We start from the raw sequence: 72,089 nt of genomic DNA, 5'->3' as shown, positions 1-72,089 counted from the left end.
AGGCCCAGTCCAGATAATGTCCAAGTCGGACTCAGCAACACACACCTTCATTCATGTACACAGAAAAAAATTAGGGAACACAACAGATTGCATATACTTTATAAACAAAATTACATTTTCAAAATAAGCATTTATGTACAGTCCAGATTATGTCCAGGTCACTCAAATTAGGGAACACAACAACAGATATCATATAATCTATAAACATAATTATACTTTCAAAATAAGCCTTTGAGGACTTCTCATCTTTTTTTTAATGTTTTTTGGCATCATTATCGTTTTCAACCATGTAACTTTCTAAAGTTAGAAAATACTGAATAAATGTTTTAGAGAAAGTAATACTAAGTGTATATCTGTTTTTGGCCTTAAAAATAAACATTTTACCGAGTACTATAATTAAATTGACTAAATCATGATTGTCAATGAACTCTCCTAAAATAACAGAAACCACATTAAGCTTCATAAACAAACCAATCCTTAAACAAATTTTTTCAACTTCCACCCAAAACAAAGACACAATATGACAATACCAAAACAAATGCAGGGTGGATTCAGGCTCCTGACAACAAAATCGGCAATCATCTGACTCTGTCATATTCCATAATTTTAACATTTTCCCTGTGGGTAAGAAGTTATAAATAATTTTAATTTGAAAATAAAGATTTTGCACATCGATAGTGGTTTTATAGATTAGTTTGAATATGGCATCCCATGGTAACGGGCAGTCAAAAAAGTCCTCCCATTTTCCATTTGTGTTGTATGAGGCAGCCTTCAAAGATTTCTTTATTAAATAAAAATTATATATTTTTCTATTTACTTTAGTTCCTTTTTGCCAACTAGAATTTCTTATTAGAGGTTTACAAACTAATAATTTAGTAGTTCCATAATTAATTATTTGTTTCCATCTTTTCCCAATTACTCCAGTTAGTTGATAAAATGAAAAGCTTGAGCAAGCATCACCATACATAGCTCTAAATTCATCATACTTCATAATTTTACCATTCTCATTGATAATATCATTGACAAAAATGATTCCTCTTTCAAACATATTTTTCCAAAGGAAAGGCTTTCCATCTATTACAATATTAGAGTTCATCCATATTAACTGCTGCAAAATATTGTCTCTTTTTTCTGGCACATAAAATTGAAAACACCACTATGAGTGGATTGTTTCCTTTATGAACCCCGCCATGTTTCCCAGCAGACTCTCTGGGAGGAGATCACTTGTAAAAAAGGATACAATTTATTTTGATACAGTACATGTTTTTTGTCCAACAGGACATTTGTGTATTACTCAATGTTTAAATACATCTTTGGAACAATTGATGCTTTTAAAGACAGACACATAGCTTCAAGGTTGAGAAGTTTCAGGCCCCCATATTCATACTCTTTGTACAAAACCTTTCTTTTAATCTTTTCTGGTTTGCCGTTCCAGACAAAATCGAAGACCCTCCGCTCATAAATCTTAAAAAAGTTTTGTGATGGAGCTGGTAATGACAAAAACAAATAAATAAATTGAGGAATAATTAACGAGTTGGCAATAGACATTTTACCATACAAGGTTAGGGATTTCCCTTTCCATAATTGCATAATTTTGTCCAGCTTTCTTAGTCGATTATCATAATTTACTGAGCCTAAATCTTCCAGATTTTCTGGGACAACAACACCAAGTATGTTAACTGGTCCATCTGTCCACAAAACAGGCACTTTGCATTCCATTCGAAAGGACGTTCCCTTTAGATTTCCGATCCTTAACATTTTACATTTATCATAATCAAGCTTAAGGCCAGATTGCTGTGAAAATATGTCCAAAAGATTAAGAAGGTTCCGCAAACAATGAGGAAAAATCTTATCTTTGTGAATCAGCCTTTTCTGACATGAACTTCATCAAGAACAAACACAGAACACGCCTCACTCATGCACATCTGCAAGACTCACTCAGAGTTGCAGTGTCAAGTTACACACCAGAGTACAACACACTAGTTAACAGCATGCAATGCCAGGCTTCCCACTAACTGACAAAGAAACAGATAACAGATTTGGTGTCCAGTTCAAAGTGTGACATGATTTAAAAATTTGAGAGTTTACTTTTGTATTTTACATGAGTTATTATTTGTACAAACATGGTGCAAAGTAATTCATGATTTGTTAAAAAAAATGTTAGTGGCTAGCTAGTTAAAATGGGATATTGTGATTTCACAAGACTGTCTTAGAAGTGATCATTTGAAAATGTTCAATTTGAAAAATGTGCACTTAGAGAAAATATAAAAACAAAGTGTTGCATATCGATATTTATCTGTTTCTATATATATTTATTGTGAGAAATCATTAAGATGATCAGTGTTTCCACAAAGATAAATATCATTAATTATTAATAATAACAGAGTTAAAGGTAAATTGAGCAAATTGGCTACTTCTGGCAATTTATTTAAGTGTGTATCTAACTGGTAGCCCTTCGCATTAATCGGGTACCCAAGAAGTAGCCCTTGGTTTCAAAAAGGTTGGTGACCCCTGACGTATAGGAACGTCATGCTTCATTAGGAACCTACAAGGTCGAATGGGGAATTAATGTAACTAATCCATTTAAATGCAAAAGGATATGGGACAGCAGTAGCTTATGCTAATAGGTGCTGGTCTGATTCCTAGTTGGGGTGCCTTGGAGCAAGGCACTGAACCCTGCACACAGACATGTACTTATTTGGTCTAATTTTTTACACCATTTTTACTGGGTAAAGCTGAGTAGTTATTTTCAGTAACATGAATCGAAACCCTTCAAGCCACACCCCTTTGTACTCAAGATATTTTTTTCCCGCCCACACTGCAAAATGTATTTAAAGCAGCAGACGTGAGTTCTCTTAAATTCACGCAGTGCTTCATATTTATGAAGTAGCTTTTTACAAGTGGCGTAACAAATAACCGATATGAATTAATTTGAATTTAAACAATGTTAGTGCATCTGTCCCTAAATTGACCCTGATGTAAAATCACCCGGCCTAATGGCCTGATTACACAGGTATAAAACGGTTTAACATCTGTTATTGCTGGAAGCGTCTACATTACCGTCGCTGAAAGTCCTATCTGCTCAGCATAGCACTCTGTTCCCCTCTCTGTCCAAGTGCCCCTGGCTGCAGCCCGCAGATCGAGGAGGGGCTAAACGTTTAACCCATGGGTTCACCCCCGCTGCAGTCAGGGGTTACTCGATCGAGGAGGGGCTTAAATTTTCCCTAAATGTGGGCTGGTCTAAACGTTTTATTGTACATTATAAACTAATGTATGGATAGACAAACAAGTCGATCATTAAAATATGCATGCAAGTAACAGCCAATCAGCATTCAACCGTCAAACTCAGTGCAGTGTAGTGCAGTCCGGGGTGAACTGCAGCATGGAGGAGAAAGTGATTGTTGACATTTGCGACATGGGTTAAACGTTTAGCCCCTCCTCGATCTGCGGGCTGCAGCCAGGGGTTACTCTCTCTGTCTCCCTGTGTGTACAGTGTAGGCTCCTCTTTCACTTGCCGCGAAATTCTCACGAGACTTGTCACAGTAACGAAAACTAACGAGAGAAAGATAAAATGTTGCGAAACGGGCACAATTAAATCCAAAGTTTGTAGGAGATTTTGACTGTGTAAGAATAATGGTAAACTTGACAAAAGATATGGATATTCAAGGCTTCTTTCAAGCAAAAATTGGCCATAACTCCAGCCAAGGTAATGACAATTTCAACAGCCCGTTTCGTTATTTCAGATTTATTGTGGTCATGATAAATACATTGGAGCCTTTGTACAAGCTACAGCGATAACAGCATTTCACCAACAAATGCATGCCAGCCAGAGTTGTATAATAAGATAAGGCTGATTTATGCGGCGGCATAGCTCGGGTTCCAGGTTCGATTCCCACTTTCGCCATCCTGGTCACTGCCATTGTGTCGTTGGGCAAGACACTTTGCCCACCTGCTCCCAGAGCCACCCACACTGGTTTAAATGTAACTTAGATATTGGGTTTCACAATGCAAAGCGCTTCGAGTCACTAGAGAAAAGCGCTATATAAATATAATTCACTTCACTTCACATTTTGTGCAACTAGTGAAATGTAAATAATAATTATGTGTTCATTGTGAAAGTTCTACAAGTGTAATGTGTTATAGTAATAAACATGATGACATGTCTCTGTATGTCTTGTCAAAAGCAACACACATACTTAACTGGTCTTTATTTGAAGATAAGCAGTGCCACTTTTTATAGAACTGACTAGGTCCATTTTTAACCATCCATCTATCTTCCCCGTATTTGAGGCTGTGTCGCGGGTGAAGCAGCCTAAGCAGAGAAGCCCAGACTTCCCTCTCTCCAGCCACTTTGTTCAGCTTCTCCCAGGAGATCTTGAGGCGTTTCCAGGTCAGCCGGAAGACATAGTTCCCCCAACGTGTCCTGGGTCTTCCCCGTGGACTCCAACCGATCGGACGTACCCTAAACAACTGCCCAGGGAGGCGTCCGGGGGACATCATGACCAGATGCCCGAACCACTTCATCTGGTTCCTCTCGGTGTGGCGGACCACACAATGTTGCAGAGTCTAGTCAACCACGACAACCCCACAGCATCCAGATCCACCTTGCCACCGAGGAGCTTTTTAACTACCTCAGCAACCTTAGCCCCAGAAATAGGAGAGCCCACCACAGATTCTCCAGGCACTGCTTCCTCATAGAAAGACGTGTAGGTGGGATCGAGGAGGTCTTCGAAGTATTTTCCCTACGCTGATCCACAACATCCTGAGTCGAGGTCAGCAGCACACCATCCCCACCCTACACGGTTTTGACAGTGCACTGCTTATCCCTCCTGAGGTGGTGGATGGTGGTCCAGAATCGCTTCGAATCAGTCTGGAAGTTGTTTCCCACGGCTTCCCCAAACTCCTCCCATGTTCAAGTTTGAGCCTCCGCAACCGCCGAACTCGCATACTGCTTGACCTGTCGGTACCTGTCTGCTCCCTCCGGAGTCCCATGAGCCTAAAGGACCCGATGGGTCTCTTTCTTCAGCTTGATGGCATCCCTCACCACTAGTGTCCACCAGCGGGTTCTGGAATTACCGCCACGACAGGCACCAACTTGCAGCCACAGCTCCGATTGGCCGCCTCGACAATAGAGGTATGGATGGTCCATTCGGACTCAATGTCCAGCTCCTCCCTTGTGACATGTTCAAAGTGCTTTCGTGAGAAAGTGCCTCCGCAGGTTATATTTCTTTGAGACTGCGTTTACTTTATTGCAAAGTAGACACATTGGCTTTCACACTGCACTGTCAATAAATTAATTATTCTGCCCTCACTACTCGTTTCCAGCGTGTGCAGCTAGTTAAGAAAACGAAGCTCCAGTTTTTGTTGCATAGATAATCCTTTTTTTAAAAATTATTTTCCTTCCTTCATTTTATTTCTTTACACTTTTTCCTTCATTTAGGTTTCTAAGACTGAAAATATAAACATAAAATACATAATTTTACATTGTGTATTTTACATAAATAAAATAGAAGGTTCAGTGTTGTATATTTACACAATAAACTACAAATGTTTACACATACAGAAATTATACAACATTCAAACGCCAAACATTGTATGTGACTTATCACTATTAGTGTTGTCGCCCTCCACTGGTCAAATTTAGCACTACGTGTATTAAAGAGGTTTGATTGTTACTCAAACAAAAAACAACACGGCCACGAATACAAAAGACATCACGACGTCAGCAATTTCAATACAAAACAAACTAAATATCTTCATCCACAAATTATATCTACCTATAAATGGTTGACAGTGATAATATGTGATGTATCATACTGATATTGCATACATGTTCAAATTGAATTTCAACCAACCCACCAAATTTCGTGGGACGCTGGGACTTCTACCATTGCTGCTGCTTGTCTGGATCAATATGTCCGTCGCTTAAAAGGCCCGCCAGAAAACAGCTGTGTGTTTTGTAGTCCTTATGTGTTTTTTATGTGAGTATGAGGTTTTTATTTTGTGGTGACACCATCAGGCGTCACTGATTCCTGTGTTTGAAAAACTTTGTGTGAGCTCTATGCAAAGATTGCGTGAGAAATTGCAACCTTTTCCACATACAATTTTCTAGAAACGTTTGCGGTGAAGGACACATTTCACCTCTTCTGGCGCAATGTTTTTCTGTGCAGCAACCTTTGTTATAAAGGATCATTTTGTGAAGACGTTGCATGATTAGCTACGTTGATGCTTCTTCCTACTCCTTTTCAGTATGTGGCGAGTAATACTTTGTGTATTGTGCCTTGTAGTATTTTAAACAAGTTAGACATAAACCACTTGCTGAAGTTCATGTACATATGAGTATATCTGAAAGAACAAGAGGATCATGGCCACAAATACTTGACATTAAAGTTCCAAAGACACAGGACAATAAATAGCATGTTACATCACAGGTACAGGCTGTTCCCAGGTTCTTAAAGATTATCCCTGATATCATCCCCGCATCAACACAATAGCAGCTTTGTTTCACCAGTGCACTATATAAAGGACATGACTGAGGGGGGGGGGGGGCACAGAACAGGGAGTGCAAAAAGAAAGAGAACCTTTCTCTTTGTTTTGCACATCTTTCTTCACGCCGACTCTCCAACCTTCTGGAAACAGAAATTTCCAAACAACACAGCGGTGAGTTTGATATATGTGTACATATACTGTAGATATTTACTAGGGTTGTCCTGATACAGCTTTTTCACTTCCGATACGCTCACGACATTGCAGCTGTGACAATTGTCTGATATTAAAAATTGATCAGATACGATACGAGTATCTATAGCAGTGGTCACAAACTTTTTCGAGCTCATGATCCCTGGTCTCAGCCATGAACCAAGGCAAGATGTACCCCTACACCGTCTATATATATATATATATATATATATATATATATCAGTGGCGTGCGGTAAGGTTAATGTCTGGTGAGGCACTGCATCATCAGTCAGATTTACAAACATATGAACCCTAAATAGTATCTTGCGGTGAGGTTAATGTCTGGTGAGGCACTGCATCATCAGTCAGATTTACAAACATGTGAACCCTAAATAGTATCTTATTCACCATGTGATTGGCAGCAGTTAACGGGTTATGTTTAAAAGCTCATACCAGCATTCTTTACACAACTGTAGCACACGAAAAAGCACATTTAATAAAAAAAAGCATTATTATGGTCTTACCTTTCTTGCTGGACAGCCTTTGCGTGTGTACCACGCCGTTTGAAAAGAACGGGTCTTCTGTCCCGAAGTCAAAAGCAAACCTTTTAGCTCCGGCGTTGGTATACCTTTAATTATTACCTCTTGCTTCCATTGAAAGTCCAGTTTAGAAAACTGTTTTATTTTACATATGTAATCCTCCATGTTTTTAATAAAAGTCCAGGCTAGAGGAAATAAACAATCGCTTGCAAACTTTTTTTTATTTTATTTTTTCTCTTCTGCGGCCGAGGAATGATCTCTGGGATCACTACCGCCCTCTACCACCAGGAGGCCGGATTACTGCGAGCCTCAACCAGTACGTCTTTTGCAGCAGATTTATGAATGCTCAGCACAAGAAATACGTTACACACATACAGTTTTTGACAAAATACACTGTACATTATATACCTCAGCTAACTAAACTATGCCATAGTTTAGTTAGCTGATTTAATTCATATAGAACTGTTATGACAATTTGGAAAGTTTTTGGGGTTTTTTAATGATGCAAATGTATTGAAGAAAATGTTTTACATAAACATCACATAAACAGTACATAAATATTCATCAATTGATCAATTAATTTTTTTAATTCACCTTTAGCAGCAATTACATCGTCAAGTCTTTTTGAATATGATGCCACAAGCTTGGCACACCTATCTTTGAGCAGTTTCGTCCATTTCTCTTTGCAGCACTTCTCAAGCTCCATCAGGTTGGATGAGAATTAAGCGTTGGTTTTCATCCAGGATGTCTCTGTACATTGCTGCATTCATATTGGTGTAGTCAGGGAGGTGACCAAGAACCTGATGGTCACTCTGTCAGAGCTACAGCATTCATCTGCAGAAATAGGAGAACATTCCAAAAGGACAACCATAAGTGCAGCAAACCACCAATCAGCCCTGTATGGTAGAGTGACCAGACGGAAGCCATTTCTGAGTAAATAGTTTGCCAAAATGCACCTGAAAGACTCTCAGAACATGGGAAACAAAATTCTCCGGTCTGATGAGACAAAGATTGAACTCTGTGGCGTGAATGCCAGGCGTCATGTTTGGAGGAAACCAGGCAGCGCTCATCACCAGGCCAATACCATCCCTATAGTGAAGCATTGCGGTGGCAGCATCACGCGAGGGGAATGTTTTTCAGCGACAAGAACTGGGACACTAGTCAGGATAGAGGGAAAGATAAATGCAGCAATGTACAGAGACATCGTAGGTGAAAACCAATGCTTCACATACAACCTGATGGATCTTGAGAGGTGCTGTAAAAAGGAATGGGCCAAGAGGAATTGGCCAAACTGCCCAAAGGTAGGTGTGCCAAGCTTGTGGCATCGTATTCAAAAATACTTGAGGCTGTAATTCAGGGGTTTCAAACTCAATTTACCTAGGGGCCACTGGATGCAGAAACTAGGTGAGGCTGGGCCGCAATAAAAGATTTCTTTAAAAAATCTAACATGCACTTTTTTATGAATTCACCTTCTTTGAATGGCTTTCCCGCCCTTGCAACATACTTGCCAACCCTCCCGATTTTTCCGGGGGACTCCCGAATTTCAGGGGGGGGTGTTTGGTGGTAGCGGGGGTGTATATTGTAGGCCGGAAGAGTCAGGTTGCAAGGTGTTCTGGGTATTTGTTCTGTTGTGTTTATGTTGTGTTACGGTGCGGATGTTCTCCCGAAATGTGTTTGTCATTCTTGTTTGGTGTGGGTTCACAGTGTGGCGCATATTAGTAACAGTGTTAAAGTTGTTTATACGGCTACCCTCCGTGTGACCTGTGTGGCTGATGATCAACTATGTCTTGCAGTCACTCATGTGAGTGTGTAGAATAGCCAAGTACATCACGTGACATTGCTGGCACGCTGTTAGTACAGGCTGTAGAGGGCGCTAAAAGCAGTGCCATCACGACATGTCCTTAATGTTGTGGTTAGGGTGAAATGAGGCTCTGAAATTCAGAAGTCTCCCAGGAGGGTCGGCAAGTATGATACTGTCAAGCGCCATTCATATAAAACTCGCGGGCCGCACTAACGTCAAATTTTCATATTAAGGTGCGGGCCGCAAAATAACGTCTCACGGGCCGCAATTGGCCCGCGGGCCGCGTGTCTGAGACCCCTGCTGTAATTGCTGCCAAAGGTGCATCAACAAAGTATTTAGCAAAGGCTGTGCATACTGATGTACATGTTTTTTGTTTAGTTTTTGTACTTTTAATACATTTGCAAAATAAAAATTTAAAAATCACATTGTCATTATGGGTTATTGTCTGTAAAATTTTGAGGACAAAAATGAATTTATTCCATTTGGAATAAGGCTGTAAGATAACAAAATGGAGAAAAACTGAAGCACTGTGAATACTTTCTGGATGCACTTTATATTGTAGAGATTTACCCAAAGAGCTTTGCACAAGCTTTGCATATTGTCGTCCAACGCTGTTGTCAGTAAGTTTCCTCTTTTTCTTTATCCTCTTGTTGTGGAGCAGACTGGCTCGTACATGCACATGCATCATCTGCTGATGCCATTTCTAATATAAAGTAGCGTATAATTCAAACTAGAGTTGTCCCGATACTAATAATTTGGTACCAGTACCAAAATAAAAATATAAATTAAAAGGCATTAAACACATTGTGTTTTTCTTGTTGCACTCAGAGAACAATTTACAATTTTCCATATTACATATAGTCTGCCATAATCAAGGATTAGATTAGAATATAATAAAAATCTTAATTGACGTGGTAATTGAAATGTTTCATGATTTATGGTTGCCACACCTGGTCTGTGCTTTAAGAAAAATACAATTATTATTAAGTATTAAAAACAAAAACTATGGCTAAATGTACACAGATAAGCCTTGTAGCAGGTAAAACACACTTTGTTAAAGATAGCAATTTGTTACCAAATTCAGTCATTTTATTTGCAGTAGTTAACTTTAGTTGGGTGGTCCTAACTCTAATATTTGGCATCAAGCCAAGCAGCTGTGTGCGCGTCTACGCATCTAAATGTTATGTATCTACATGTTATAAATCTACATGTGCACAACAGGGGGGGGACTGGTTAACATATGAGAGTAGTGTGTGTGTTTGTGAGAATGTCAACGTGTTGGATGAGTGACGTCAGTGAGTGAGTGGGCGAGCAAAGAGAGAGAGAGAGAGAGTTAGTGCTGCAATGCGCACTAAAGTGACGAATAAGTCTGGTTGTGTCCTGCCAAACTAATAATAAAGCAACCAGATTGTCACAAATCAGCGGCCTCGTCATTCTGACCTGAAAGCAGAGTTTAGCAGACCCATTGGCGGGTAAAGTGAACGATGTTACCCCCGACGAAAACATCGACCCTGAAGGAAATGTCATTATTACATTATACATTATTATCTGTCACTATTTAAACTCCTTGTACAGATCTGAATGATTATTATTTAAATGTTTACCTAAGTTTGTAGCAAAGGTGGTAATACAAATCGCCACATTTGGCGAGGTATGTTTTAAAGCATTGCTTCCTTGTTTAAAGCGCCACCTTTATCGTTAGTTTTGAAGCCCAAATACCTCCATATTGCGCTCCACGCACACTCTTTATTAACCATTAGAATTGTCCTTTTTTGCCATTCTTCCTCTCCAAGATGTTATTGCTTGTAATTGCTTGCTTGTTATTGCTTGTATGCACCTTGTGTTGCATTTTGACACACTCAACATCATGCGCCTCGGCTCTGTAGTCATCGCTGCAGACTTTTCAAAGGCAGTTTAGTACCGATTTCAGTCAGTTAGTATCGCGGGGCTTTATTAGTACCGGTAAACCAAACAACCCTAGTTCGAATTTATATCCGTCAGTAGACTTGATATGGTAGTGCTAAAACTATAACATGACTAGTGACTACCGGGCAGAAGACGCAGTCAAAGTGGAGGCACGTGGATAAAATCACCCACAAAACGGCACATCCTGAACAGCCGGTCAGAAAGGCTGTCTGTAAAACATAATCAATGCAAAATTTTTAACAACGAATCACTATTACAAGGTAGTGTTTTAATTGTAGAAAAAAAAACATAATATGACCCTTTTAAAACAAGTACAAAAAAGAAAACAAAAGAGATCTGCATTTTACTTCTGATAAATTGTCCATCCTTCAGATGGAAGTGTAGTGGTTCATGTAGCTGACTTTCAAAGCATCTGGTAATGGCTTGTATTAATTAGGTGGTTTGTAAATGGATCCTTCTGTCATCATTTACAGTACTTAGTGGTCAGGTTTTCCTTGAAGGTTAATTTTTTTAGCAACACTTAAGCTACCCTGCTATTTTTTTTCTGGAAAAATCGCCAGTGCCTTACTTTTGTTGCACTTTTTTGCGCTCCTAGAAATGAACGCAGCAACAGTGGCATCAGTGGAGGGTCCCAAAGCCAGCCCCAAAGACTTTAAGAAAGAGACCAGGCAGTTTAAAAGCAAGGCTCCCAAAGCTGGACAGAAGGGGTAAGTTGTGTACATTACACTTTCCATTGTCAACATCCATCCATCCATTTTCTACTGCTTGTCCACGACAAATAAAAATGCTATCATCTTAGATTTGAGGATATCCCTGGGATGGAGGGAAGTGGAGGTAAACAACTAAAGCACAAACAATACTGTAAAGTAAACATTAGCTCCACTGGTTGAAATGGTTTTGTTTGCTTCTTTCCTGTTACTACAGATGCAGCAGTGATCTGCCCCTGGGAGGCTTTTGGCGACATGGATCTACGTGACCTGGCCCAGTTTGGCATTGTCTAGACAAGGACTTTTCTAAGAGAAAATGATATGGTCACAACAATACATTAATTGCACAGTCAAGTTAGCTTCAAAAAGATCTTCTCTCAAGCTGCGGCGCCTTCAATGGAGTTGTCCGGCCTTTCTTCACACTTCGAAATCCTCTAGTCCAGACTACAAAAACAGTACACATAACGGTAATGGCTTGTAGTCCTCTTCAGCTGATGGGGAAGAGCTGGTTGTTAAATGGACACAATTGTTCTGAGATGGCGAGAGCAAAAATAACTTTTCCTGTTGTTGACCACAAGTGAAAGTTTAAGCACTTCCTTGGTCTCTGCTATATAGTTTGAGGTTAATGTGAGGTTAATGTACTGCTGCTTGGGTTTCCCAACATGGATGATGGAAGTGCAGTTGAAAGCTAACTTATAAGAAAGTAATATCATTGTGAATTTCTCTTGGAGATGAATAAAGAGTCTATTTGAATGTCTTTGTTTTTTTGGGGGGGAGGCATATTTTCAGTTTTATATTGAAAAAAAAGTGGTTTAGGTTAGTTAATTTCCAGCATGCATTTTAGTCCAGCACAGAATCATGTTAACAGTTCAAACAATTCAACATGTACCATACAAGGCGAACTGCCCAAACGGTGGCAGGTAATTGGAATATGATATATTTCGCCTAGAAATCCCTCCAAAAACATTAAAAACCTCTAACAACATCTTATAGACATGCTGTAAGTATGCATTTAATATAGTAACAGTCACTTTCATGATAACATGTTATCTTTACCATATTTTGGACATTTTAAGCATTACCCTAACTTATTTTCTGGGTGCAGATATTACAGAGTGCATAGCAACTATTGTTATTTCCGTCAACAAACAACTACTTCAAATCATGGCAGAATTAGTGAGAGCCAATGACGACGACGACTTATGGACAAATGATCAAAAACTTGTTTTCTTTAACCTGAATATACCGAGGATGAGCTGCAAGTTTTAGGAGCTGAGTGATAATGATTTCCCCATTGTGGTATAAATAAATGTCTTATTATATCCTATCCTGTCTTAGTGCTAAGTGCTAAACAAGAAATGCTGCGTATGTCACAGTCACCAAGCTACTTGAGGTGATGACGTAAGGGTAAGGGTGTTTTCCACTACTATGTGGAAGTAGTGGTGATGGAAACTTCTTCCATCTCTTTTAGGGACTGTGAAGTCTGAGTTTATCTCACAGGGTCCTCGGCTAAGTAATTTGGTTCTTAGTCCATTCATCCATCCATCTTCTTCCGCTTATCCGAGGTCGGGTCGCGGGGGCAGCAGCCTAAGCAGGGAAGCCCAGACTTTCCTCTCCCCAGCCACATCGTCCAGCTCCTCCCAGGGGATCCAGAGGCGTTCCCAGGCCAGCCGGGAGACAGTCTTCCCAACGTGTCCTGGGTCTTCCCCGTGGCCTCCTACCGGTTGGATGTGCCCAAAACACCTCCCTAGGGAGGTGTTCGGGTGGCATCCTGACCAGATGCCCGAACCACCTCACCTGGCTCCTCTCGATGTAGAGGAGCAGCGGCTTTACTTTGAGCTCCCCCCAGATGGCAGAGCTTCTCACCCTATCTCTAAGGGAGAGACCCGCCACCCGGCGGAGGAAACTCATTTCAGCCGCTTGTACCCGTGATCTTGTCCTTTCGGTCATAACCCAAAGCTCATGACCATAGGTGAGGATGGGAACGTAGATCGACCGGTAAATTGAGAGCTTTGCCTTCCGGCTCAGCTCCTTCTTCACCACAACGAATCGATACAGCGTCCGCATTACTGAAGACGCCGCACCGATCCGCCTGTCGATCTCACGATCCACTCTTCCCTCACTCGTGAACAAGACTCCTAGGTACTTGAACTCCTCCACTTGGGGCAAGATCTCCTCCCCTACCCCGAAATGGCATTCCACCCTTTTCCGGGTGAGAAACATGGACTCGGACTTGGAGGTGCTGATTCTCATCCCAGTTGCTTCACACTCGGCTACGAACCGATCCAGTGAGAGCTGAAGATCCTGGCCAGATGAAGCTATCAGGACCACATCATCTGCAAAAAGCAGAGACCTAATCCTGCAGCCACCAAACCGGATCCCCTCAACGCCTTGACTGCGCCTAGAAATTTCTGTCCATAAAAGTTATGAACAGAATCGGTGACAAAGGGCAGCCTTGGCGGAGTCCAACCCTCACTGGAAACGGGTCCGACTTACTACCGGCAATGCGGACCAAGCTCTGACACTGATCGTACAGGGAGCGGACCGCCACAATCAGACATTCCGATACCCCATACTCTCTGTGCACTCTCCACAGGACTTCCCGAGGGACACGGTTGAATGCCTTCTCCAAGTCCACAAAGCACATGTAGACTGGTTGGGCAAACTCCCATGCACCCTCAAGGACCCTGCCGAGAGTATAGAGCTGGTCCACAGTTCCACGACCAGGACGAAAACCACACTGTTCCTCCTGAATCCGAGGTTCGACTATCCGGCGTAACCTCCTCTCCAGTACACCTGAATAAACCTTACCGGGAAGGCTGAGGAGTGTGATCCCACGATAGTTGGAACACACCCTCCGGTTCCCCTTCTTAAAGAGAGGAACCACCACCCTGGTCTGCCAATCCAGAGGTACCGCCCCCGATGTCCATGCGATGCTGCAGAGACTTGTCAACCAAGACAGCCCAACAGCATCCAGAGCCTTAAGGAACTCCGGGCGGATCTCATCCACCCCCGGGGCCCTGCCACCGAGGAGCTTTTTAACTACCTCAGCAACCTCAGCCCCAGAAATAGGAGAGCCCACCACAGATTCCCCAGGCACTGCTTCCTCATAGGAAGACGTGTTGGTGGGATTGAGGAGGTCTTCGAAGTATTCCCTCCACCGATCCACAACATCCGCAGTCGAGGTCAGCAGAACACCATCCGCACCATACACGGTGTTGACAGTGCTCTGCTTTCCCTTCCAGAGGCGGCGGATGGTGGTCCAGAATCGCTTCGAAGCCATCCGGGAGTCGTTTTCCATGGCTTCGCCGAACTCCTCCCATGTCCGAGTTTTTGGCTCTGCGACCGCTGAAGCCGCACACCGCTAGGCCTGTCGGTACCTGTCCGCTGCCTCCGGAGTCCTATGAGCCAAAAGAACCCGATAGGACTCCTTCAGCTTGACGGCATCCCTCACCGCCGGTGTCCACCAACGGGTTCTAGGATTACCGCCACGACAGGCACCAACTACCTTGCGGCCACAGCTCCGATCAATAGAGGTGCGGAACATGGTCCACTCGGACTCGATGTCCAGCACCTCCCTCGTGACATGTTCAAAGTTCTTCCGGAGGTGGTTGGTTCTTAGTGTATTAGTCAAATGGTGTGGCCAGTCAGCAGGATCAATGGGGGCAGCTTTGACAGATTCACAGGCATCTGTTGAAGCTGAGGATGTGTCTTCAGGTTGTTGGATTGTAACATTGAGTCTTCTGCTGCTGTTTTATTATCCTGTAAGAAAATTAAACACACACTCAGAACATCTTTGAAATATTAATTTAGATGTATTAATAATGATGATTTTACTTCAATTACAATTTTGTCTCTGTGTGAAGTGTTCACTGCCCTGTTAAAATAATGAGTATTTAAGATATACTGTAAAAATATATCAACGTGTATAAGACAATTACATATATATGAGTATAATATAATGATAGGGTGCAACCCATATTATATGTACCGTATAACCTATTATTCCTTTATAGTGTACTGTGTCAATATTTTATTTCAATTAAAATGATCCAGTATTGTGCCAGTTCAAATACTCGAGTGGGGACTGTGGGGGCTTCATTAATAGAAATACACTTTGTTGTACCCTGGATTTTTGTTCATTTACCATGAACAGCCTGAACCACCAAATAATTGACTTGACTTGATTATCTAAACTTGGAGCCTTGTTTTATTGATCCTTCTGAACAAATCATTTTTTGCAAACATCAATTTCCATATAGGAGTTTCAATTTGTATCATATTTGACACAGGTGGTCACAAACAATTTTTATTATGTTATTTTTTATAACAAACCGAAACAAAAAGCAATGCAAACAAATTGTTAGTTCCAAATATAAAAAAACACATTTCCCACTAATTGTCAATATTTGATGTAAATGCAGCTATCATGCAGTATTGAGAAATCCACCAACTTCATTATATATTTTTTCAAGTGATTTATTTTTTCTCTCTGGTAAAAAATCTGAAAGCACTTTTTTTTTTAAATTGCAACACCCACTGAGTGATCATCACAAAATAATACAGCAACTGGAATAATTATATTTTAACTTTAAATATACCATATTGTATAATATAAACATTATATTAGTTTATTTGAAAAATCCAAAAAACTCTATGTTGCTCAATGGTATACAATGTTAATTGACTAATTCAAAGTTACATTACCTTATATACCTGATGTTTAAAATTTTCAACACAGTTTTACTATGACATATTTTAAGAAATATATTAGGTAATTTATATATTAGGTAATTTATATATTACATCAACTCTTCATACTGAAATGAAAAAAATACACTATCCCTTTAAAAATGAGGTGTCCTGTTTTTTTTCCTTATGGAAATCTTGCAGCATCACTGGACAGCCCTTTAGTAGGTTATTTACTGCCCTCATGTGGATTATTTGTTTAATGCATATATCTGATCTAATATGTCAAGGTTTTTAGTAAGAAAAAAATAGTTGATGATGTAGAGGGCTCCAAAAAAACCTATGTATCATACGTTTGGCGTTATAAAAGGGCCCATATCAGCTCGATGAATGAAATTTCACTAACAAGTCTCTTTATGTATTTTTTGCTCCTGAAAATGAATTTACCAGTAATTTCCATAATATCAATTAGTTTTTGAATAATTGTAAAATTATTTTAAACCCTAACCCTAACTGTTGGAACGCCCTCTTTGCATCACTAGACTCGATATGTCGCCTCTCTGGGTGTGACGTCATCCACAGAACTGGAGCCCGTTTCCTTGCATAGACAGTATGGATAAATCAAGCATGTAAAACTATCTTTTAGATCGTGTCCGTGGATGTTCTCATCTATTCAGGTCATTGTATTCTCAGGCCATTCAATCGATTACAACTAGGCTGTTTCGTTTGTCTTAGAAGACATTTTACCTCTCAACCAAGTATGCTTCAAGTATTGGTTCGCCCCAGTCAATTTTAGTAGAGAGGCCCATACATTCCCATGTTCCCATCATTTGGAAATGTATGCAGGATGATCTGACCAATCTAAGTCTATGAGCATGATCTGATGAAGCCTACTCGGATGAGCGGCGAAACGTCTTCTAAGCAGTTGCGAACGATTGAACGCCCTGAGATGACCCCAGTTGTATTGCTGTAACCTGCAACAATGCATCTGGCAGACATATTTGCTAAATCTCTCAAATTCTGCATGAATATAAAATGTTTCAGGATGAAAATGCTACTAAAACAGATAGTACGCAATATGACATTTTTTCCAGTCTTGTCGGGGACGCCACCAGGCGGATGCAGGCCCGCCCACATTTTGGAGCTAAAAGTGGGCGTTCCAAAATGTGCTGCAACTTTTTGGAAAACATACCTAAAATCACTCCTGTGTCTAGTTGGGGTGAATTTATCTTGTAGAAATAACTTTTAAGGTTCAGCACTGTGAAATATGTGTCAATATTGTCAGCATTACAATACAACAGAATAAAATCCTTTATTGTCAGTCAACATTGTCACCAGTATACATTGTGAAAATCTGTTTCAGCAGCTCCCAATGACCACATGCAACGCCTGAGAGTACAAACAGTGGAAGTATAACAACAATAAATAAAAACTACAGATGCCGATAAATGCCTAAAAATGTAATATCGAAAATTATCGGTATCGGTTTCAAAAAGTAAAATTTATGACTTTTTAAAACGCCGCTGTGTACACGGACGTAGGGAGAAGTACAGAGCGCCAATAAACCTTAAAGGCACTGCCTTTGCGTGCCAGCCCAGTCACATAATATCTGCGGCTTTTCACACAATGAATGCAAGGCATACTTGGTCAACAGCCATACAGGTCACACTGAGGGTGACCGTATAAACAACTTTAACACTGTTACAAATATGCGCCACACCGTGAACCCACACCAAACAACAATGACGAACACATTTCCGGAGAACATCCGCACCGTAACACAACATAAACACAACAGAACAAATACCCAGAACCCCTTGCAGCCCTAACTCTTCCGGGATGCTACAATATACACCCCCCGCTTTCCCCCCTCCCACCTAAACTGCCCCCCCCCCCCAACCCTGCCCACCTCAACCTCCTCATGCTCTCTCAGGGAGAGCATGTCCCAAATTCCAAGCTGCTGTTTTGAGGCATGTTAAAAAAAATAATGCACTTTGTGACTTCAATAATAAATATGGCAGTGCCATGTTGGCATTTTTTTCCATAACTTGAGTTGATTTATTTTGGAAAACCTTGTTACATTGTTTAATGCATCCAGCGGGGCATCACAACAAAATTAGGCATAATAATGTGTTATTTCCACGACTGTATATATCGTATCGGTTGATATCGGAATCGGTAATTAAGAGTTGGACAATATCGGAATATCGGATATCGGCAAAAAAGCCATTATCGGACATCTCCACTATTTACATTGTAGATTGTCACTACAGGCATCAAAACTATGAATGAAAACCATTTCAGGTGACTACCTCTTGAAGCTCATGGAGAGAATGCCAAGAGTGTGCAAAGCAGTAATCAGAGCAAAGGGTGGCTATTTTGAAGAAACTAGAATATAAAACATGTTTTCAGTTATTTCACCTTTTTTGTTAATTAAGAGTTGGACAATATTGGAATATCGGATATCGGCAAAAAAGACATTATCGGACATTTCTAATAAAAACTATATAAAACACCAAGTTTAACTGTAAAAGGAACACATATTCTTAGATATGTGCTTTATAGTGCAAATAGGATTACAATACCCGCAGGTTGAGTGAGTCAGAGTCAGTCTTTGGGTGGGATGAGTGGGATGATGGATTTGACGGTTGACTGTTGGACAGTTTTGCGGTTCTGGCTTTGAGAGAGGCGTAGTTGAGATAGTGGTACTTCTTTCCAGAAGAAAGGGGGGAGAACAGGACACATCCAGTGTGTATAATGTCAGCACTGAGGTTTCTGGCCTTCTTATGAAGTCGGTCGATGTATCCTCAAGGGGTGGTGGAGAATTGTGGTCCTCAAAACCCGCTGCAGGTCCTTTCTGTTCTCAGCGTTGCAGCTGGTGAACCACACCGTGCAGCAATAGTTCAGGATGGGCTCGATGGATGCTCTGTAAAAATTAACCAGCCTGTTTTAAATTCCTAAGTAGGTGAAGGCGCTGATGGGGCTTCCACACCTTGTAGGAGGTGTGGATGGACAGGTGTGGTCAACTGATATATACTGTATACTCCAAGGAATCTGAAGGTCTCCTCCACTCTTCTAATTTAGAGGGTGTGGAGCACAGTTTTTGTATTTTCTCTAAATCCACAATCTGTTCCTTGGTTTTTACTGTATTTTCTGAGAGCACCGGTCAGTCAAGTCGTGTTTAATCCTTATAAGGTGACTCATCATTATTTTTAATCAGTCTGACAACGGAGGTGTCATCGACAAACTTGATATTATTTTTAGGATGGATGGAAGAACAGTTGTGGGAGAAAAGGAGGGGGCTGAGAACACACCCTTTTAGTGTTCCAGTGTTCAGGATGAGTGTGGAGTAAGTGCACTCTCTCATGCTGACATGCTGAGGTATTTTACTGATCATACCAGCATTCTCTGTAGACCCCTTTGCTCGATAGGCAAACGGATGTTGGTTGAGGTCAGCTGGCATGACGGACTTGATGAAAGGGAGGATGAGTCCCTCAAAACATGGTGATGATGGGAGTGAGAGCTACTGGGCGATAGTCATTCATTTATTGCCATATGGGCCCGGACCCTTTCTTGCATTGACTCTGCACAGGTTGGCCTGATGTGTCTGCATTATTCGCTTTGACCCCTTTTCCCTGCAGAGGACTTTGATGCTGGAGTAGGTTAAGTTCAGAGTTGGAGCCAAACTGGTATTGGTTCTACACCGCTTTCATTTTCCATTGCCCTCCGGAGCTGTGTCATTACGTCACAGTGGTTTTGCCTCCAATTGGTAAATAGGAAATTAGCGTGCGAACATCGACATGTTGTTTATCAACAATGACAAGATAGAAATATACTGAAGTTGTTGCTGCTGGTTATGCAGTCGAAATTCACAATATGATGTCACCTTTTTCATTTAGTTTCTGTGGATGTCAGTACAACATTTATTTTCAAACAAATATATTATTTTTATTTATATTCTTATGTCTGACAATGATTGTGAAGCAGTCTGCGTTAGAGAAGCATTGATTTACTTAAAACCAATAATCTGTGTGTGAGGAGGCGTGGCCTGCGGACCCGCAGAGAGGCGGGGTGCACCGGGGCCGGCTCCGAGATCGACGACAGCTGTGTAGATGGCCCACCTGGGCGCGTTTTGCTAATCCCCTGTCACTGTGTAAAAGGGCAGCAGCCGAGAAGGAGGGGCTGGAGAAGTTGGATTTGAGGGGAGAGAGTCGTTGGTGGATGACGAGCACGCGTGAGGAAGAGCGTGACGGAGACGGAGACAAGAAAGGCTGAAAAGTGACTCGAAGAAAGAGACCGTCACAAGAGGCGAGAACTGCTGAAAAGCAACCAGAGCAAGCGGAGGTTTATTGAAAAATAAACAAAATCTGAAAATTGCCATGCCTGTCATGTCTCACATTGGTGGTCCGAGGAACCCGGAGGGAAGAGTCCTTCCACACTGTGTTTCGATTTTTTTTGTTCTACTGCTAGTAGTGTGCTCGTGTTAATAGATGTATTTGGGCTCATTTTACTTTTCAAATAATAATTTAAGGTACCCCACACACAAGTTAAAAACACACTGTATTCCTGTGTTAACCACAATGTTGTGTAGGTGAAAAACAGTGTTATGATTAATACAGGAACATTGTGTGTGTAAAAACACTCATTAAAAAGTTTTTTTTCAAAGTATTGCTATAGTTTATCTACACCAAAACATACTTGCAGTCATGTGGATCCTTGTATGGCATGTCTGGGATGTATTTTTTTCTTGTATGTTAATGATGTCCTGATCTTGCTGGCTGCAAAACAAGTTTATCAATCAATCAATCAATCAATGTTTATTTATATAGCCCTAAATCACAAGTGTCTCAAAGGGCTGTACAAGCCACAACGACATCCTCGGTACAGAGCCCACATACGGGCAAGGAAAAACTCACCCCAGTGGGACGTCGGTGAATGACTATGAGAAACCTTGGAGAGGACCGCATATGTGGGTAACCCCCCCCCCCCCCCCCCCCCCTCTAGGGGAGACCGAAAGCAACGGATGTCGAGTGGGTCTGACATAACATTGTGAAAGTCCAGTCCACAGTGGATCCAACACATCAGCGGGAGTCCAGTCCACAGCGGGGCCAACAGGAAACCATCCCGAGCGGAGACGGGTCAGCAGCGCAGAGATGTCCCCAACCGATGCACGGGCTAGTGGTCCACCCGGGGTCCCGACTCTGGACAGCCAGCACTTCATCCATGGCCACCGGACCTATGCAACTCCCCCTCGCAAGGGACAGGGGAGAAGAGGAGAGAAGAAAAGAAACGGCAGATCAACTGGTCTAAAAAAAGGGGGGTCTATTTAAAGGCTAGATTATACAAATTAGTTTTAAGATGGGACTTAAATGCTTCTACTGAGGTAACATCTCTAACTGTTACCGGGAGGGCATTCCAGAGTACTGGAGCCCGAATAGAAAACGCTCTATAGCCCGCAGACTTTTTTTTGGCTCTGGGAATCACTAATAAGCCGGAGTTCTTTGAACGCAGATTTCTTGTCGGGACATATGGTACAATACAATCGGCGAGATAGGCTGGAACTAAACAGTGTAGTATTTTATACGTAAGTAGTAAAACCTTAAAGTCGCATCTTAAGTGCACAGGAAGCCAGTGCAGGTGAGCCAGTATAGGCGTAATATGATCAAACTTTCTTGTTTTTGTCAAAAGCCTTGCAGCCGCATTTTGTACCAACTGTAATCTTTTAATGCTAGACATAGGGAGACCCGAAAATAATACGTTACAGTAATCGAGACGAGACGTAACGAACGCATGAATAATGATCTCAGCGTCGCTAGTGGACAAGATGGAACGAATTTTAGCGATATTACGGAGATGAAAGAAGGCCGTTTTAGTAACACTCTTAATGTGTGACTCAAACGAGAGAGTTGGGTCGAAGATAATACCCAGATTCTTTACCGAGTCGCCTTGTGTAATTGTTTGGTTGTCAAATGTTAAGGTGGTATTATTAAATAGATGTTGGTGTCTAGCAGGACCGATAATCAGCATTTCCGTTTTCTTAGCGTTGAGTTGCAAAAAGTTAGCGGACATCCATTGTTTAATTTCATTAAGACACGCCTCCAGCTGACTACAATCCGGCGTGTTGGTCAGCTTTAGGGGCATGTAGAGTTGAGTGTCATCAGCATAACAGTGAAAGCTAACACCGTACTTGCGTATGATGTCACCCAGCGGCAGCATGTAAATACTAAAAAGTGCAGGGCCAAGAACCGAACCCTGGGGAACTCCGCACGTTACCTTGACATAGTCCGAGGTCACATTGTTATGGGAGACGCACTGCATCCTGTCAGTAAGATAAGAGTTAAACCAAGACAAGGCTAAGTCTGACATACCAATACGTGTTTTGATACGCTCTAATAAAATATTATGATCGACGGTGTCGAAAGCGGCGCTAAGATCAAGAAGCAGCAACATAGATGACGCATCAGAATCCATCGTTAGCAATAGATCATTAGTCATTTTTGCAAGGGCTGTCTCTGTAGAGTCATTTGCCCTGAAACCGGATTGAAAAGGTTCACAGAGATTGTTAGTCACTAAGTGTTCATTTAGCTGCTGTGCAACAATTTTTTCGAGAATTTTGGAAATAAACGGAAGGTGGGAGACCGGTCGGTAGTTTACCATGAGGTCAGGATCGAGGTTAGGTCTTTTGAGCAGAGGATGAATAACCGCTTTTTTGAATGCTAGGGGAACAGTGCCGGAGGAAAGTGATAAGTTTATAATATTTAACACTGATGGACCTAATAATACAAACAGTTCCTTGATAAGTTTCCCAGGAAGTGGGTCAAGTAACTATGTTGTTTGTTTTATCCCACTTACACGCTGTAATAATTCCTCTAATGTTATTTCATCAAAAATAGAGAGACTATTTTGGAGGGCAGTGTCCGTCGTATATACAGTCGTATTTGTGTTAATAGAACCCAGTTGTAGCTGGGATGCGTTGTCTTTAATCTCCTTTCTAATGAGTTCAATTTTCTTATTAAAGAAATTCATAAAATCATCTGCCGAGTGGGTGGAGCTACTGGGAGGAGTCCCTTGTTGGGTTAGCGATGCTACTGTACTAAACAGAAATTTAGGATCGTTTTTGTTGAGGCGGATGAGATTTGAGTAGTATTTAGCTTTAGCTAAGGTAAGCATGCGTTTATAAGTTATTAAACTATCACTCCATGCTTGATGGAAAACCTCAAGTTTAGTCGCGCGCCATTTGCGTTCCAGTTTTCTACATGATAATTTATGAGCTCTAATTTCTTCTGTAAACCATGGGGTGCGCCTTTTAGGGGCCCTTTTTTGCTTTAGTGGTGCTATACTATCAATAATTTCGCGCAAGGCATCGTCAAAGTTGTTAGTGAGGTTATCAATAGAGCCGACATAATTTGGGAATGGTGCCATTACCGAAGGCAGTAGGTCAGCAAGAGTCATCGTTGTGGCAGCATTAATGTTGCGGCCGCTATAGCAGTTATTATTATTATTAGCTTGTTGACAATGAGTCAAAACTTCAAATTTTATAAGGTAATGATCGGACATTACTTTAGTATATGGAAGTATCATAACTTTGGAGGTGGTGACACCCCTGACAAGCACTAGAGCTATTGTATTACCGTTGCGATGCGTGGGTTCATGTATTATTTGTGTAATACCACAGCTATCAATTATGGTTTGGAGCGCCACGCACTGAGGGTCCGATGGGGTATTCATATGGATATTAAAGTCCCCCATTATGATTATATTGTCGGCGTGCGTCACTAGATCAGCAACGAACTCTGAGAATTCACTGATAAAGTCCGAATAGGGCCCAGGGGGGCGGTAGATAACAGCCAGGTTGAGAGGTAGCGGTGTGACAGACCTCATAGTAAGCACCTCAAACGATTTATATTTATTATTTAGGTTAGGGGTAAGGTTGAAATTTTCATTGTATATTAGTGCGACACCCCCTCCCCTTTTAAGAGGACGGGCAACATGCACATTCGTATAGTTAGGAGGAGATGCCTCATTGAGCGCAAAAAATTCGTCTGGTTTGAGCCAGGCTTCGCTAAGACCAATGACGTTAAGATTGTTGTCTCTAATGACCTCATTAACTAATAACGCCTTGGGAGACAATGATCTTATGTTTAAAAAGCCCATATTATAGGTATTGGGCTGTTTTGACGAGTTTTTGTTAAGATTATCCGTAGTGGCAATATTAACAATGTTGCGTTTATTATGCGTAGTGCACTTTAAATAGTTTCGACCATATCTAGGAATTGATATGACGGGAATTTTCCGATTGTTTGCTTGGTGCTGCAATAGACTGGACATATCATAATTTGCCACCTCAGTAGAATGCATGTCCACCTCTGACACAGACACAACAGAAAAAACATTATGTGAATTGTGTATTATTCTAAGAGAATTGCTATGCGTACATGGATTATCCAGCCTGGCGCTGGCTAGTTCTAGCTTAACTGACTCCTCACCCGGACTAACAGACATTGTAATTGCCTGTGACCGGGCTTGCTCTAGTGTAATCAGTCAATTGAGACTTAAATAGTAGTCTATGTTTCTAGACAGGATGATGGCGCCTTCCTGGTTAGGGTGAAGGCCGTCTCTCATCAGCAAGCCTGGTTTGCCCCAGAAAGAGGGCCAGTTATCAATAAACGTTAGTCCCTGTTGCCTACAGTAGCTAGTCAGCCACTTGTTAAGCGAGACTAATCTGCTATATCTCTCATCATTGCCTCTCGCAGGCAGGGGGCCTTTGGATTCTAATAAAGTAACCCAACCTAAACACAGCACACATGTTTTAGTGTTGACAAATTTTATTAAAAAAGCAAACATACACTAATCCCATAAATGTGGGCAGGAACGGGGTCCATTCTGCTGTTACATTCAAAGCGAGCAGAGAACTGATTCAGTGTTACTGGGACGTTGCTGTTTGATGGTATTGTTGCTGTGGTATTGTTGTTGTAATCAGACTCCTAATCCACTTTCACATGTTTTTTGATTGATTGAGACGTTAATTAGTAGATTGCACAGTACAGTACATATTCCGTACAATTGACCACTAAATGGTAACACCCGAATAAGTTTTTCAACTTGTTTAAGTCGGGGTCCACGTTAATCAATTCATGGTACAAATATATACTATCAGCATAATACAGTCATCACACAAGTTAATCATCAGAGTATATACATTGAATTATTTACATTATGTACAATATTTACAATCCGGGGGGTGGGATGAGGAGGGTTTAGTTGATATTAGCACTTCAGTCATCAACAATTGCATCATCAGGAAATGGGCATTGTAACAGTGTAGGTCTGACTTGGTAGGATATGTACAGCGAGCAAAAAAACATAGTGAGTTCAGAAAGCAAAAGAACAAATATGTACATTTGGTTATTTACAATCCGGGGAGGTGGAATGTGGAGGGGGGAGGGTGTAAGTCAAGGGTTGAAGTTGACTGGAGGTGTTCTTTTAGTGCGGTTTTGAAGGAGGATAGAGATGCACTTTCTTTTACACCTGTTGGGAGTGCATTCCATATTGATGTGGCATAGAAGGAGAATGAGTTAAGACCTTTGTTAGATCGGAATCTGGGTTTAACGTGGTTAGTGGAGAAGTGGGTAGGAGTGAGGTGTGATCTGGGGTGGAGGTCTAAAAGTAACCTGCCTAGCTTGTTCTGGGATGTTTGGAGTCTAGATTTGAGGGTTTTGGAGGTGCTAGGGTACCAGGAGTTGCAAGTGTAATCGAAAAAGGGTTGAACGAAAGTTCCCGCTAGAATTTTCAAGGTGCTTTTGTTGACAAGAGAGGAGATTCTGTAGAGAAATCTCGTTCGTTGGTTGACCTTTTTGATTACCTTGGTTGCCATTTTATCACAGGAAAGATTAGCCTCTAGAATGGAACCTAAGAGTTTTTAGCAGCGCAGCTTCGGCATGCGGCAGGAATTAATTTTCGGCAGGTGCCCCCCTGAAAAAATGTAATGCCCCCCTTGAAATGTTTTCTGCAGCCGGATCTGGCGCCGCCATCATCGTGGCTCTGTAAAGAGTCAGGAGAGAGCTGGAAGCAAAAAGAGAGGGAACTGAATGTCATTAGAAGGGCCCTTTAATTTTTATCTAATTTAAAGTAAATTACGTTTATGGTATTTAAATAACATTTGTTGCCATGTTTTAATATAGGCTACCCCTCTTATTAAACACTGGCCCTCCTGATAAATTATGTCAAGAACTGCCTCAACTGTCAAACCCACTTAGCTGCAAAGTGAGAAGCAAATCAAAGAGCTATTTTTGTACATTGGAATAAAAGATTCCTGCTATCGGATTAAGTACTCATTAAAAACATGTTCACTTTGTTCTTATAACACACAGAAAGTTTGTGCTAGAGAGCTCGATGACGAGAGAAGTCATTTCAAGGTTTAACAAGTTAAACATTGAAAACATTGGGTATTGTGCTATCCCTTAAGGAAGCAACATTCCAACTGCACACTTTCTTTGAACACAGCACCGTTTTTCATGACCCAATTTCGTTACGCAATTACGGAGCTCCTAAAAGGACATGGGGGAATTGTTTTTTTTTAGATATGTATCTCGTGCGCATGAGAAACTATCTCGTGCACTCGAGATAGTTTCTCGAGCACAAGAGAAACTTTTGCGTGCGCACGAGATACATATCTAAAACATTTTTCCCCCATGTCCTTTTAGGGTCTCCGTACGCAATATTTTAGTTAGGAAAAGCGATAGAAAAATCCAGCTGAGTCACAAAATATTCTACTCACATCTAATTTTTGTTTTCTGTATTAAAAGTGTTTAATGTGACCACCACCTGCAGCACAGGCAACATCAATGCGATAAAAGAAGAACACATTTGTTTTTAATAACCCTGCACTTACCTTCCCGGTAAGGTCTATTCAGGTGTACTGGAGAGGAGGCTACGCCGGATAGTCAAACCTCGGATTCAGGAGGAACAGTGTGGTTTTCGTCCTGGTCGTGGAACTGTGGACCAGCTCTATACTCTCGGCAGGGTCCATGAGGGTGTATGGGAGTTTGCCCAACCAGTCTACATGTGCTTTGTGGACTTGGAGAAGGCATTCGACCGTGTACCCTTGGAAGTCCTGTGGGGAGTGCTCAGAGAGTATGGGGTAACGGACTGTCTGATTGTGGTGATCCGCTCCCTCTATGATCAGTGTCAGAACTTGGTCCGCATTGCCGGTAGTAAGTCGGACCCGTTTCCAGTGAGGGTTGGACTCCGCCAAGATCGCCCTTTGTCATCAATTCTGTTCATAATGGACAGAATTTCTAGGCGCAGTCAGGGCGTTGAGGGTATCTGGTTTGGTGGCTGCAGGATTAGGTCTATGCTTTTTGCAGATGATGTGGTACTGATGGCTTCATCTGACCAGTATCTTCAGCTCTCACTGGATCGGTTCGCAGCCGAGTGTGAAGCGACTGGGATGGGAGTCAGGACCTCCATGTCCGAGTCCATGGTTCTCGCCTGGAAAAGAGTGGAGTGCCATCTCCGGGTTGGGGAGGGGATCTTGCCCCAAGTGGAGGAGTTCAAGTACGTCGGAGTCTTGTTCACGAGTGAGGGAAGAGTGGATCGTGAGGTCGACAGGCGGATCGGTGCTGCGTCTTCAGTAATGCGGACACTGTGGTGAAGAAGGAGCTGAGCCGGAAGGCAAAGCTCTCAATTTACCGGTCGATCTACGTTCCCATCCTCACCTATGGTCATGAGCTTTGGGTTATGACCGAAAGGACAAGATCACGGGTACAAGCGGCCGAAATGAGCTTTCTCCGCCGGGTGGCGGGGCTCTCCCTTAGAGATAGGGTGAGAAGCTCTGTCATCCGGGAGAAGCTCAAACTAAAGCCGCTGCTCCTCCACATTGAGAGGAGCCAGATGAGGTGGTTTGGGCATCTGGTCATGATGCCACCCGAATGCCTCCCTAGGGAGGTGTTTTGGGCACGTACGACCGGTAGGAGGCCACGGGGAAGACCCAGGACACGTTGGGAAGACTATGTCTCCCGGCTAGCCTGGGAACGCCTCGGGATCCCCCGGGAGGAGCTGGATGAAATGGCTGGGGAGAGGGAAGTCTGGGTTTCCCTGCTTAGGCTGCTGCCCCCGCGACCCGACCTCGGATAAGCAGAAGAAGATGGATGGATGGATGGATGGATGGATGGATGGAACCCTGCACTTTTATTTCTAACACTTAGGTGCATATCAGGTTTACTTAAATAATTTTCTAAAAGGAGACATTACTTCTACCAAAGTTATTTTGTCGTCATAGACTTGTATTTTTAAGTATTGAATATTGATTTTAAGTAATGATTTTACACATGAATTGTAATCTAATCTAATCTAATCTAAAATAAATTGCTCATGTTCCTTCTCTGATGCTCAATGCTTTTATCACATAGCTGTTCAATGTGAGGGGTATTATTTATACAGTCCTGCTTAGACTTTTTTGTGAAATGAAGGGACGTGAATAGTGTGGGTGGCACTGGGAGCAAGGTGGGTTAAGTGTTTTGCCCAAGGACACCGGAGCGATACTTATGAAGGCGAAAGCTGGATTCATACCAGGAACCCTCAAGTTTCTGAACGACCGCTCTACCATTTGAGCCACGTCGCCTTTATACTTAAATGCAATATGTCCAAAACTCTTTATATATACTATTATATATTACATTTGCACTATTCTTTTTTCCCACAGGCTAAATTGCCATTGAACTGCCATTGAATGTAAATATTTAAACTATATGATGTATCACTTGTGATTGCCTACTTTAATAGATTGTCTTTTAATTCATTTTTATGTACACCGCCTACCCCCATATTTTTCTCCTATTGCATTTAGAATTAATATTATTGTGAGCTTCTTTGTCTCAGTGTAGGGAAACCTGCAAGGTGTGAATTTATTTGCCCATTTCACTCTGCACTTTAAAAAAAATCATTTAGTTTTTAAACGTCAGAGTAAAGTAAAATACATCAATAACATAGAATCGATTCATCACGAGTAAGAATATTTCTTCAAAGGTTTTTTTGCTCTCTTCTTTGATGGATTCAAACATTGTTCAAGTTCCTGCAAGTGGACCATTACTGACTTTACTGGTAGAAGAAAACCTGGTCACTCTTGATTGTTGCTGTCTTGGAAGCATCCCAGTGGTTGTGAGCTCTTATGACCCTCCACCATTACTGTGATTGTCACCCGGTCATACAAAACGTCTGTTTTTAGACTGGCGATATGTTTTGGTCCAGGTAATCCTGTCAAGTCACTTAGGACGTGCTGATGTCACGCTCTGTTGAGGACATCTTGTTACAGCCATGTTGTTAATCCTTCTAAATGCACTTTTACATAACTGTACATCATTTTGCAGAGATAATTTGCTATAATTAGAAGCAAACAGAGCAACTCCCTGGTTAGCTTGTAACATACAAAAAAAGCAAGTACCAAATACAGATACAAGATTCTATTAGACATTACACATTTACATTTGTTATTGTGTTTACTATGCTGTAAGTCATTATGTGTGTACATTAACCCATTAAAACACTGTTTTACGATTTTAACAACATATTTACTTGTTTGACTTAAGGAAACATGACAAAATCAAAGGAAGATCAATATTCTCTCAGTGTTGCTTAGCAATATGTTCCAAAAGTCAACAGAAAAACAAATTGTTCAAAACTTCCTATAACAAATAATATGAATCCAATTCATTCAAACACCTTTTATAGAGCATAACAGTTTTATACATGCAGAATTAAAAAAAAAAAAGAATACATTTGATTTAATTTAACATCACTTTTACTTTTAATGAACATTCTAAAAGCCACGCAGATGCCAACTTCATACTTCAGTTGTTGTTTTTTTAATTCAACAGCATTCCTCAAAGTGTTGACACCCTAAATGGGGCCAATCGAAATTAAACACCAAATGGTATGCAATTCTTTGTTTGGACAATCCATTCCACAGACTGATACACAACCAAATATTCCAGCTGTACGAGGTACAATAGCCAAAACCTGGGCAAACTTTTGGAAAAATATTTGTCGAAAACTAAATCCTAAAAAAGCAGGACAAGCGAAAACCCAGTTATCACTGTACCCTAATTTCTGGGCGACAGAGAGCACCAAAATACCGTATACAGTAAGTCACACCCACCTAGTTTTTGAACACATTTTAATCGTGTACATATGCCGCTTGTGTTTATTCAAACATGTAACAAAAGACAGTACCTACTGTATAACATGGCATATAGTAACCTGTAGGAGCACAGTCTTCGTCCTCCTCCTCGTCTTTAAGTCATCTTCTTCAGCGTGTTGCGGTCCGGCTTTTTGGGGCCCGTTATGGTGGTGAATTTCACTTCCATGCGGCTGGGATTTTTTTTTTCCCGATGGCCGGGTTGATCTTCTCTTAGCTTTAGGGCTGTGTCGTGAGTATTGCGTCATGTCTGCTGCATGATCAGGGTGAGTCCATTACGTGCGAAATGGCTGACTGAATGATTGGGTCAGTGTTTGATTTAATGTCAACTCTTTCATTGGTCCACCGTGACCCGTTCTGCATTTTCATTGATCTGATGTGACGAGGCTAAATTTACTGACGGCATACAAAGCTCATCAACACGGAAAAATCCCTAAATTGTCTAAAGCGCAGAGTTCAAAATGTGGGAAAAAAAGCAATGGTTTATATAAATCAGAAATTAATGTAACTTTTTTAATCATCCAAGTTTTGCCGGTAAAACAATTTGTGTCACAACACAGCAAGAAAAGACACATCATTTCATGTAAAACACGTACACACCAATACCTGAGGGCAAGTATTGGATGTAAATATACATTTTGGCAGTCAAAGGTAATATTAGTACTGTTACCGTTAACCCTGAGATTATCTCTGATGAATTGAGCTGGCTTGTAAACACTAAAAAAAAACTTTAGCTTATAAATTATGCCAACAGGTTAGAGCAGTGGGAGGAGCTTAACACATGACTATAAAGACCATGTCCATAATGACAGGGACAGAATAGAAACACTGCAAGAAGAAAGAAGTCACATTCTTTGTCTTGCAGCTGCTTTTTACACACTTCTCTGCAAAGAGAACATTCTTTGGAATCCAACAAAAGAAGTAAGTACACGCTTTTGCCACAATAACTTGTAATACTGTAGATTTTTGTCACAATAACTTGTAATACTGTAGATTTTTGTCACAATAACTTGTAATACACTACATGTGTTGTTACAATAACTTTTTCTCCACCCTTTTTTTGGCCAAGTACCTCTGTAGAATATTGTTTAGCAAAGGACCCTCTAACCAGAGAAAGGTACTTTTTGGTAGAAACACAAATTACTTTACATAATATATTATATGTACCGTATCTATTACAGTCTGAATCTATATTTATCTCTTGTGTTCTTATTTGAAACACTTGAAAATAAAAATACATAGTGCCTTCAAGTATTACCAGAGTTACTAGTACCTCATGTTCTAAAAAAAAATAATAATAATAATTCATCTCTATCTATAGACTAATGCAGTAATATACATTTTTGATCACATGTCCAATACATAATGTACACAATAATAGACAAATTGTATAGAGCAATGTAGCAATACACTCTACGGTGTAAAAAGTAGTGTAGTAAAAAATACACACGATGAGAATGGCATACAAAAATGTTCGGTGGAAACTGCAATATTGTTGTGAATATTTGAATTTTGATATTGACATTTTGTGAAAGTTGTCCTGATTTTAGAAATACTAACAAGTAACACGTACTGTCTAAAAGAAAGCAAAGGTTAAAAAACAAACTTACTATATAATTTATTGTGTTATTGATGTCACAAGATCTAAAGCTCTTAAATCATTAATATAAACTTTTAATAAGTAGGAAGGCTAAACTGACACATTTTTTAACATTTTCATGAAATAATTAATGAGAAGGGAAAAAATGTAAACAACTGTGACTAATAAAAGCGTTTTTGGTATATATAAATCTATTTGAATCCTTGCTCTAATCTTTTTTGGTCCCAGAACATGAGCCGAGTGTGACCTCAGCTAATGCAGATGATCTCTGACACAAAGATGATTAAATATGAAGAACATGTCAGACATAGACAGTATAATAGCAAGTAATACATAAGACAGGGTGGTATTTGTTTTTGGGGTACTTCAATTAATTATTGTCTTTATTTCTTGTTTGCAGTCCAGAGCCTTGAAGATGAACACTGAAGCAGGAGAAAGAGGAAACACAGCTGCTCCTCCAAAGTTTAAGCAGAAAGAAACGAGGCAGTTCAAGAGCAAAGCTCCTAAAGCTGGACAGAAGGGGTAACAGAAAAAAACACTCATTCAAAAACTTCATCATTTTCCACATTTACAAGTCACATATGTCTCTCATACTGTACTTTCTTCCAAAGATTTGACAATGATGTTCCAGGGATGGAGGGTCTTGGAGGTAAGTTCTACTTGAAATATTCATGTTGGAGATCACTAATGTTTACTTTGGATGCTCTTCATTTGCGTGTGCAGACTCTGCAGTAGTTTGTCCCTGGGAGGCGTTTGGTGACATGGAGCTCAGCGACTTGGCTCAGTTTGGCATCGTCTGAACTCCCAGCGTGGTTTTATAATCACTGGTACCTCAGTTTTCGTTAGTGATCCGTTCCAAAACAACCAAAGACATTTGTGTTCCAGAAACCCAAACATGTAACCCTACAGAACAGTCTAAAAAGAAGAGTACATTTTACTTGCAGAAAACAATGTTGAATAGATATAAGCCATGAATGAAATCTGGAAAATGAACATCTAACATCACGTTTACAATATTAAACACTCATGTTGGCAAAGACCAAGATGAGCATAGAAGGAGGAAGTACCTTCATATTTTACTACAACTTCTATCATGAATTCACTCGTGTTTCTCACCTTTGTTATCAAAGTGCTGTCACTCTCAACTTTTTTCTGGTCCCAGGGGGATTATTTTGCATTCATACTAATTAAAGTACAGAGACGAAGTCCCCCAACATTTGAATTCTTTTTTTGGACATTCCATTCTGAGTTTGTTTGGTGCTATGTTTATAACCTCGATACAAAGAAGTAAAACTTGGGCATACGTATTCGTCACAAGAGTGGGTGAACGAAAACTGAGGTATCACTGCACATTATGTATGTATATGTACTGTACAGTAGAAATGTAGATCACAGAAGCTTTTCTCACACAAAATGTATGTATGTAATTTATTTGCGCTATTAAAATATCTACTTCTCAACGTCTACCAATCTTCATCAACTTATCCTTCCAATAATATTTCTAAACTTCAACAGTTCAGTTTTATTTATTTGCTTTCCAAAGTAATGGGGTTTTTTTTTTGCATTTACTCAATGTTTTCTTCCAGTGATTATATTATCAGCAACCATTCATACGAATGAATTGTTAGTAAACATTATTTGGAAAAGAAAGGAGTCTACCATAGAAGTGCTGCACTAGCATATACAGCTATCAAAATAAAAAGGTTGCTTGCTTGTCTTTTCAAATGTTGTTTGTAGCTGAAAAGTTGTTAAAAAAAACAATGTCGCATATAAAAGCATGTTTATTTGGTTGTTCATTATTGTCAGTTACAACATCAACAAAGATGCTTTAACTAAGTGATTTCTAATCATTTCCAAAATATGAATAGAGAAAAATAAAGAATAGGCCTACCAATATTAATTTACAAATATGAGCTCAAAATTCTTAAAATAATTTAACAAATGTATTGCACACAACATTTACTTTGCGGTCAAGAAGGTCAGGTGTGTATGACTTTAGTAGTTTGAGTGTACTGCTCTCCTACAGCCTTTTTTCATCCTCCAACATATCAAATCAGACAGCACAGTAACCCAAAGTCTGTTGGGATAAGCTGCAGAAAATGAAATGAATATTAGGTGGATCATATTATTAGGTCCAGTACTTGGCAGTGGGTCGGTTGGTAAAAAGCTGGTTTGGGGCAGGAGGGTTTTGTTGTAGATGCAAATGTATGGAAATTGGGAACAGTTGTTAGATGGGTGCTGGTGTTCTTCATGAGCATTGTCAAGATGCACATGAGCAGATAGTATTGCATGTCCCTGTTAATGATGTAATAATGCATATGTGTGGTATAATAAATCAGACCCTGGCGGAATTATGTGATGGTGTGATCACACCGATTCTCGCAACCACCCCGTTCATTTGGCACTCAACATCAAGGGTTGGAATTGGGGGTTAAATCACCAAAAATGATTCCCGGGCGCGGCCACCGCTGCTGCTCACTGCTCCCCTGATCAAGGGCGATGGGTCAATTGCAAAGAATAACTTCGCCACACCTCGTGTGTGTGTGACAATCATTGGTACTTTAACTTTTTTTTTTTTTTATTAAAGATGTAATGACAGCCATTTCCCCAGTGCCATTACCTGACATGCAACTTCATATAATCAACGACTCTGTGCATGTTTTCTTCAGGCAGTCATCTTCATAAATCTCATTGGAATGGCACCAAACAAAAGTTCCAGCATCACCACCTTGCCCAATACAGATTTACGATTTATCACTGAGTATGATTTTCATCCAGTCATCCATAGACTACAATTGCTTTTCCTTAGCCCATTGGAACCTTATTGTTTTATATTTAATTGTTAATGATGGCTTTCATTTCATTTCCTTTAGACCAGGGGTGTCAAACGTATGGCTCGCGGGCCAGATTAGGCCCGTGAACAGGTTTTATCCGACCCGCGGGATGAGTTTGCTAAGTATAAAAATTAACCTGAAATTTTTGAATAAAAGAAACGGCTGTTCTAAATATGTCCACTGGATGCCGCAATAACAATTATTTGTATATTTGTAGATGTACAAAAAATAAACCACATGATGTTAGTACATCAGTCGAGGAAAATAATCAAACTACATAAATAACGTACTGCAATTTGATTTTGATATAATTTTTTCATCTTGATAGTTTAAAAATTAACACCAATGAGTTGACTGATGAACATTATCACATAATTTATTCAGAAAATATAAATAACGACAAATAAAGGTACAATATTATTAACCACAACATGTAAGTGTAAAAACAACCAACAACATTATGATTTGTACAATTTCAGAATGTGCTTGTTGTATTTTTAAACAAAGAAAACAATCTGAAGTTGTTTTCATTTTTAGGTTATCATACCGTGATTTTACCAGTCCCGCCCACTTGGGAGTAGATTTTTCTCCATGTGGCCCCCGATCTAAAATGAGTTTGACACCCCTGTTTTAGAGCGTTTCTTACACAGACAGTGACTCCATTTTCCGCCCATATGTTCTTCATTTTCTGTTTTCAAGACATTTTGCTTTAAGTTTTCAGTCTTGACTCGTTGATTTTTTTTCTTTGGTCTACCAGTATGCTTGCCTTTTACAGGCTTCCCATGATGTTTGTACTTGGTCCAGATTTTAGCCACAGCTGACTTTGAACAATGAACATATTTTGCAGCATTCAGTGATGATTTACCTTCTTCTTCCTTTTCTTTCCTCCTTTTCAATTGACATCGTTTGTGTTGGAACCATGATTCATGTCAATACACTGAGTGCAACAGCTCTTTAAGGTCTGAGCAGTCCTTCTTAACTGCAGACTATTGAACAGATTTAGATGTTAGCTTTTGAAATGAAAATATACAGGGAGATTCCATAATTGTGTGCATGATTCGCTATTTTTTCACTCTGCTTGATCTAAAAATGAAACTGTTACTCTCACGATTTATATTCTTGATTTCTTTGAGTGTTTCTTAAAGCCAGAAAGTTGCCATTTGAAACGACTTTAGTTTTGTGTCATGTCTGTTATCTGCTTTTTTTCTACAAAATTAAACCGAAAGAATATCCTCCAAGTCTGATAATTCTATTTTTTTTCTGTATATGCTAGATTTGTCACTAGTCCTTTAAAGTCACAAAAAGGATTGGGAAAGTCTCCAGATCAACTCGGAAAGGAACTTGAAAAATGCTCCATTATATTTCAAGATCGCCGATTCTCTCATTTTGCTGTCAATGGAAAAGGCAGGCCAGCTAAAGTCAGCCCACGGCTCCATAGGAATTTTTTGTTTGTCCTTTTCACGAATCAGTGTCTTACTTCCTTGTTGTGAGCTTCCATGTGTTGAAGCAAAAGCTTCAGAGTCAGCACCTGAACTGCTGCTGGAGGAAGAGAGATCATGTAAGAGAAGAAACTCACTCAACAGCAGATTAGTGCTCAACATTCTCACCAAATTAAGCCAATTCTAGCACACTTTTGTTGCAGTTTAAGGTCGACATATTTAAAGGGAACTGCACTTTTTTTTTTTTTTATGTTCCGTGAGGAGGCGTGGCCGGCGGACCTGCAGCGAGGCAGGGCGCCGGGGCCGGCTCCGAGATGGGCGTCAGGTGCGTAGATGGCCCACCTGGGCGCAGTTATGCAATCACCTGTCACTGTGTAAAAGGGCAGCAGCAGAGAAGGACCAGGCAGAAGGAGCTGGAGAGCCGCGGGTGCATGCAGAGCAAACGCGACAGAGAGCGAGACACAGACGACGACGCGGGAGGCTAAAAAGCAACCGGAAGAGCGAGCAATTGGAAGAGGCGGAAAGAGCTAAAAATCACCCTGACCTGCACTGAGGTTTATTGAAAAATAAACAAAGTGACAAAACTGCCGCAGTCATGTCTCTCCTTGGTGGTCCATGGAACCCGGAGAGAAAAGGTCCTCCACAGTTCCTTATTTAAGGCAAGAACACTAATCTTTTTGTGCAGTCTAAATTGTACAAAACAGTTAGTACGAGACAGCTAACAATATAGCTAATGAGATTAATCTTTTCGGCCAATAGAGCCCTCTAAAAAAACATCCCAAAACCCCCAACAATACTAATGCTGGGGAACTAATTTTAGTAATACGACATCTTGATCCCGGAGATAAAGTAGCTGTTGCAGCTTTTGATCCACTGAGCTAGTGAGCAGCTGAGTTGGTAAAAGTTTTTGCTAGATTATAAATCATTCCTCACCCCTCTGTAGTGTAAACTTGTGTCCATAAAGTGAGAAGTTGGTCAATTTTAGATTACATTTAGACCCAAAGACATCGCTAGTAAGACGCAACAAGATATATATTTGCTCCAAGCATTTTTTACCTAAGAAGTGAGGACTATAATGGATTCAACATCTAAAAGGGGAACCCAACTCTTGTGTATCATCCAAAACCTATGTAAATCATCCAAACAGAAGATTATGTGTTTATTACATTTTAACACAAGTGTAGATAGAACATGTTAAAACAGAAAATAAACAGATATTAACAGTAAATTAACAAGTACATTAATAATCTATTTTCTACTGCTTGTCCCTCATAATTTTGACAAAGTAATAGAATGAGAAATGACACAACATGTTACTGCATACATTAGCAGCCAAATTAGGAGCCTTTGTTTGCTTACTTACTAATAAAAGACAAGTTGTCTAGGTGTTTACTATTTTATTTAAGGACAAAATTCTTTTTTGATTTAAATAAGAAACGTATGTTTAATGTATCGTAAGATGTTTTGGTAAAATAAAGCCAATAATGCCATTTTCCTATAATGCCATTTTTTGTGGTCCCCTTCATTTAGAAAAGTATCGAAAAGTATCAAAATATATGTTGGTATTGGGACATCCCTACTGTACAGTTCATTTTACTGTGCTTTCTATTTCCTGAGGACGCAAATTATTCCCTGATTTGGTGGAATGCACCACATTTGGATATACTTTAGAGTAGTTAGCGCACATCTGGTATAGAATGTGTCATTTCTGCAGGGTTGTCCTTTTAGGGTAGCCTGTGTGCATGGTTTCTTAAGCATATATTGTTTTTTATTTGTGGAAAAAAAAAAAAAAAAAAATTTAGTTTTAGTCGTTTCCTTAGAGCAAAACGAGCATACATATTTGTGGCTGAAAAAAACATATTTTGTACCTTTTGTGTGTTATGTTGGTAAGATGCTTTTCTAAATTTGTGTTCTTTCATGAATCACTATTTATTTAACAAATTATTGTAGTGAAAATCATCATACTTTATGCAACTTTTTTCCTCAATTTTATCACAACAAACAGACAAAACCACTGCAACTTCTATTACATTTGTTTTTTTAAATAAGCCATATCAAAAAAGCTGTATGAATCCGGCAGCACTGTTAGGCCCTGTCTACATTAAGCCGGATAACTCCTTAAACGAGATATTATTTAGCCTAAGCATCGTTTCAGCCACACTAAACCATCGTTTAAGGTTACCCTCCTTGGATAATTTTTTTACACGTGTAAGTGCGCCGTGTATTTCTTGAATCTCCGGCTCATAGCTTTGTATGGACTCATTGATCGTTTACAAACTGAGTTCGGAGAGGAAGTGATGCCAGAAAGACCGCCCACACAGGAAGTGAGATCAGAAGGAACGCGCCACAGCCACATAAAGCGATTTGGTAACTCGGAGGTCACCACTGGAAATATGAAGGCGAGTCATCCAGACATGCTTGTGTTTTTCCTTCTTCTACATGTACATGCTTGTGGAAATTACACATGAATACCTTAAGACATGGGTGTCCAAAGTGCGGCCCGGGGGCCATTTGCGGCCCGCAGGTCATTTTTTAATGGCCCCACGGCACATTTTAAAAATACGATTGAAAAAAATTTAAAACATTAAAAGTGGTATATAAAGAGCAAACAGGTGAAATGTAACAAGAAAATGTAGCAATGTTTACTCTAATCACACAAAGCTGCCATGTAGGCTGTTTCTTTCTTTAAAAAATAATAATGAATCAAAATCAATGTCATTATGAATTATTGACCTATTCAAGGCTCCAATTACGTCACATTAAATATTTTAAGATATTTTTTGGGGAAAATGTTGCATATTTTGTGTTTGCCATGTAAAAAAAACGAGCTGTTTTTTTTAAAGAAGGGCCTAAAACGAACAAACAAAAAACATAAACAACAATAAAACGTATAATTGACAGATAGATCTGAAGTTAATCTCGAGATTATTGTGTTAAAAGTACACAGTAAAAAAAAAAAAAGTATAATTTATTTTTTGACACTTTAATGAGTAGGATCCTTTTGGATCCCCTACAATTTTAGTGTGATTAGTTTTTAAGTGTCATTTCTCAAAAAATGATAATGAATTAAAATCAATGGTGTTATGAGTTATTTACTTTTTTAAGGCTCCAATTATTATATAATCTCAAATATTCTCAAAAATTTTATTGGGTGAAAATATTGCATATTTTGTGTTTTTTTCATTTAAAAAAAAGGGTTTTCTTTGACAAAAAGAGCATACAATTTAAATCTTTAAAAAATGTTATATTAAAAAGATAGACCTAATGTTGATCTAGAGATTTAAAAACTTGAATAATAACACAAATAATAATACTGAATAATGACACATTTTTTATATTTTTTGGACCAAAACCTTTTGGGGTCCCCGAGATCAAGCCTGAGTGGAAGCCTAAATGTATATTTTTTATACATATATTGTATTGGTTTTTAAAATTAAAAATATCAAAATGGCCACTGCTAGCTTTGATTTTTCAATGTGCGGCCCTCAGTGGAAAAAGTTTGGACAACCCTGCCTTAAGAGAAAGCGATTGCAGCTATTTCGGATACAACACTTCTCAGAGGGCAAGAGAATTTTCGAATGTCCAGGTCAGCTGTGATTCATGTACGGGCGCTTTTGGAAATCACAAATCAATACCTTAAGAGAAGGCAACGGCCGATTGAACCTATTTTGGATACAACACTTCTCAGACAGCAAAAGAACTTTCGAACAGTCAGCTGTGATTTTACTTACCGGAAAACTTGGTCCCTTCCTCCCGTGGATGTGATCGTGATAGGCAGTATGTGACTACAAATATTGCTTTATGGATGTGACTGTGAAATGGCCAGGCAGTCTGCATGATGCCCGCATCTTTGCTAACTCCGCCATTAGCGCACAGCTGAAAGATGGAACCAATCCCCTCGTGTCCCAAACAGTTTATCGCGTTGTCTACTTTCTCATGTCGATTAAAGATTTGATTCATGTATGATGGCTCAGGTGTGATTCATTACAATAGGGCCCCACAGCACACTGGATTCTAGTTCATTGAAACACCACAACACTGGCTATTGTTCAAAGGAGATACATTTTAATTTAAAAACTTGCACACAAAACACAGCAAACAAATGTAAAATGCACAGCAAACGATTTACAACATACTGTAGCTCTTTTAAACAACAACTTCACAGTGAAGTAAAGTCATCTAGGTTGCGTTGCGCCGGCGGACAGAGGGGGGCGGGGGTCTTAAACGGGGGCATTGTTGTGTGTGGACACGGATAAAGTTAGGTGTGATTTACCCTGGATAACCTTAGATTGGTGTCATTCTTTAAAAACTTGAGTTTAATACGCAAATCAGGCATTTTTTGTTAGATGTGTTAAAATACTGCACTTTTTAGGGGTTAAAGAACATTGAAAACATTGACAACGAATGTATTAAATCACAAGCTGATGGAGTTAGTTATAGTTAAAGTACTTATAGAAAAAACGTTTTACATTTTCAACTTGATTTGATATGATATATACATCTGGATTTGATCATTTGAAAAAACATGTCACGTCCAAACACAGGAAGACATTACATCTTTGTCAAGTTTGCTTCCCAGGACATCTTGTCAGTGAGTTAATAGGATTGTCCTCTTAAGAGTTGCAGGCGCTCAGACAGCAGACATGTTGCTTCACTGAGTGTTGGTGTCTCTGCGACCAGGATACATTTCAGCATTTTCCAGACCGATTTGTGATGATGGGGCAGGAGCAAAGCCACAGTGAGGAGATGGACTTGGCCCAGATTCAGGAGCTGTGCATCGTTTTTATGAAGGAATGTCCAAGCGGTGCTCTGCATTTGCACGAGTTCAAGAGAATCTTTGGCGTCCCCAGCTCCTCTGCAGAGGAGTCTCTCTTCATTGAAACTATATTCCGCTCTTTTGACACAAACCAGGTAAAGTAAAAACCTTACAAAGGATTGTGTTGTATCATGTTTGAAGTCATTGTCTCCCTTGGACATCAGGACAACGCGCTGGACTTCCTGGAGTACGTTGCAGCGCTTCACCTGATCTTGAGAGGGAACCTTGAAGATCGGCTCAAGTGGTCTTTTAAAATGTACGACAAGGATGGGAATGGAAAATTAGACCGGCAAGAGGTGAAACGGATCATAAAGGTATGTGTAGAACTCAGCTCTGGGGAAGAACTGTGTAAAAATGTAAACTGGTTTGCTTTCATAATGTTAATCCTCTTAAGAGTGATTACTGTTAACGACCATTAAGACGCAGCTTACACAATGAAATGAAAAACAAGTTCTTTGCTATATCTGGACCTTCTTAACACTAAGCCTTGGAGGCTCAGTTCCAATTAGCCCACTACCATGATATATATATATATATATATATATATATATATATATATATATATATATATATATATATATATATATATATATATATATATATATATATATATATATATATATATATATATATATATATATATATATATATATATATATATATATATATATATATATATATATATATATATATATGTATTGTATGTGTGTATATATATACATACATATATAAATATATACATACATATATACATTTACATATACATGTACAGTATATGTATATATATGTATATGTATACCTATATATACATATACATATGTATGTATATACTGTAAGTATATGTATACCTATATATACATATATACATAGACACATATATGTATATATACATATATGTATCTATGTATATATGTATGTATTATATTAAAACCTCTTAAGGCCCAAGCTGTTTGTTTACATGCTTTTTTTTATTTCTCTTTGCTATTTGGGCTTGATGGACCCTAATTACAATCAAAACTAAGAACCATATTTTGATATGATGTACTTAGTCCATAAGTAACAAACTTGTACTTCATGTTTAGTGACATGCTAATTCTTATTTTTACACTTTTTTTTCAAAATTCCATTGGAATTGTACTCTTCTGACACCACCAGATGGCAGTATAAGTGTCCACATAAGCGGCCATAAGACCCCAATTCAGTAGTTTACACAATTTTGGAAATAAGAGCTAAAAGGTGCTGTCCACGCATGGGGCCACCTAAGCCTTTAGAGGTAAGGCTGTCAAACAATTAACATATTTAATCGCGATTAATCGCATTTTGTTCATAGTTAACTCAATATTAATCGCAGATAGGTATAATTTTTCATCACTAATAAGTGTACCCTGGACAGATTATTTTAAAGGGAGGTGGCTTCATATTGCTGCATGACAATGTTTTAACCTTCTCTATTAACTAATAACATTTAATATTGAGCCTGCTAATCATTCTGTAATTGAGGACTCGACAAGAACATGTTATAAAACATTTTACACAATATTTCAGCCAGCCAGAAACATCCTCTCCCGCGCCCTCATATTCCTAAACTGATGTGCTAGCATTTCTTTAGGTGCAAATATCACAGAATAGCATTAGAATAGAATAGAATAGAATATTCTCTGGCTGAAATACTGTATAAATTGTTTTATAATTTCTTTAGGTGCAAATATCACAGAATAGCATTAGAATAGAATAGAATAGAATATTCTCTGGCTGAAATATTGTGTAAATTGTTTTATAATTTCTTTAGGTGCAAATATCACAGAATAGCATTACAAAACATCTCTGTCAAAGCATGATCGTAAAGTAAGAAATTGTCTTTTGTTAATGTCAGGTTTTACCCCAAATTGCCAAAATACCTGTGGCGGTGGGGCGTGGTCGACATAACGTCAATGCATGATTTGCTATGATGCATTTATTCTTTAAAAATGCCCAAAAATTTAATATACATTTAAAACAAATCTGTTATTATTAAGTATAGTATTAAGATATATATTTTCTTACATAATATCGTTTGAATTACTTGGTTGAGAATTTTTTTTAGTAATTTCTCTAATCTTTTAAGTTACTTTATTTTGTATTAAAAATTGACCAAAAAAATCTAGCATTTATATTTGGTGTTATTAGCGACTGTACTGTGTTCAGAGACTCTGTTTAGATTCTGTCGCGCCACATCCATGACAAAAAGCGAGTTGCAGAGAGGCTGACGTCACACTTGCTTTGCGCTGCTGGGAGCCTTTCTCTCATTAAAAGCCGCCAGTGTCATCTTTAAATTGTGAAGACCAATGTCCGCGGGTATATCTCAAATATATTACAGTGCGTCCACAGCGCGGACACACTGCCTCCACTCCAGACAACCCTGTGCATATATGGCTGTTGTTAATGTGTATGTTAGTGTCTTATGGTGGTCATTTTTCCCATGGTCTGTGAACACAACGTGTCGGTGGAGAACGAACAAAGTGTTGTGTGTCTAGGAGTGAAACACGGAGGCAGACGTGTGTGTGCACGGAGGTAATACTTGTTGGAATTGGATACGTTGTTAGCAGAAAATTGGCCATAAAAACTGAAAAGAATATCAGACTTTGTTTGTTTTCATTTCTGTTGAGCTTTTATGTCAGCTTACTTCCTAAATCAGTCACAGTAACAATCTAAATCAGGGGTGTCAAACGTACGGCCCGAGGGCCGGATCAGGCCCGCGAACAGGTTTTATCCGGCCCGCGGGATGAGTTTGCTAGGTATATAAAATTAACCTGAAATTTTGGAATGAAAGAAACAGCTGTTCTAAATGTCTCCACTGGATGTCGCAATAGCAATTATTTGTATCTTTGTAGATGATGTTACATATGTACAAAATAAACCACATGTTAGTACATCAGTCGAGGAAAATGATCAAACTACATAAATAACATCCTGTAATTTGAATTTGATATTTTTTTTAAATCTTGATAGATTGAAAATGAACACCAATGAGTTGATGAACATTGATGAACATTATCACATAATTTATTCAGAAAATATAAATAACGACAAATAAAGATAGAATACCATTAGCCGCAACATGTAATTGTAAAAAAAACAACAACAAAAAACATTATGATTTGTACATTTTCAGAATGTGCTTGTTCTATTTTCAAACAAAGAAAACAATCTGAAGTTGTCTTTATTTTTAAGTTATTGTGCCGTGATTTTGCCAGTCCGGCCCACTTGGGAGTAGATTTTTCTCCATGTGGCCCCCCATATAAAATGAGTTTGACACCCCTGATCTAAATGTTATGCAGCAGGCATTTGTTGCAGGGATGTCGTCTCTTCTCACGGCGAAAAATAGTCCTTTCTTGTCGCGAGAACAACTTGCTATATTGAACCTGATATTTCCAGAAGGTAAACTTTCCTTTGTTCATTTCATTTCTGCTCGCTTGTGGCTCATCAGTAGCAAGTGAACTGCAGCCAAGTTCCCCGGGGAACTTGGCTGCAGCGGGGCCCCGCTACGGCACAAAGGAAGTCTCCAAAACGAAGTGTTCACATTAATCGGCCATAAAACAAATGTGTGCCGTTATTAAAATGTATAGTTTGACAGCCCTAATATATATTTATATATTTATATATATACATATATATATATATTTATATATATATATATATATATATATATATATATATATATATATATATATATATATATATATATATATATATATATATATATATATATATATATATATATATATATATATATATATATATATATATATATATATATATATATATATATATATATATGTATATATATATATTTACTTATATAGTACAGCTAGATCCTGTTTGGTTGTTTGATGTGTTTGTGTGTGTGTGTCCATCACACAGATTTTCTACAAAATAAAGCTACAAAACTCTGATGTCAGCTTGACACCGTCTGAAATCTGTGACAGAATCTTTGACCTGGTTGACCAGAACAATGATGGTAAGTCCATGTGATCAAATTAAGTTTTTATGTGGTTTTAGACCAGTTCACGTAATAATTTGGTTTTCTGCAGTCCATGTAAATGTACTGACTCTCTCACTCACATGTATATTAAACTTGTCACATAATGAATCCAGTCGGTCCTCCCACCAGTTATAAATGATAAACACCATATTGCACATGTTCATGTTTTCACAGTGCTTGTGTAGGTTTGCTCCAGGTTCTCCATTTACTTCCACTTTTTTAAAAACAGTTAAGCCAATTGCACACTCGAAATTGTTCATAAGTGTAAATGTGAATGATATATATAGTACTTCTGTACTGTAAAAACATTACAATATAATCCTGTCAATATAATGGATAATAAGGGTTGTAACAGGATGCCATAATAATTTTTATTTTGGGTATGGTAAAATAATAAAATACAAAACATAAAACTGCTTAGCTTGTGTTTTTTTGAACAAAACATAAAAAACTGCCACTTTTTTGCAGGTAAGTTTCAATTTTACAATTTCTAATGTGAGTGTGAATGTTGTCTATCTGTGTTGGCCCTGTGATGAGGTGGCGACTTGTCCAGGGTGTACCCTGCCTTCCGCCCGAATGCAGCTGAGATAGGCTCCAGCACCCCCCGCGACCTGTATAAACATTTTGACTCGGGGGTCGCATTGAGCTAAAAACATTTGCCCTGGGGCCGAACGCCAGCTGCATGAAAACTAACAATATATATACACACATATATAGCCTATACATACTGTATATGTGTGGACATATATACATATTACATTAATATATTATATACATCAATAAATGATAAATGGGTTATACTTGTATAGCGCTTTTCTACCTTCAAGGTACTCAAAGCGCTTTGACAGTATTTCCACATTCATCCATTCACACACACATTCACACACTGATGGCGGGAGCTGCCATGCAAGGCGCTAACCAGCAGCCATCAGGAGCAAGGGTGAAGTGTCTTGCCCAAGGACACAACGGACGTGACTAGGATGGTAGAAGGTGGGGATTGAACCCCAGTAACCAGCAACACTCCGATTGCTGGCACGGCCACTCTACCAACTTCGCCACGCCGTCCCTATGATACATTTATACATGTAAATATATATATATGTATATTGTGTAAATATATACTGTACATATATGTACATATGTATGTATGCAAATATATATTTATGTAAATATATGTATATATTGTATATATGTATGTATATATATATGTATGCAGATATATATGTAAGTATATGTATATACTGTATATATGTAAATATATACAGTATATATGTAAATATAAATGTACAAATATATATAGATATAATATGTAAATATATATCTATGCGTATATATATATACGGTATATATATTTGTGTATGTGTATATATGTAAATATATACATATATTTATATGTATGTATATATATATATGTATGTATGTATATATGTGTATATATATATATATATATATATATATATGTATGTATATATATATGTGTATATATATATATATATATATATATATATATATATATATATATATATATATATATATGTATATATATATATATATATATATGTATATATATATATATATATATATATATATATATATATATATATATATATATATATATATATATATATATATATATATATATATATATATATATATATATATATATATATATATATATATATATGTATGTATATAAATATATATAATATACACACACACATAGTCACGTCGGGGTCGCATATTTATGCGGTGGTCATTTCCCCATGATGCAGATGGATGTCCAGAAGCAGCATGTAAGTAAGAAAGATGATTTATTCAAATCAACAGGACAAAAACACGAAAAAAGGAAAACGTGTGGATAGCACGAGAAGCTACAGCAAAACTTAGCAATAGACTAGCAAACCAAAGGCGCAAGAAGCAAGTAATACCAACGTAAATGTCGCATGTTGCGAACAAGACTGCCAGGCAGAGTGTGGCGCGAAGCAGGAATAAATAGCTCTCTGATTAGTGACCAGGAGCAGGTGAGCGTCCCGACCACTAATCAGAGGCAGCTGACAAAAATCAGCACCCATGGCAACTAAGAAAACAACAGTGCTGAAACAGAACTAAACAACTAAGGAAATAAACAAAACAAAACATGACCCGGGCAACGGATCATGACACACAAGATATATACAATATATATGTACTTCCCTGACGACTTCCTTAAAGTTTTGTATTCAATCAGTGTTTTGCATATCAGCCATCATGCACTGTAAAGGATGTATACATGTGTAATTCTAAATTATATGTATGTGTTTTATAATGTCCACAAATAAGTGGGATGTGTGTTATTTGCGACAGTGTGTTGACTTTGGTTATTATTAATTTATACCATGAGTGGGAAAAGTTGTTTGGATTGGGTCATATAAATTGATGCTGTGATGGCGTCCCTTCCAAGTGATGATCGATTCTGTCTTCATTTGCAAAATGGTGGCAGCATTACTCCATTTCAATCCTCAGGGGACTAGATTTAGGCAAAATCACGCCGCAAGCCGATCTTCTTGTTAAATTTGTGATGTCTCGAGAGCCGCACTGAACACACCGGTGAGCCGTACTTCTTTAAATATACATTTCTTTCTTTAAGTATACATTTTTAGACATATTGTCTAGTCAGCAATTTCAATTTTTATAGATGCTGGATGACTTAAGGGGCTGATTAAAACCAATTCAATTGATGCGTGTTGGTTTCTGCTGGTGTTTTTTAATGATGTTCGTTTTTTCATTTACAATATATTATTAACATATCTCCTATATGGAAAAAATATATTGCAATATACATTTTCTTGCATGTAGAACATTTCAGGGAACGCTCGTAGTTGGTGCAACATTTTCAATGAGCACACCTTCAGCATACTAAAAAACTCGGTTCTATTGTAGATGCATTGCAGGACTGCGTTTAAAGGCCTACTGAAATGAATTTTTTTTATTTAAACGGGGATAGCAGATCCATTCTATGTGTCATACTTGATCATTTCGCGATATTGCCATATTTTTGCTGAAAGGATTTAGTAGAGAACAACGACGATAAAGTTTGCAACTTTTGGTCGCTGATAAAAAAAAAGCCTTGCCCCTACCGGAAGTAGCGTGACGTCACAAGCTGGAGTGCTGCTCACATTTCCCTATTGTTTACACCAGCAGCGAGAGAGATTCGGACCGAGAAAGCGACGATTACCCCATTAATTTGAGCGAGGATGAAAGATTTGTGGATGAGGAAAGTGAGAGTGACGGACTATAGTGCAGTGCAGGACGTATCTTTTTCGCTCTGACCGTAACTTAGGTACAAGGGTTCATTGGATTCCACACTTTCTCCTTTTTCTATTGTGGATCACGGATTTGTATTTTAAACCACCTCAGATACTATATCCTCTTGAAAATGAGAGTCGAGAACGCGAAATGGACATTCACAGTGACTTTTATCTCCATGACAATACATTGGCGAAACACTTTAGCTACGGAGCTAACGTGATAGCATCATGCTTAACTGCATATAAAAACAGACAAAATAAGCCCCTGACTGGAAGGATAGATAGAAAATCAACAATACTATTAAACCCTGGACCTGTAACTACACGGTTAATGCTTTCCAGCCTGGCGAAGGTTAACAATGCTGTTGCTAACAACGCCATTGAGGCTAACTTAGCAACGGGACCTCACAGAGCTATGTTAAAAACATTAGCTATCCACCTACGCCAGCCAGCCCTCATCTGCTCATCAACACCCGTGCTCACCTGCGTTCCAGCGATCGACGGAAGGACGAAGGACTTCACCCGATCATCCGTGCGGTCGGCGGCTAGCGTCGGATAGCGCGTCTGCTATCCAAGTCAAAGTCCTCCTGGTTGTGTTGCTGCAGCCAGCCGCTAATACACCGATCCCACCTACAACTTTCTTCTTTGCAGTCTTCATTGTTCATTAAACAAATTGCAAAAGATTCACCAACACAGATGTCCAGAATACTGTGGAATTTTGAGATGAAAACAGAGCTTTTTTGTATTGGATTCAAAGGTGTACCAATACTTCCGTTTAACTAGTGACGTCACTCGCATACGTCATCATACAAAGACGTTTTCAACCGGAAGTTTAGCGGGAAATTTAAAATTGCACTTTATAAGTTAACCCGGCCGTATTGGCATGTGTTGCAATGTTAAGATTTCATCATTGATATATAAACTATCAGACTGCGTGGTCGGTAGTAGTGGGTTTCAGTAGGCCTTTAAAATGTCAATAATAATTAGTACATGTCCTTTGCGTGTTTTAAAACATAGCAAAACAAGTGAATGTGCCGCAAATGAGTGTCTCCATGGTGAAAGCTGCATAGTACACGGAAAAACCTAATTTGAAAAAGGTGGTCTGCGCCACTTTTCAATTGCACATGCAGTCTTAGTGGTCACACTCAACACGCCCACTATTAGGATGCACAATTTTATAGTTTGCACAAGCTGTTTAGCGCATGTTATTTGGATCTTAGTAGATCAGGCCCTCTGTGTATTGAAGATGCTAAAACCCAATCCAATGTTGATAAATATACTGTATTATAAGCTACAAAAACTATGTAATATAGGTGTCGAAAATTGGTGTAAAAACTATTAATACATTAAAATAACAATTGTAATTTTAATAATAAGCAGCAGACCAATAAAACAACTTGAACACACCCTGGTTTGCAACGTTTCTTTTTATGGAAGTACAACAGTAAATGTATGAATCTATGGGTACACTTCCTGTATTAAAGGCATCGAATAAAAAAAAATCACAATTCGAAATCATGTACTTTACACCCCCGTTGAACAAAATATTAATCGAAATGTGTAAGTAAATAAAAGTTGTGCACAACAATCTTTTGGAGAACATAAAGTCTTCATGTGTTTATGTCACAGGTCAGATTACCTTGGCAGAGTTCATGGAGGGAGCCCAGCAGGATGAATGGGTCATGAACATTCTCAAGTTGGACATCAACGTCTCCGGCTGGGTCACCCAGAATTGGGGCAAATGATTCAATCAATGATATCAGTAATTTAACAAAGCTTTGCTTAAACACAGAAACATGTTCTGTGTGGGCATTTGATGTCTCCAAGATGATTTGGTGGTTTGGCGGTGGAGGCAGTGGACCTTTTACAGGCTGTGTTACGCTGCTGATCGATGGTCAGAATTGTTGCTTCGTTCCTCTCATCGGACCTGCCAGCGACTCAAGAAAGTCAATATTTGGGAGGAGGTTTGTTTTCGAATGCAAGGCAAGGGAGTGTCAATAATCATTATTATTGAAAACATGCTTATGTCAGCAGTTACTACATACCTTTTACCTCCTCTTGTTGCCATTTTTTTTTCATGAGTCTGTAATATGTTTGATGTAATCATTTTAGTATGACAAAATATTTGTACACATCACTTTATGGCTGCCACAAATTGTAATTTTGTTTGCGCAATTTTTTTAGTGTTTTTCTTGGCGGTTTAGGTTCCCCGTATCTTAAAGGGGAACCCCACTTTTTTTGGAATTTGACCTATCATTCACATCCTTCATTAAAACAATAAAATATATGTTTTTCATTTTTTTATGCATTCTAACTAGTAAATAAATGCGAGCAAAAGTCCGCTTACAATGGAGTCTGTGGGAGTTGTTCTATTCTGCCTATAAAGCGCCCTAAAAAACATCCAATCACTTCCATCAAGGTTTTATATACACTCTGTGAGTATAATTGTAATGTAATAAAAGGCACATTTATAATAACATTTAATATTTACATAGTTTGCTCATTTTAAGCATACAGCGGCACATTATTTCACAAACACTCCATAACGTTTGCTTTTTTTCCCCCAAGACATCACTGATTATTACTCACTGCAGACATCATGAAATCCAACAAACATAATAAACCCTTACTTACTGTACAATTTCTGCTCTCACTAGGATGCCGACTGTTGGGATGTTGATATATTACCCTTTAGAAGAAGAATTAATCATAATCCTTGTGGAAAAAAGGGATGTGGAACCAAGCATCTTTTCGTGTCTTTCTCACCATTTTCGGGTCTAAATTGGATACCTAAGTTGACCAACTTGTTTGATTTGTCCTGATCTTTCTACTATCAAGGTAAGAAGCATTATTTAAAATCAAGAATAATTTTTCATGAACTTCGAGGCGAGGAAGCAGCTCATCAGAAGATGTTGTCAAAATAGCCACACGAGCTAGTTAGCACTCTGTGATCACAGTGGCGCTATAAATAGTTTGTCTGCGTTAGTGCTTGTAATAACAATATCACTAAAAGTTGGTTAACATTCAGGTCACAAAATGTAAATGGTGTATTGTTGCCAGTTTTTTTTAATGTTTATTTAGAGGGCTTTATGGGCAGAATGGAGGACCTCCAATTGACTCCATTGTATTTATGTTTACTTATGAGTTAGAATGCATCTGTTTGTCTCTCATAATGATTTTCAGCGAAAGGCAAAATTCCCCAAAATGTTATCGATCAAATAAAGTTTTTTTTTCTACATTTAAAACACTTCCTTGTGGTCTACATTACATGTAATGGTGGTTCTTGGGTAAAAAATGTGCATTGATTTTGTTTCACAGACCTATTTTCAAGCCATTTTCTTTTCCATCCATCCATTTTCTACCGCTTGTCCATCTCGGGGTCGCTAGAGCCTATCTCAGCTGCATTCGGGCAGAAGGCGGGGTACACCAATACTTGCCAACCCTCCCGATTTTCCTGGGAGACTCCCAAATTTCAGTGCCCCTCCCGAAAATCTACCGGGGCAACCATTCTCCTGAATTTCTCCTGATTATCGCCCGGACAACAATATTGGGGCGTGCCTTAAAGGCACTGCCTTTAACGCCCTCTACAACCTGTCGTCAAATCTGTTTTTCCTCCTTACAAACAGCGTGCAAAGCAGTAATCAGAGCAAAGGGTGGCTATTTTGAAGAAACTAGAATATAAAACATGTTTTCAGTTACTTCACCTTTTTTAACGTGTTCATCCATAGTTTGGATGCCTTCATTGACAATCTACAATATAAATAGTCATGAAAATAAAGAAAACGCATTGAACGTGAAGGTGTGTTCAAACTTTTGACCTGTATATATATATATATATATATATATATATATATATATATATATATATATATATATATATATATATATATATATATATATATATATACAGTACAAATATTTTTAAGCCCAATGCAGCCCCCTCGTCAAAACGTTTAGAGTCAACATTCAATCTAAACTTAAATGTGATGAAAATGAGCTAAATATGAGAAAAGTATGTATTATTATTATTAAATGTGAGAAAAGTGAGTTAAGTGTGAGAAATCTACCCCCCCAAAAGTGTTCATTATTCAGCACCCCATATACTGACCTTGGCAATATGGACCCTCTTCAAAGTCAAGACTTCAAACACAGACTGCTTATTCACTTTCAATTTAGCTATCTTTGTTGTTGTTTTTTCTTATCAAATGGTTTTATTGGTTGTGGGGGGTTTTTTAGAGCCTTGAAAGGGCAGCACGGTGGAAGAGGGGTTAGTACATCTGCCTCACAATACGAAGGTCCTGAGTACTCCTGAGTTCAATCCCGGGCTCGGGATCTTTCTGTGTGGAGTTTGCATGTTCTCCCCGTGACTGTGTGGGTTAAAGTTAAAAGTTAAAGTTAAAGTTAAACTTTCCTTCCAGGTACTCCGGCTTCCTCCCACCTCCAAAGACATGCACCTGGGGATAGGTTGATTGGCAACACTAAATTGGCCCTAGTGTGTGAATGTTGTCTGTCTATTTGTGTTGGCCCTGTGATGAGTTGGCGACTTGTCCAGGGTGTACCCCGCCTTCCGCCCGAATGCAGCTGAGATAGGCTCCAGCGAACCCCCGCAACCCCAAAAGGGACAAGCGTTAGAAGTTGGATGGATGGCCTTGAAAGGCGCCTTACAAATAAAATGTATTAAAATTATTATTGTATATTATTTCTATATTGTTTACAACTTTACTTTCCTTCAAAAAAGTATCATTTGAGAGCAAACTGTGTGCTCTGTCCACTGGTTTTAATAACTACTTACTGAACACTTCTTCTGCAATGACTCCAGCCACTCATGCGGGTGGTACCGACTGCCCTCTGCTGGCACAAACACATATTACATTATATTTCAGCAAAATACACACTAACAGTGCTCCTCTACTGGTAATACACGAATACAATGGAGTGCAACTATTTTCGTGTATTCCCATAATGCCATACTTGCTTACAGGAACGGGAACATTGGTAATATTCATCATTATTAATTGCATGTATTATTTTATTATTACTTTAATAAGTTATATTTATTTACTATGTTGAATTATTTATGTAGTTTTTGGAAAAATATTATTGTGTGATTATTGATAACATTTATTTTGTACTATTACTTTAATAAGTTGTATTTATTTACTATGTTGAATTGTTTATTTAGTTTTTAGTTTAGAAAAAGTAAAATAAACCGTAATAGCTGTAACATGGAGAAGGTGTAAGGTTAAGTAAAGTGTGCTTCTTCTTAATCCTTTTTAGACATGTTGGATGTGCAAGTGATGCGAGGTTGCTCAATGTATGAAACATCCATCTTTTCCTCAAATGACAAAGTTCTCACAAAACACCAGTAAAAATGTATGCATTGATTCATCAACAATGACAAATACCACAACACGTTTGTACAATATGATATTTAAGTTGATACACTGGTTTTGGCAAAACAAGCTTTATACAGGCGTGCAATTTTAATAAAATGGAGTATTTTAAACACATTTTTTAAATTCAGATGGCAAACATGAACCCACCAGCCAATGTTTTACTAAATGTGTTTTAAGTGAGAATGTAGTATGCAGTAAATAAATGTATGTGAACAGACACACGAGACAAGGAAAAAAAAAAGTCTCAGGAAGTGTTCCAGTGTCCTCTCTTCCTAGGTAAGAATGTCATGATGAGACGGTCGCTCTCCTGCTTGTGCTCCACGGGCTGCTGAGAGAGGTTGTTGGTCTGTGGGAGGCCATCCAGGGTCAAGGCCTCGTGGGGGCACACAGAATACTGGGAGAGCAGTGTCACCAGGATTGTTTTCATCATCACCAAAGCAATGTGCTTGCCAACGCAGGCTCGAGGGCCTGACCCAAAGGGCTGGAAGTAACGTCGAGGAGCCTGAAAGACACAATTTTACTAGTTTTCCTTTCTTTTGCTCACAGAGCTTGTACATATTGTATTCACATGTTTGCCCTTATGTGCATATGTTGTGTGAATATTTTTGTTGTGACAAATATAAGTCTACGAGCACAAACTGTAACATTATTATTATTATTAGGGGTGTCTCGATCCGATATTGATACCGGATATTGGTCCGATAACACGGTGTGTTTCAACCTTTTTTGAGCCAAGGCACATTTTAGAAATAATTGAAAAACGAAACTCAGTTTACAGTAAAAAGTCCTTGTCGCAATTTTTGGATATGACTTTATACCATAACCAAGCATGCATCACTATAGCTCTGGTCTCAAAGTAGGTGTACTGTCATGACCTGTCACATCACACTGTGACTTATTTTGAGTTTTTTTGCTGTTTTCCTGTGTGTAGTGTTTTAGTTCTTGTCTTGCGCTCCTATTTTGGTGGCTTTTTCTCTTTTTTTGGTATTTTCCTGTAGCAGTTTCATGTCTTCCTTCGAGCGATATTTCCCGCATCTACTTTGTTTTAGCAATCAAGAATATTTTAGTTGTTTTTATCCTTCTTTGTGGGGACATTGTTGATTGTCATGTCATATTCGGATGTACTGTGTGGACGCCATCTTTGCTCCACAATAAGTCTTTGCTGTCGTCCAGTATCCTGTTTTTGTTTACTTTGTAGTCAGTTCAATTTTAGTTTCGTTCTGCATAACCTTCCCTAAGCTTCAATGCCTTTTCTTAGGGGCACTCACCTTTTGTTTATTTTTGGTTTAAGCATTAGACACCTTTTTACCTGCACCTACCTCCCGCTGTTTCCGACATCTACAAAGCAATTAGCTACCGGCTGCCACCTACTGAGATGGAAGATTATTACACGGTTACTCTGCCGAGCTCTAGACAGCACCGACACTCAACAACAACACATCATTTGCAGACTTAATTATTGGTTTGCAAAAAATATTTTTAACCCAAAGAGGGGAAATTAGATAATCTCCCACGGCACACCAGACTGTATCTCACGGCACACTAGTGTGGTTGAATAAAACTGCGATAACAGCAATACATTATAGTATTGTAGTGAAGTAATTTACCAAACAAAATGTAAACATGGTAGGTTGCAGGCTACTAGGAACTAGCAGCTGCACAACAGCTAAGCACACAATAGCAACACAAGCTAGACATACAGTATGTATTAAGTGTCCTTATTTGAACAAAATTGCAATCTTAAATACAACATTTATCAATACAAACAAGTATCGAATAATTATAGGTCCATATTCCTCGCAGAAAATCCAAAGCAAAAACATATTAGTGACAAACACGTCTGCATCGTTCAACTTACTGCATTGTGACCTTTAATTGATCAATTATTGTGACCTCAAGGTGTGACCAAAACACAATTACCACTTTACTTTAAAAAACCCATAAATCTGTCAATAGTTACGTGTTTTTCATACTGACCATTGTTTTGTTTTTTAATATTTCACTTAATCAAGCCTATTCTTCCACACTACAAAATATGTAGTGTACTATGATTTGTGCTGATATCGTATCGGGCAATACTCAAGGCTCCAATATCAGTATCATATTGTAAGTGAAAAAGTTGTACACCTGGGGCCGTATTTATCAAGCTTCTTAGAATTACTTCTAAGAAGTCTGCTAAGAGTTGACTTATTAGTAAAGAAATTATTCGCTGAAAGCTGCACTTAAAAGTTAGTTATCAAGCGTATTTCTCACACTTTCAGCAAAGTGTAGGACTGAATCTTAAGTGTCACACTCAGAGCTGAATTATGACATTACTATGTCCCGTAAACGGAATTTTAGGTGACATCATTTCTGTGTCCATAGAAATGACAAATCACGGAAGGGAATCCCTTGTCTAAGAATAAATAAATATCATGAAATATTTAAGTGGACAATGGGAGTGTATATTTTGACAATAAACTACAAAATAATACAAAACAAACAAACAATATTGGCAATGAATCAAAAAAAAATGTTTCCTTTTCTTTTTAATTAATTAATTAGGCAACTAATTTCAAACTGGTGTGGGTGGCTCTATATATACTAGCCCACTGCAGCCACATGCAGAAATCAACGTGGAATCGAAAAGAAAACCAAAGTGGCGAGAGGAGGAGACACTGTTGCATTTTCCCAGTGGCGAAATATCGAAGCATTGTGATGACCTTTAGTTCTGCTGTGAAAGCTCTGCTGCGTGATGTTGCTGATGAGATGACGGCCCTTATTAAATCTGTGACAAAAATAATACCCGCTCTGTCTAAACGATACCGTTTGATCAGCTGCTCGTCATCAAATAAAGCCAGGACATTCTTCCGCTCCCTGAACGTTCGCGCACGTCTCTCTCGCCTCAGTGCCATCCCCTGCTGGCAACTCCTAACCACTTAGGACACCTCTGAAGGTCTCTTCAATATCGGGGAGAGTAGGAGAGATTCTTAGACTTAAGAAAGTTGATAAATAGCTTTTATTCTTAAATTTGAGAGTAGGACTAAATTTCGCAAATTCTCAGGACTTAAGTGTAAAATGGCACTCTAAGACGCTTGATAAATACGGCCCCTGATTATTATAGATAATATATGAAAAAATATCACTGTAAAATATGTAATACAATATAATAATGTAATAATTATTAAATGATAATAATCTAAACAGTGTACAGATAATAATTACATTGATAACAAATAAAGTATCTATAAATAAACACCGTTATTAAGTTTGTCAGGGAAAAAGTATTACGCTATTGTTGATTTTTTTTTTACTTTAATAGGCTTCATGTTCTTGCGTTAAAACCACAAATTCCATGTTTGTCTTGTTTTTTCTTTTTAAATTAATGTCAATGTTAATCATGTAAATGTCATGAAGAAATGTCTACTCACATTTTTTTCAAAGTTTTTTAGACTGAATTGGTTGGGATTGAGGAAGAAGTCATTGCGATGCATGCGGCCGGTGTTCAAGATGATATTTGTGCCTTTAGGGACCCTGTAGCCATCAATGACGTCATCAGAAAGTGCCCGGCGCATGGTGAAGTCCACCACCGGGTGAAAACGCAAGCATTCATTGATGAAGCTCTCCAGCACTTGCAACTTGTACAGGTCAGCTTTCTGCAGGGCTCTGTCACCTTCAGGCAAACAAGTCCCTCAATAAGTTTGCTTTGACCTTTTCACTTTTTTGTGCAGCTTCCTCACCGACTACAACATCAATCTCCTGGAGCAGCAGCAGCTCCACATCTGGATTCTGCTTGAGGAGCAGCAGCATGAAGAAGAGGCTGACGGACAATGTGTCCGGTGCTGCGATCACCATCTCCAACACGCACTGCCTCACGTTCTCAGCAGACAGCTCGCCACGGTTCTGAAAAAACACACAATGTAAACGCTCAGTGTGTCTTTTGGTCATTGATTGATTGAAACTTGTATTAGTAGATTGTACAGTACAGTACATATTCCGTACAATTGACCACTAAATGGTAACACCCGAATAAGTTTTTCAACTTGTTTAAGTCGGGGTCCACGTAAATCAATTCATGGTACAAATATATGCTGTCAGCATAATGCAGTCATCACACAAGTTAATCATCAGAGTATATACATTGAATTATTTACATTATTTACAATCCGGGGGGTGGGATGTGGAGGGGGGGGGGGGGGGGGGTTAGGTTTGGTTGATATCAGCACTTCAGTCATCAACAATTGCATCATCAGAGAAATGGACATTGAAACAGTGTAGGTCTGACTTAGTAGGATATGTACAGCGAGCAGTGAACATAGTGAGTTCAGAAAGCATAAGAACAAGTATATACATTTCATTCTTTACATTTTCATCTCATTAATGAGAGTCGAACAACAAAAACAACTGTTTTATTCCAATTTCAATTTGAAATACAAAAAAATAAGATTGAAAAACAAAGCATTCTTCGTTTTTGTGTCAAAAAGCAATCTCTTAAAATTAATTTAAGGTTTGATTTTCATTTTCATTTTATTTTTGACAATATGAAAATCATTAGTCAGCCAGAACTAAAAAAAAACTGGACCAAAACCAGATTAGTTTTAATATTCCGACCCCGGAACCCTAACTTGCTCTTTCAAGTTAAAGCTGTGAATTGGCCTGTAGGAAAATAAAGTGTGGTGATGATAAAGTGTGTCCTGCGACTTTATATAGAAACATATTGACATGATTATCTCGTCTTTCTGACGCAGGATACAACACTACACTGTTTTTTTGTCCCCTACAGGGTAGTTCGTTAAATAATGACATCCAGTTTCTGTGTCGGAATATACAGTACAGGCCAAAAGTTTGGACACACCTCATTCAATGCGTTTTCTTTATTTTCATGACTATTTACTAGGGATGTCCGATAAATGCTTTAAAATGTAACATCGGAAATTATCGGTATCGGTTTCAAAATTATCGGTATCGGTTTCAAAAGTAAAATGTATTACTTTTTAAAACGCCGCTGTGTACACGGACGTAGGGAGAAGTACAGAGCGCCAATAAACCTTAAATATAAATAAATGATAAATGGGTTACACTTGTATAGCGCTTTTCTACCTTCAAGGTACTCAAAGCGCTTTGACAGTATTTCCACATTCACCCATTCACACACACATTCACACACTGATGGCGGGAGCTGCCATGCAAGGCGCTAACCAGCAGCCATCAGGAGCAAGGGTGAAGTGTCTTGCCCAAGGACACAACGGACGTGACTAGGATGGTAGAAGGTGGGGATTGAACCCCAGTAACCAGCAACCCTCCGATTGCTGGCCCGGCCACTCTACCAACTTCGCCACGCCGCCAAAGGTACTTCCTTTGCGTGCCGGCCCAGTCACATAATATCTGCGGCTTTTCACACACACAAGTGAATGCAAGGCATACTTGGTCGACAGCCATACAGGTCACACTGAGGGTGTCCATATAAACAACTTTAACACTGTTACAAATATGCGCCACACTGTGAACCCACACCAAACAAGAATGACAAACACATTTCGGGAGAACATCCGCACCGTAACACAACATAAACACAACAGAACAAATACCCAGAACCCCTTGCAGCACTAACTCTTCCGGGACGCTACAATATACACCCCCCGCTACAACTCACTTTAACTAGTGTTGACGTCACTTGGTAACACTGACACAGTTAGAAATTAAATAATGGACGGGTGACAACCATAGGATCCAGATGACCTAACTTCCATCCATCTATCCATCCATTTTCTACCGCTTGTCTCTCTCAGGGTCGCGGGGGCGTTCTGGAGCCTATCTCAGCTGCATTTGGGCGGAAGGCGGGGTACAGCCTGGACAACTTAAATATGTAATTTCTAAAAAGGAATACATTTATTTTCCTACTTAGAAATTACATATTTTAAGAAATAGGTAAATAATAAAATTAGATTATAAAATTATATTTACGGTACAGTTACATTTTTTTACAGACTGTCTGTTGTCTCTTAGAGTCAGAGCTGGTGAGAAAAAGGGCAGGTCAGTGACTTCAAATTGAAACCATGTCAGTTAAAATTCAATAATTTTCTCCCCAGCTATACATTGTTGGGTGGGACAAATGCGTCTCTCTCCAATATTGGAAAGGGGGGGGCAAGTCCTTGTCTCCGATGCAAAAAAACAACACGAAAGGCAATTATCAGTCTCACCTGTGCAAATATGAGCTCTGCAGTGAAGTTGATGTTGTCCAGTTTATCCGCCTGCTCCATTTCTGTCCTTTTATCCTCCACAAGACTCTCTATGGCATCTTGGAGTCCCTGGCTGTAAAAATGATGCGTGTGAACCAATACAAGAAACTAGCACACGACTCAAGTAACTTACACTGCTGCCTTGTGCTTTTGGTGAATCCAGTCCAACTTAAAGTAGAAGTCTGGCTTGATCAGGACGGTCTGCCATGTGTCAAAATACTTCAAAATCTTCTGCAGCAGCTCCTTCTCTGGACAAGTAAGAACATTAGAGAAGCATTAGACCCACCTAAAGCCGTGATAAACAAACAAACTTACCATTTACCGGTACACCCAAGAAGAGTCTATTGGAGATGTCCACTACAGTGCAGCGGAGCAGACTGAGGACATCCACATGTCTGCGTCCATCCCCTGCAGTTGTCTCCAAGTTAGTCTCCTCCAGGTGGTCCAGATGGTTCTGTGCTGAGGAAATGCAAACATCCAAGGTCTGCTGCAGGCCAGGGCCTGTCAGAGCTGCAGCAGAAGGTCACGGTCAGCCACACGTCCTTTGCATCCTTATCACCAAGCAGATAGACGTCTGCTCGTGTTACCTTTAGCGAAATAGCTGCGTATCTTTTTCCACAGGGTGATATTGTTGTTAAATATAATCCCGCTCTCATTCATCCCGATACAGCTGAGCCCTAACTTGCTACCGAAACGAGAGTTGTAGTGTCCATGCTTCAGAACGTGGTGCACCGCCGAAGCCCTGGTTATAGAAACAAATGTTGCATGGAACACTTTTTTTCTACTTGCTCAGGGTCAAGTGAAAGAACTGACCTGCTGAGAATGAGCGTTTCTTCTCCATTGATCCAAACGCGCACAATGTCGCCGTACTTGTTGTTGTAGTAATGGCTGGCTGTGCCTATGCCGCTCCAAATGAACCTCACATATGACAAAAGAGGTCCCAACCCCAGACAGAAAGATGGACCTATAGTAAAAAAATAAAATATATATGCCGAGCTTTGTGTGTAAATGCTGTTAAGGTGACCCACCTGGTAGTTGTTGTTTGTCCGTGTGGCTCCAGGCTACCAGCAGCAGACAGACGAGTAAAAGCAGAGTTCTGGTTGCCACGGAAATGCCAGCTGCTGCCCCCACAGTGGCGTTCTGGGAAGTGGGGCCCAGTTCTGACACTATTGCATCCAAGTCTAGCGGAGTCATGGCTCGTTCCCAGAGATCAACTCCATAAGAAGGTAAGAGTCTGAAGACGCGCCACAAATATGCCATGAATGAGATGAAAGCTGCACAAGCAGCAGCAGAGCTGGCTCTTTATAAGCTGCCGGCGCTGGTTATAAGCCAGGTCAGGGCAACGCAAAAAGCCACAACACAAGTGGGGAAAGGTAAACAATACATGTGTAACCTTGAGGGTTGGACTCGGGCTTGCGGCCTTGCTGTATTTGACGTTTCACTGATGAAAAGAAGGAGTCGGGCTCTTCGAGCATCAAACGACTCTGCTTGATAAACTCCCAAATTATGGTGAGTGAAATTGAGCGTTCATCATCATTTGAAACTCAACTAACACGTCACAAGTAGAAGACATTCTGTTGTGACAAATGTAATAACGACGTTGAGTTGAGTTTGAGTTTATTTGGAACATGCAAGCATACAACATGATACATCACAATCTCCAGTTTTTCTATTCAACATGTTCGAAAAGGAGTAGGAAGAAGCAGAGCTTATTTAATCCTACCCCTTTTCATTTACATAGCAGTTGCTAAAACTTTTGTTCACTTCCTGTTCTCAATTTATTCACAATATACTCCATAAGTAATAACAATAAAAATAAATAAATAATACTTAGTGAAGTAAGTTATATTTCATATGGTGAGATAAGTAAGATTATCTTGAAAATGAATGGTTGGATGAGATAAATTCTGAATGTTTATCATGGTTCTTCTTCTTTGTACTTTGTAAACACTTTAAGTTTGAAGAGTTTCTTGAGGTGGATCATATTAGTACATTGTTTGATTGCTTTGCTTAATCCATTCCATAATTTAATCATGTTTTAAATTACATTTTTCCTCTAAGATTATATTTCTCCTCTTATATTTCTCCGCCTTTATTGTTATTAGCAACTTGTATTTTTAACTTAATGTTTATTGCTGTTGTTGTAGTTAGAAAATAACAGTTTCCATGTACATTATTTATTCAAATGTTGACTTTTATTTTGTTTTCTTCACTTTTATACACGTAATGTCTGCGAATGTTGCAGTGAAAAAAAGCCCTTGCTGCTGCAAAGAAAGCCTCTCTGTTCTGCTCTCTGTGTGTCATTCACCCGTCGCCTACTCTTGTCCAAGAATGTGCTCGGTTCAAATGGCCGACTGTGTGCTTGGGCCCTGATGCAATGGCAGCCTTCTTCATGATGTCAGAGACTGACATTGTTTTGCATGATTAAGAAGAACAATGAGCAGATGGTCATCCAACCTTGTTTCTGGGCTGTGTGTTGTGGTAAACCCCGTTGTCTTTGTCACCAGTGGAGAGTGAGCTTTCCAATTATGTCGTCTCTCCAAGTCAAGGCGGTGTGTGAGTGACAGGAAGAAAAGCTCTGACTCACTTGGGGAGAAATTGTTTGGCACCACCTGTTGGTTGCATGTATAAATCTGTACAGTGCGACTACGACCTGCTCAGTGGCCTTGTGGTTAGAGTGTCGTGAGTTCAAACCCCGCCCGAGTCATACCAAAGACTATAAAAAGGGGACCCATTACCTCCCTGCTTGGCACTCAGCATCAAGGGTTGGAATTGGGGGTTAAATCCCCAAAATGATTCAAGAGCGCGGCCACCGCTGCTGCTCACTGCTCCCCTCACCTCCCAGGGGGTGAACAAGGGGATGGGTCAAATGCAGAGAATTATTTCACCACACCTCATGTGTGTGTGACTATCAGTGGTACTTTAACTTTTAACTATAAGACGATCCAGCCCTTTTCATAGGAGAAAATAAACTGCCTTTTATCTAGGTCAATTTCGTACCAAAAATAAGTCAGGCGATGTCGAAACATTTTCCTCTGCTGGGCTGCATACAAAAAAATGTCAGGATGTGGAAGCACCTCTAATTTTTTGTACTTTTTGTTAAGTGAACACGTGAAATGTACATCAATATGTGTTCAGTATTTACAGTATGTTTATTAAAAAAACAACTCTCAGCTATGGTCTTGTTATATTCCACATTGTTAATATTTCTCGGTTTTTTGTAACTTTATTTTTTGTTTCCAGTGTGGTCCTAATCACCTTTTGTGATGTTTTGGTTTGATTTTACTCGCAGAGTTTAAAAAATGAGCCGCAGTCCGCAAATGAGTAATGGAGTAAACACAAATTAAATATTCTGTTAATTTGAAATTAGTGATTACAAATTTTTAGGAATAGTTTCACATATGAAAAAAAAAGAAATCTAAACTACACAAAAAAACCAACTTATAGAACTGTTGTGGTTGAATGTACATTTCTCGTGATGAAGACCTGAATTTGCACACTATTGTTGGTTACGATTTTAATTAAAAAGCCATTTTCTATCACATCAAAGAGCATCTGTGTATAACTCACAATCTTAAAATACCAACTGTCTTGCAAAGCAGTTTGTCCTTGATCTGAAGCAGCAAGTCTGTCATCAGTTTGTTTGGGAGGAGATAAAGTAGCTTGTGAGGAAGACAGCTGCACCTCAGGGAGGAAACAGCCGGAACCAGAGCAGCAGGACTTGCACATAATGTAGGGTAGAACAGGGTTGCTTGGGACACTCTAGACCAGTGGTTCTCAAACTTGTTTCACCAAGTACCACCTCAGAAAACACTTGGCCCTCCAAATACCACCATAATGACCAACATTAAAATACAGTAGCGACAGTAAAGCTCTCAAATTACCGGTCGATCTACGTTCCCATCCTCACCTATGGTCATGAGCTTTGGGTTATGACCGAAAGGACAAGATCACGGGTACAAGCGGCCGAAATTAGCTTCCTCCGCCGGGTGGCGGGGCTTACCCTTAGAGATAGGGTGAGAAGCTCTGCCATCCGAGAGGAGCTCAAATTAAAGCCGTTGTTCCTCCACATCGAGAGGAGCCAGATGAGGTGGTTCGGGCATCTGGTCAGGATGCCACCCAAACGCCTCTCTAGGGAGGTGTTTCGGGCACGTCCGACCGGTAGGAGGCCACGCGGAAGACCCAGGACACGTTGGGAAGACTATGTCTCCCGGCTGGCCTGGGAACGCCTCGGGATCCCCCGGGAAGAGCTGGACAAAGTGGCTGGGGAGAGGGAAGTCTGGGCTTCCCTGCTTAGGCTGCTGCCCCCGCAACCCGACCTCGGATAAGCGGAAGAAGATGGATGGATGGATGGATGCTCTAATGCAGGGGTGTCAAAGTCAAATGGACGGAGGGCCAAATAAAAAATTTAGCTACAAGCCGAGGGCCGGACTGTTCGAATGTTCATTGAAAAATTTTTAAATGACGCATATAGTCTAGTGAACCTAATTGAACCTACTGAAAACCTAACAAATATATTCCAATATGATCAGATAAATAAAGCAATATTTTCTTATGGCTCTGTCAGTAATCTTTAATTTTCAACAGACACAAAAGACAAATTTCCTTTATATAAAAATCCCCATAACATGAACATTAAATGAAAGAAACCGGTATTCAAGGCACCATCAGTAGCCTATATTTTCTATTTTAGCAAAAGTGGGCTAAATTTACTTCAAAGAAAAAAACAATAATAGCAATTTTCTATCATCCACTCAACTGAAATATTTTAAAAATATAATTAAATTGAAATACAATAAAATAAAGTGCAAAAATCTATAAATCAAAAACAACACTTTGTTTAAGGAGAAGTAACATGCAGTGAAAACAAATATTAAACTTTAACTTTTAAACTTGAATTGAGTAAAAACTCTAAATATGTGATTGCACAGTAATGTTCACATTAAACCCCCCTCCTCCCTCCGTGGGAGGGAGGCGAGTTGGGTGCCCGAAACCCCCCGCTGGTTTCGGCCCGCCCCTTGGCGCGCGTGGCACGGCGGGCTCCGCGACCCGACGGCTGGCCCTCGTGGCTTGACGGCGGGCGCGTCCCGACGGGCCGCGCGTAGGGGTCAAACGCAGAAGTCTCAGGGCCTCGTGGTGAGGGGGTGGCCTGCGGGTTTCGGCCCGCTTGACCCCCCCGCTCCGCTTGGCGCGCGCGGCACATGACGGTGGTGACGCGCGGTTTGGGGAAACAAAGCAGAAGTCTCAGGGCCTCGGGGCCGGGTTTCGGCCCGCCCCCTTGGCGCGCGTGGCACGGCGGGCTCCGCGACTGACGGCCGGGCTGCCGCCCTTCGGCCGGCAGGCGCGTCCCGGCGGGCCGCTCGCCCCCTTTCGGAACCTTGGACCGGCATCCGCTTGGTGCGTGTAAAAGATCTGCGGTCTGCGGGCCGGTTCTAATAATAAATCAAGATCATCCCAAGGGCCGTAAAAAACCTTCTCGCGGGCCGGATATGGCCCGCGGGCCTTGACTCTGACATATGTGCTCTAATGGTTCATCATCAAAGCATATTTCAGTAATTATTCCGACATTAAATTGAAGCTAAAGATGTAAAGTATGTATCCCTCTCATTTTCCAATGCATTGTAACAAAGAGGTAAATAACGATCAAGACCCTCTCGCACACACTACAGGGTTAGTTGTTGAAAGATCTTTTTAAAAAGCCAGGAACTAAATTGGAATGTTTAATTGCCTCGACAAGTTGACAAAGTACATAGACGAATGCCTTTGAACACATAATGAGAAAAGGCCAACCACGTGTGCTATGTATGAATATATGAGAATATGTCAATCAATCAATGTTTATTTATATAGCCCTAAATCACAAGTGTCTCAAAGGGCTGCACAGGCCACAACGACATCCGCGGTACAGAGCCCACATCAGGGGAGACCGGATGCAATGGACGTCGAGTGGGTCTGACATAATATTGTGAAAGTCCAGTCCATAGTGGATGTAACATAATAGTGAGAGTCCAGTTCATAGTGGGGCCAGCAGGACACCATCCCGAGCGGAGACAGGTCAGCAGTGCAGAGATGTCCCCGACCAATGCACAGGCGAGCGGTCCACCCCGCGTCCCGACTCTGGACAGCCAGCACTTCATCCATGGCCACCGAACCTGTGTCCTCCCCCCTCCACAAGGGACGGGGGCAGAGGAGAAAAGAAAAGAAATGGCAGATCAACTGTTCTAAAAAGGGGGTCTATTTAAAGGCTAGAGTATACAAATGAGTTTTAAGATGGGACTTAAATGCTTCTACTGAGGTAGCATCTCTAACTTTTACCGGGAGGTTGACAACCAACCCCAAATTGAATTTCTAGCACTAATTTCTAGCATTAACAACTAACAACCTCATGTTATTTAGCTAGCAAATAACGATCTAAACTGTAGTTTTCGCTTCACTGTTTAAGGGTAACTGTTAAGTTTTGGCATGATTTGTGAGCCCAGGATGCAGAGAGGGAGGCAATGTGCAGGTAAAAACAGAAAGTGGATAATGCAAAACAGGAAACAAGTAAAATTAGACAAAAGCTCAACTCGCGAGATGCATACAATAGGTCAGCATACGATCCATGTCAAATGACTACACTGGGCTTAAGAATCATCCTGATTAGCAATCACTTACATGTGAGCCTCCTGATTGCTAACCAGGAAGAGATGAGGAACAAGCGCTAGAAACTACAATGCCCAAACAGGAAGTGAAACTAAACAATATGAGCGTTGAAATGGAAATCTACACCACAAACAAAAAAATCGCAAAACATGACAGGGAACAATTGTTTTGGGCTATAAAGTGTAAAATCCTGTAAGACAAATACTGAGGAGCTGAATATTTACAATTACACAAGAAAATCACAAAAAGGCCTCTCACCTCAAGTTCAGCTGTCTTACTCCAGAGAACACAGAATCCTTTTATTGCCATTGTCAGTGAGGGTTCATATATATATATATATATATATATATATATATATATATATATATATATATATATATATATATATATATATATATATATATATATATATATATATATATATATCAGTGGCGTGCAGTCACTAGAGGCAGGGGAGGCACGGCCTCACCTGCCATCATGGAAAGAAAAAAAAAAGTAAAAATAAAAAAAATAAAATTAGATTGTTATATGTATCCAGTGATTATACTAAAGTTATTTTCCATTTAACTTCACCAGTTTTAGATTATTTTTATTTTTATTTTCACATTTGCTGTTCAAATACTGGTTTCCTGTTGGCCCCCCTGTGGACTGGACTCTCGCTGATGTGTTGGATCCACTGTGGACTGGACTTTCACAATGTTATGTCAGACCCACTCGACATCCATTGCTTTCGGTCTCCCCTAGGGGGGGGGGGGGGGGGGGGGGGGGGGGTTTTACCCACATATGCGGTCCTCTCCAAGGTTTCTCATAGTCATTCACCGACGTCCCACTGGGGTGAGTTTTTCCTTGCCCGTATGTGGGCTCTGTACCGAGGATGTCGTTGTGGCTTGTACAGCCCTTTGAGACACTTGTGATTTAGGGCTATATAAATAAACATTGATTGATTGATTGATTGAAGAGACGGTGCGGTGATCAGCAGCCAGTTGAGGCACGTCACTGCGTTGTGCCTCAACATGGATTGTGCACAATGACTCGGCTAACTGCTGGCCTGCTGTGCAGTGAGACCGTATTGCTATATGAATTATATTATACATTTCCATAGTTTAGTTAGCTGAGGTATATAATGTACAGAGTATTTTGTCAACAACTGTATGTGTGTAACGTATTTTTAGTGCTGAGCATTCATAAAACTCTGCTGCAAAGACACACTGTGTGAGGCTCGTCTCATAACCCCGCCTCCTGGTGCCAAGCACCTCCGCCACAGAATGCACCGCCCGACGGGAGCGCCGCGGTCACACCAACCAAAGCCCACACCCAAACCCTCCACGTGCAAGACCGAATCCACCCAAAAAGTCACTTAACAAGAAGCCAAAAAGTGCAAAAACAACAATGCTCGCGCTGCAGGAGCCACGAACGACCGCAGGGACACAACATTAGATACACCTGCACTGCAGGTTCATATGTTTGTAAATCTGACTGTGATGATGCAGTCGTGCCTCACCAGACATTAACCTCACCGCACGCCACTGATATATATATATATATATATATATATATATATATATATATATATATATATATATATATATATATATATATATATATATATATATATATATATATATATATATATATATATATATAAATATATATAGCCCTTTTCTCTAGTGACTCACAGCGCTTTACATAGTGAAAGCCATTATCTAGGTTACTTTGAAACCAGGGTGGGTGGCACTGGGAGCAGGTGGGTAAAGTGTTTTGCCCAAGGACACAACGGCAGTGACTAGGATGGCAAAGGTGGGGATCGAAACTGGAACCCTCAAGTTGCTGGCACGGCCGGTCCACCAACCGAGCCACGCCGCCCTGAACTAGGGAGTTTTTTCGGTACAATTGTGCTACATGAATCATTAACTAGCAAAACTAAGACAACCAAAACAAAAATCTAATTAAGAATTAAAAAAAAGATGAATAAAATAAGAATGGGAATACAATAAGATAAAATTAACTCTGATCCCAATTCTGTAAATAACAGTTTCAGTGCCGTGCCAAGGTATAGCGAGTGTGACAACCAACCCTGTTCTCCCTAACTTGTGTTGAATTCAGCTGTATGCCCGACAACTAGGCAACTTGGGGCGGCATAACTCGGTTGGTAGAGTGGCCGTGCCAGCAACTTGAGGGTTCCAGGTTCGATTCCCGCTTTCGCCATCCTAGTCACTGCTGTTGTGTTCTTGGGCAAGACACCTAAGACACCACCTGCTCCCAGTGCCACTCACACTGGTTTAAATGTAACTCAGATATTGGGTTTCACTATGTAAAGCGCTTTGAGCCACTAGAGAACAGCACTATATAAATATAATTCACTTCACTTCACAACTACACACTCTCGCCAAGACATTTCGGATAATTGTATAGTGCCATACATTTTCTTTTCCAGCATGAATGTGCCAAGAGGGTCCATCAAGGTATGCTTGGACAAGTCTGGTGTGGAAGGACTTGATAGCCCTGACCTGTTTGTCCACTTTGGGTTTTCCTACAATCAAAATCCTCTTTCAGGTTGCATGTTGTGCGCCCGACTACCCTGACACGCAATCAGAGTCTGGTGCAGGTCATGCTTGCTCTTTTGTGTTTTTGCCCTCAGTCTGAACCATCTCAGAGCTCTCTGCATGAAAAGGCAACATAGCGGAGGTCGCTGATGTGCTCTTAATCCAGGATGTGTGCACACATGTGCTGGAGCGATTCAAGCTGGTCAACAACTGTCTGCTGGTGACCTACACCTTGAGGCCAGAACACCAACTCTGCTCCACAGAGACCAGGAGCTGCAACTAACAGAATTCTATTACAGTACATCTACTACACATGTTAGTGTTTGTGCATTAAGATTTAAGATTGAGGCCTCAGTGATGGCAATGCATTGTGGTGAATAAAAATCACAGTACAGACTTGCTGCGAGTGTGTGTTCAACTTGCCTAAACAGAAGTTCATTATCTGTGGATGCAAATCCATTAAAGTGCCATTTCCAGAGGCAGCAGCCACTCTTTCACTGTCAACGATGCATTCAAGGCCTCCAGCAACTTGGACAGACCTGTCACTTTTCCCGCAGAAATGTCACTTTTCCGGCCTAAATGGAAGCAATGGAAACAGGTCATTGTCGCAAGTCGGTGGACGGAAGCTGCGAGGATGTGACAAGGACGAGTGCCAGGGGGTGATGTGGAGAGGGGAGGGGTGCTGTGGGAGAGGAGGACATTAACTTGTGGATAATGACGACACATTAATGGTAAGAGTTGACTTATTAAATACTACATTCATTCACCATCATCTTGAGCATGCATTAAGCAGATGAACAGGAGAATGTGCAGCAGTGAGTGGTTTACTGTGTGTGTGTGTGTGTGTGTGTGTGTGTGTGTGTGTGTGTGTGTGTGTGTGTGTGTGTGTGTGTGTGTGTGTGTGTGTGTGTGTGTGTGTTCTTGTATTTCTACCCTTCTTGAGACATCGACAAGGAAAAGTACCTTCCATATTAGGACCGGTGAACAAGTTAAATGGTAAATGGGTTATATTTGTATAGCGCTTTTCTACCTTCAAGGTACTCAAAGCGCTTTGACACTATTTCCACATTCACCCATTCACACACACATTCACACACTGATGGTGGGAGCTGCCATGCAAGGCCCTAACCACGACCCATCAGGAGCAAGGGCGATGTGTCTTGCTCAAGGACACAACGGACGTGACAAGGTTTGTAGAAGGTGGGGATTGAACAAGGAACCCTCAGGTTGCTGGCACGGCCACTCTCCCAACCGCGCCACGCCGTCCCCGTTAGGACATAAATCATGGTCCCAATACGGAAAACCATTTAATCTACAAACCCCGTTTCCATATGAGTTGGGAAATTGTGTTAGATGTAAATATAAACGGAATACAATGATTTGCAATTAATTTTCAACCCATATTCAGTTGAATATGCTACAAAGACAACATATTTGATGTTCAAACTGATAAACATTTTTTTTTTTGCAAATAATCATTAACTTTAGAATTTGATGCCAGCAACACGTGACAAAGAAGTTGGGAAAGGTGGCAATAAATACTGATAAAGTTGAGGAATGCTCATCAAACACTTATTTGGAACATCCCACAGGTGAACAGGCAAATTGGGAACAGGTGGGTGCCATGATAATCATCATAAAAGTAGATTCCATGAAATGCTCAGTCATTCACAAACAAGGATGGGGCGAGGGTCACCACTTTGTCAACAAATGCGTGAGCAAATTGTTGAACAGTTTAAGAAAAACCTTTCTCAACCAGCTATTGCAAGGAATTTAGGGATTTCACCATCTACGGTCCGTAATATCATCAAAGGGTTCAGAGATTCTGGAGAAATCACCGCACGTAAGCAGCTAAGCCCGTGACCTTCGATCCCTCAGGATGTACTGCATCAACGAGCGACATCAGTGTGTAAAGGATATCACCACATGGGCCCAGAAACACTTCAGAAACCCACTGTCAGTAACTACAGTTGGTCGCTACATCTGTAAGTGCAAGTTAAAACTCTCCTATGCAAGGCGAAAACCGTTTATCAACAACACCCAGAAACGCCGTCAGCTTCGCTGGGCCTGAGCTCATCTAAGATGGACTGATACAAAGTGGAAAAGTGTTCTGTGGTCTGACGAGTCCACATTTCAAATTGTTTTTGGAAACTGTGGACGTCGTGTCCTCCGGACCAAAAAGGAAAAGAACCATCCGGATTGTTATAGGCGCAAAGTTGAAAAGCCAGCATCTGTGATGGTATGGGGGTGTAGACGCGGCACTCTCTGGCAAAAAAAGAGGCGGTGGACTATGCTTCTTTATCAACAATAGCTGGTGTACAGACGTGACAGCGATTTTTAGACACTGTTCTTCTTCTCTGGAATATTTCTTCATCCACTGTAAGCCCTTTTACTCACCGCGTGAGATTGTTTCATTCATTCTCGTGGCTGTTTACATCCCGTCCGGCGCGGACGTGCGTGACGCTCAGCGCGCGCTCGCAGGACAGATCTTACATGTGGAACGGTCTTTTCCTGACTCTCTTGTTATCGTGCTTGGTGACTTTAACAAGGGAAATTTGAGCCAGGAATTACCAAAGTATAGACAGTTTATTAAATGCCCGACCAGAGAGGAGAACACACTGGATCACTGCTACACTACATTGAGCAAGGCTTTTCATGCAGTCCCGCGCGCTGTTCTTGGACTATCAGATCACGTGATGGTGCACTTAATCCCTTCATACAGACAGAGACTGAAACTGGCTAAACCTGTTATGAGGAAC

The 72,089-nt window shown here is 39.8% G+C and overlaps 4 protein-coding genes across 4 annotated transcripts; 3 read left to right on the top strand and 1 right to left on the bottom strand.

The window, feature by feature from the left end:
• Positions 1-6,544: 6,544 nt before the first annotated feature.
• LOC133635974 (retinal cone rhodopsin-sensitive cGMP 3',5'-cyclic phosphodiesterase subunit gamma-like) lies at positions 6,545-12,423 on the top strand. Its single transcript, XM_062029516.1, has 5 exons — positions 6,545-6,660; positions 7,468-7,533; positions 11,540-11,651; positions 11,744-11,778; positions 11,869-12,423. The coding sequence occupies exons 2-5, from the start codon at positions 7,470-7,472 to the stop codon at positions 11,943-11,945; spliced, it is 288 nt and encodes a 95-aa protein (XP_061885500.1). The 5' UTR covers positions 6,545-6,660; positions 7,468-7,469; the 3' UTR covers positions 11,946-12,423.
• An 18,934-nt stretch (positions 12,424-31,357) lies between these two features.
• Positions 31,358-33,809, top strand: LOC133663630 (retinal cone rhodopsin-sensitive cGMP 3',5'-cyclic phosphodiesterase subunit gamma-like). The gene is made up of 4 exons (XM_062068249.1): positions 31,358-31,455; positions 32,535-32,656; positions 32,746-32,783; positions 32,858-33,809. Exons 2-4 carry the CDS (start codon positions 32,550-32,552, stop codon positions 32,932-32,934), a joined length of 222 nt encoding a protein of 73 aa, XP_061924233.1. The 5' UTR covers positions 31,358-31,455; positions 32,535-32,549; the 3' UTR covers positions 32,935-33,809.
• A 7,229-nt stretch (positions 33,810-41,038) lies between these two features.
• Positions 41,039-51,836, top strand: guca1g (guanylate cyclase activator 1g). Its single transcript, XM_062029503.1, has 4 exons — positions 41,039-41,318; positions 41,388-41,537; positions 45,124-45,220; positions 50,161-51,836. The coding sequence occupies exons 1-4, from the start codon at positions 41,121-41,123 to the stop codon at positions 50,274-50,276; spliced, it is 561 nt and encodes a 186-aa protein (XP_061885487.1). The 5' UTR covers positions 41,039-41,120; the 3' UTR covers positions 50,277-51,836.
• A 1,914-nt stretch (positions 51,837-53,750) lies between these two features.
• LOC133635964 (aromatase) lies at positions 53,751-61,450 on the bottom strand. Its single transcript, XM_062029490.1, has 9 exons — positions 61,174-61,450; positions 60,959-61,109; positions 60,733-60,887; positions 60,461-60,655; positions 60,279-60,393; positions 60,107-60,218; positions 57,647-57,809; positions 57,338-57,579; positions 53,751-54,429 (listed from the first exon to the last, which is right to left on the bottom strand). Exons 1-9 carry the CDS (start codon positions 61,403-61,405, stop codon positions 54,172-54,174), a joined length of 1,623 nt encoding a protein of 540 aa, XP_061885474.1. The 5' UTR covers positions 61,406-61,450; the 3' UTR covers positions 53,751-54,171.
• Between the last annotated feature and the right edge of the window lie 10,639 nt (positions 61,451-72,089).

The sequence above is a fragment of the Entelurus aequoreus genome, linkage group LG02 (genome assembly GCF_033978785.1).
Source record: "Entelurus aequoreus isolate RoL-2023_Sb linkage group LG02, RoL_Eaeq_v1.1, whole genome shotgun sequence".
In the NCBI taxonomy this organism is placed as follows: domain Eukaryota; kingdom Metazoa; phylum Chordata; class Actinopteri; order Syngnathiformes; family Syngnathidae; genus Entelurus; species Entelurus aequoreus.
Note: the sequence above shows the minus strand (reverse complement) of the source record. Positions and strands in the feature narration are given on the sequence as shown.

Coding starts and splice junctions, on each gene's coding strand:
- LOC133635964 (XM_062029490.1), bottom strand. CDS start 61,405: ATGGCATATTTGTGGCGCGTCTTCAGACTCTTACCTTCTTATGGAGTT. Junction 60,656..60,732: donor ACGCAGCTATTTCGCTAAAG/GTAACACGAGCA, acceptor CTTCTGCTGCAG/CTCTGACAGGCCCTGGCCTG. Junction 57,580..57,646: donor GGAGATTGATGTTGTAGTCG/GTGAGGAAGCTG, acceptor GTTTGCCTGAAG/GTGACAGAGCCCTGCAGAAA.
- LOC133663630 (XM_062068249.1), top strand. CDS start 32,550: ATGAACACTGAAGCAGGAGAAAGAGGAAACACAGCTGCTCCTCCAAAG. Junction 32,657..32,745: donor CCTAAAGCTGGACAGAAGGG/GTAACAGAAAAA, acceptor TTTCTTCCAAAG/ATTTGACAATGATGTTCCAG. Junction 32,784..32,857: donor AGGGATGGAGGGTCTTGGAG/GTAAGTTCTACT, acceptor TTGCGTGTGCAG/ACTCTGCAGTAGTTTGTCCC.
- guca1g (XM_062029503.1), top strand. CDS start 41,121: ATGATGGGGCAGGAGCAAAGCCACAGTGAGGAGATGGACTTGGCCCAG. Junction 41,538..45,123: donor AGGTGAAACGGATCATAAAG/GTATGTGTAGAA, acceptor TCCATCACACAG/ATTTTCTACAAAATAAAGCT. Junction 45,221..50,160: donor GGTTGACCAGAACAATGATG/GTAAGTCCATGT, acceptor TTTATGTCACAG/GTCAGATTACCTTGGCAGAG.
- LOC133635974 (XM_062029516.1), top strand. CDS start 7,470: ATGATCTCTGGGATCACTACCGCCCTCTACCACCAGGAGGCCGGATTA. Junction 7,534..11,539: donor ATTACTGCGAGCCTCAACCA/GTACGTCTTTTG, acceptor TTGCGCTCCTAG/AAATGAACGCAGCAACAGTG. Junction 11,779..11,868: donor TGGGATGGAGGGAAGTGGAG/GTAAACAACTAA, acceptor CTGTTACTACAG/ATGCAGCAGTGATCTGCCCC.